A 72,089-nucleotide genomic window follows, 5' to 3' on the forward strand; every position below is an offset into this window, starting at 1 on the left:
CCTGTTTCCTGGTCCTAGATGACCCCAGAGCAACTTGCTAATCAACCAGCTTTGTGTGTTGTGGTTGTTAGCTCCAACGAGCCTGTGCCCCTCCCCCACCTGGTCCACTGCTACTTGAGCCTACCTCCTGGTTCTCAGCAGGGGTACAAAATCCAAGTTCTGCCTTACCACCAGCATAGATGCCTGTAGTCTCTCCCCTGCCCAGGGCTCAGCCCAATCACCAGACTGGGAGCTTAGTTCCAGACGACACTGGCACTTCAGCTGATTCAGAGGCTCTGGGGGTCAGCTTCTCTGGTGAGGCCTTCCTGGGACTGGATCTGTGTCAGAGTGACTGCGAGGTTGGATTCAACTCCTGTATCAGTACAGCAGCTCCCTCCTTATGACCTTCCAAGCCATTCTTGTTAGAAGATGATTTCAGCACATTCTTTTGTGAGTTTTGCTGCTCCGGGCATTTTAATATGGCATTATTTGGATGTTTTTTGAGCGATCATGTCATGAGTTTGGGAGCTCACTGCCTTTCCTCCACGATTTTGGCTCCACCTGGAATCCATTTTCAATAGAGTTGTTTTTTTTTTAATTGGCCTGTCATCTGATTTCTACATTTCCTTAAATGGTATGCTTAGCACCAATTTCCTAAATTTAGGATGTTTTGGCAATTTCCTGTAGTAAAGTTGAATTTGGGATTCTGTTTTTGTCTGTTCTTAGGAGTTTAGACACTTTTCAGATTGATAGTTTTATTGGATTGTTTGTCCCTGATATATGACATGAAGCTTCAATTGAATGATTTATTGACATTCTTTCATTTTATCTTCACATTATTAAGAACAGGGAGGGGTAGTTAGTACAAATAGTTATGTTCTTGTTTTACTGATGAGCAAACTGAGGTTCATTGAAATTAGGTGACTTGTTCCCCGGTGAGACAGTGATTGTTAGTCAAAATGTCACTGGATAAAAGGTTATAGTTTCATAAATATTTCTATTAAAAAAGATAAATGGAAGAATCATCTATGGTAACAAGGTCATATGTTATTTGGGTGATCAATGGGAGTAGTTTGCTGGGAAGAATTGCTTTTATTACATAATCTTCATATGATAATAAATTATAGTCCTATTTAGTCAATTCAGACCATTCTGACAACAAAACAAAACAAAACAAAAACAAACAAACAAACACACAAAACAAAGCCCATCTCTAACAGGAATTCTGATATCAAGAAGGAAATTGAACAAAACCAAGCAAATCCAAAAACAATATGCTAAAGTGCATCCAGTGAAAAGTGACTATTATGTGAGAAGTCCAAAAAAGTTCAATCCATATAAAAGGATGTTCTTAAGAGAATTATAATATAATAAATAATATTTCTTAAGAATATTTGAGGAGGCAGCTAGGTGGGACAGTGGATAGAGCACCAGCCCTGGATTCCGGAGGAACTGAGTTCAAATTCGGCCTCAGACAGTTGACACTTAAATAGCTGTGTGACCCTGGGCAAATCCCTTAACCCTCATTGCCTTGCAAAAAAAACAAAACAAACAAACAAACAAACAAAATGAATAATTGAAGAAACTAGTATTGATTTAACTTAGAGGAGAGAAAACATAGAGAGGAAAGTTACTATTATATAGAAATTCATGAATATTCATGTATGCTTAAGTGTAGGTATGCCTATACATATACATGGATGAATGAGTATACAAAAAATGTTCATTGATTTTAATACAATAATATGTATATATATCAGGCAGGTGGGGCTCTTTAGCCCTGGCAGGCAACCTGCCTAGGGGAAGGAACCCTGAGTTTAAACCTCCGCTGCCTTGTGGCTATACCCATATATGGGAAAGGCTTTGGGAGTTAACCCTGAGGAAAAATCAGGAGCCAGAGTCCCTTAGGCAGTTGGATGTTGGACATCACATTCCCCCTGGCAACTCCTGTGGCGGCACTGGTGCCAAACTGTACTGGCTCTGCCTCTCCTTTGGATTCACCAATATCACAGAGAGGGAAAACCTGCTGCATGGGCAACAGCTTGTTTTCCATATTGATCTGCCCAGGACAGCACCCTGGAGAGGACACTCCAGTACTCCTTATGGGGGTAGATACAACCATGGGATGAGGCAGTTACCAGTTATAAGCCACTCATGTGGCTCCCATATTGGGACTGCACAGCCACACTGTAGCCTGTGGCTCTTCAAGGTGATGATCCATGGTCATCCACAACTGGTGGAGGCCTACTACTACTAATATACTATGTATATGTATAACAATTGCTTATTAAGATGTTGAAAAAATATTTATTCCTTTAAAATATTTTTTCTAAGTGAATTATTAAATCAGGAACTAAATTTAGAAAGGGTCAGAAAAATTGACAAATGATTAGTAAATCATTTATGCCTATTTGCTTATATATGTGTGTACATATGTATGCTTTTGTACACATTGTATGTATGAATGTGTTCATATAAGCATAATAATTCTATATTTCAGAAGGAAAAACAGGAATTAATCACCATTCCTATCATCACCATATTTGTCATCATCATCTTCTGAAAAGCTCAATGTATCATTTAAGAAATGTGTGTAGGAGGTGGGTGAGTATAAAAGCAAAGAGGGAGAGTAATGCTTGGTTTTATATATTGTAGTGACTTTATGTACTTCAAAACTGCTACTATATCTCTGATTTTCTTTTGAGAAGTCTTAAATGCTGGTAAATTGTATTCTGTTATATAATATATTGGGTTTGCCCACTAGTCAGTATGATGCAATTGCTCCCAAGAGTACAAAAACCAAAAATTGACTGACCTAAGAAGGTTTTAGAGTAGTTCTCCTTAAAATTGTAAGGATAATCATCTTAGCATAAATGACAGAAGAGTAAGTAATGCTTCTTTGTGTTCTAGTGCCATAAGAATACAAGATATACTGGAACGAATCAGAAATACCAGTATCACTGGAGCCAAGATGGGGAAGGAAAGGCAGTGACTTGCCTGAGCTCTCCCCAAGACTCCTGAAAATACCATCAAATAATGCCATATTACAAATCCTGATGAAGCAAAACTAAAAAACAACAACTTGGGATGAGATAATTTTCCAGCCAAAGACAACATAGAAGATTGGTAGGAAAGTTTGTTGTACCTGCATGTGAGTGGAGTGCAGTCCAGCACAGGAGACTATAGTGCAGACCAAATTACAGTGCAGATCCCACCCCAGTACAGATCCAACCCCATAGCAGCCCCAGACCCAGAAATGCAGGAGCTAGCCTCAGGAGCCTCTGAATCAGGGTCAATCAACTGGCCAGAAGGAGATTACAGGAGTCTCTTTGCTAGCACCAAGAGAGGATTCTGTTGTGTTGCCCATATCAGGATCTAGGTCACCATCTTGCTTGGCTTTCTGAGATTGGGAGGCACACAAGCACATAAGACTCCATAGGGGAGGAGGCTTCAAAGCTCCAGGGCAGAAAAGCAGGTCTGTGGTTGTTTGCAGACCAGAACACAGCCCAGGAGAGTAGTAAATACACCTCTTCTAAAATCATAACACCTTGGAAGAACTAAGAACTTACAAATTCCTAAAAGTATCTCAGAGAACAGGTTCTCAAACAACCAGAAGCTTGAGACAATGTACCCTCCACCCTTCAAGCAGTGTCCCACTTTAACAAATAATTAAAATTCAAGAAATTGGTTGGGAAAATGCGCAAACAGAAAAAAAAATCCTGACCACAGAAAATGTCTATGCTAAAAAATAAGATCAAAATACATACTTAGAAGAAGATAACAAAGTAAATACTCCTACATCCAAAGCTTCCAAGAAAAATGTGAATTGGTCTCAGGCCATATAAGGGGTCATAAAATGACTGAAAATAAAGTGAGAGAGGTAGAGAGAAAAAAATGAAAAAAGAAATGAGAGTGATATAAGAAAATCATGAAAAAATTCAACAGCTTGGTAAAGAAAACACAGGAAATACTGAAGAAAAAACACCTTAAAAAACATAACAGACCAAATAGTAAAAGAGGTATAAAACCTCTCTGAAGAAAATAATTACTTAAAAATTAGGCTTGCACAAATAGAACTAATTCCTTTATGAGAAATCAAGAAACAATAAAGCAGACACAAAAGGATAAAAAAAAATAGAAGACAATGTGAAATATCTCACTGGAAGAAGAACTGACTTGGAAAATAGATCCAGGAGAGATGATTTTTAAATTATTGCACTCCTTGAAAGCCTTGCTCAAAAAAAGAGCCTAGATATCATCTTCTAAGAAATTGTCAGGGAAAATTGCCCTGACATTCTAGAACCAGAAGGTAAAATAGAAGTTGAAAGAATCCACTGATCATCTCCTGAAAGATATCCCAAAATGAAAACTTCAAGGAATATTATAGCCAAATTCCATAGGTCCTATATAAAGGAGAAATTATTGCTAGCAGCCAGAAAGAAACAATTCAAGTATTGTAGAGCCACAGTCAGGATTAACACAAGCTCTAGCAGCTTCTTCATTAAAGGATCAGAGGGCTGGGAATATGATATTCCTAAGGGCAAAACAACTGGGAATATAGCCAAGAATCATCTACCCAACAAAACTGAGTATAATCCTTCAGGGGCAAAATTGGGATTTCAATGAAAGAGAGAACTTTCAGGCTTTCTTGATGAAAAGGCCTGAGCTGAATAGTAAATTTGACTCTCAAATACAAGGCCCTAGAGAAGCATAAAAATGCAAACAGGAAAAAGAAATCATAAGTGATATTAAAAGGTTAAACTGTTTACATTCCTAAATGGGAAGATGCTACTTGTAATTCATAAGAACATTCTCATTATTAGGATAGCTTGATGGAGTATATTTAGAAAGATGACATAAGTGTGAGTTGAATATGAAGGGATAATATCTTTTTAAAAAAATAAAATTAAGGGTTTAGAAAGGAATACATTGGGAGAAATGTAGGGGGCAGCTATGTGGTACAGTGGATAAATCACCGGCCCTGGATTCAGGAGGACCTGAGTTCAAATCTGGATTCAGGCACTTGACACTTACTAGCTGTGTGACCCTGGGTAAGTCACTTAACCCTCGTTACCTAGGAAAACCAAAACAAAACAAAAGAAAAAAGAAAAAAAGAAAGGTAAAGGGAGATGTGGAATGGGTTAAATTATCTCATGTAAAAGAAAGAAGACAAAACTTATACAGTGGAGGGGAAGATCGGGGAGGTGCAGGGTAGCGATTGAACCTTTTTTTCATCAGAATTGGCTCAAAGAGTGAATAATATGCCTAGTCAATAGGGTATAGCAATCTATCTTTTTTTTGTTTTGTTTTGTTTTTTTAGTGAGGCAATTGGGGTTAAGTGACTTGCCCAGGGTCACACAGCTAGTAAGTGTCAAGTGTCTGAGGCCAGATTTGAACCCAGGTACTCCTGACTGCAGGGCTGGTGCTCTATCCACTGTGCCACCTAGCTGCCCCCTTTTTTTGTTTTTGTTTTTGTTTTGAGGTGACAAAGGCTTTATTTTCTTCTCATGAGAAGGAGGCACCCTAGTGTGCAGCTAGTGGGTGGCCCAAAAGGGGGCTCGCAGGCCCTGTTTTATACCCTAGTCCCTAATGCAAAATGGACCTTCCCCTTTTTCATCACTGGTCGGGGTTATAATCTACGCGCAAAAAACTAGCTAATCAGAACACAGTATTCCCACCCCTCTTCCTTGTATGGGCATAACTCAGGAGTGGACCTTATACTTCCTTATATGGACAGAACTCTGGAGAGGACCTAATTGAGACCAGGGCTCCTTGAACCATGTGACCTTGCTAACCTGAGGGGGAGGAGGGGATCTGAGACCTTTGTCCTACAAATAGGTCAGGGAAGTATGACTGACTGTTATATCCACATTGAGAGGAGAAAACTACCCACTTCTCACAATCCCTCCTCTTTATTTTTGACTATTTGGCTCCTCTCATTCCATTTATTGAATATTTCCTCTGCCTTTTGGTCTAAATCTGTGAATCCTATGCTATCTAGGCAGATTAGAGCATCAGATGACCATTTCTTTCTTGATTTCGACTCAGATTTGGAGAAATGCTCAGATGCCATGGTAAAGAGGGTGGCCGGCCACACCAACCCACAAGTCCCAGCCCAGTTAGGGGGTAAGGTTGATCTTCCACCACAATACCACCATAGGTCGGCTCAGGGTTGAAAAATCTACCGAATTGTTCTTGGTTATTTCCCATGTTTGGACACAACTCATATTACCCAAGACCAGAAAACCTCTCACCCATCTGGAGAGATGGGCAGGATGGTTTCCTGGGACTCCAACAAAAGTGAGTATGATCTTTTCTGCTGTCCTTTTTATCACAGGGAAGAGTAGCTCCAAATCCCTTCAACTCTCACCCTTTGCCAACCCGTTCTGGTATAATTGAAGGAGACACCAGAACCCCTCCAGGCTAATCTGGACTTAGAGTATGGGCAGCTGGCCTTCCTAAAGCAATGCCCCATTCCATCTGAGCATTTGAATCTCCAAACCCAGTTTCTGTCTCCACTGACTATCCCGAATCCTTAACTTCACTGGCCTGTTGGGTTTCCTAATTTCCCTTCTGGACTTGGAGAGGTTATTTCTGGAGTCTTAAAAAGATAGGGGGATGTAGGAGCCATGAAATTTTCAAAGGATATTCCTATTCTTCCTACAGGATCAGTTCTTCCTTCAGATGCCCTTATACCAAAATCCCTTTTGCTCCTCCACTACTTGTTTACCTGAGTAGCTCCCACTACCCCAAAATGTTATCTCCCTTCCCCCATTTTGTACCAGACTTGGTATATTGTACATTAAAGTCTTTTTAAACTTCACCCTCGGTCGATCAGATTCCTTATTAACAGTCCACTGCTCATGTTTTGGCTCTGGTTTTTCTCCTGGAAAAGGTGTCCCTTTTACTTGAGAGTAGTGAGTCCAGTTTTGCTCCTCAGTCCTCACTGCAATGTCAGTGAAAAGTAACACCAGGAACAGCCCTTCCCAATCAGGCTCCAACTTGTTATAGCAATATATCTTACACTGCAAGAAAGTAGGAGGTGGAGGTGATAAATTGGGTGGGTGATAGAATGCAGGACAGATTGGGGAAGGAGGCAGTGAGAAGCAAAGAGCTTTTGAGGTAGGGCACAGTGAAAGAAGAAAGAGAATAGATTAAATGTCATGGGGAGGGAATATGATGGAGGAAATTACAGTTAGCAATAGTAACTGTGAAAAAACAATTGAAGCAAGTTTGTCTGATGGGCCTCATTTCTCAAACAAATATAAAACTGAGTCAAATTTATTAAAATAAGAATCATTACTAAATTGATAGATGATTAAAGATATGAAATTTTCACATGAAGTAATCCAAGCTACCTATACATTTTGATTGTAGAGATGCAGGTCAAATCTATCCTGGGGTACCACCTCATACCTCATACCTATCTTCCTTTAAAGTACTATATAAATGTAGTTTAATATTGAAAAAAAAAAAGATGAGCAGGATGCTATCATAAAAAACATGGAAAGACTTACATGAGCTGATACAAAGTTAAATGTACTGTATACAAAGTAACAGCAATATTGTAATATGATCAGCTGTGAATGATTGAGGTATTTTTAGCAATACAATGAGCCAAGTTAACTCTAAGGACTTATGAAAAATGCAATCCATCTCCAGAGAAAGAACTGATGGTGTCTGAATATAGACTGAAGCATAATTTTTTTAGTTCATTTTTCTTAAATTTTTGTTGGTCTGTTTTCTTTCTAACATGGAAATGTTTTGCATGAATACACATGTAAAACATATTGAATTGCTTGTGTTATTAAGGGGGGGGTATTGGGAGGGATGGAAGAAGAAAGAGAACTTGGAACACAAAGTTTTAAAAATCAACATTAAAGCACTTAAACTGTCATTTGGGGAACATAAAATTCTAAATAAATGAGGAAAAAATAGAATGGCACTTGATTTTATAGCTTTATTTTGTATCCTTCTACTTCACTGAAGGAATTATTTGTTACTTCCTTTGCTGAATGTAAACCATCTCACTGCTAGCAAGTGAGGGTGTTTCCCTGTTTGTCAATTTTTATGATTTTTTCTTATTTTTCTCTCAAATTAATAGAACGGGAGGAGCCAAGATGGTGGAGGAAAGGCAGTAACCTCTAAGAGTTCCCCACACAATTTCTCCAAAACCCTCCAAATAATGCCATAAGACAATTTCTAGAGCAGCAAAATCCATAAAAGGATGGTGTAAGAATAATATTCTAAACAAAGATGGCTTAGAAGGCCAGCAGAAAAGGTCTACTGTATTTGAATGAGAGAGAAGCACAGCCCCTCTGCAGTGCTGGGAGAATTAGTCCCAAGTCACATCAGAGAAAGTGAACTTCAGAGCCTCTGAATTGGCTGAAGCTGTGGCTTCTTCTGGAAATCAGATCACTGTCTGTTAAGAGGATCAAGGTGTTGGCTATGGGGAGATTATAGAAGGCTCTGCTGCCACTGAGAAGGTACTCCATTGTTTGTCCCTGCTGGGAACCAGGAAGCAATTGAGTGGCAGACCCAGGTAGGGGAGAGGTACAAGCTTGCCTGGAGGTTGCAAGAAGGAGAAAAAAACAGAATTTTGTTTCTCTGTTAAAGAGCAAGTAGGCCTGGGGATATTTATAGACCAGAGAACAGGTCAGGTAAGTGCAGAACATGCCTCTCCTTAAACAGTACCACCTGGGACCCCCTGAAGTTTGGGAAACTGTGTCCTGGAAGTGGTGCCCCACTTTAAGACGGAGTTAAAAATCAAGAAATAGGGTAGCAAAATGAATAGACAGGAAAACATGAGGACCATAGAAAATTTCTTTTCTGACAAGGAAGATGAAAATACACTCTCAGAAGAAGATAACAAAGTTAGAGCTAATACATCCAAAGATTCGAAGAAAAATATAAATTGGTCTCAGACCATGGAAGCAGTCAAAAAAAACTTTAAAAATAAAGTTAGGGAGGTAGAGGGAAAAGTAAGAGAAGTAGAGGAGAAATTGGAAAAAAAAAAGAAATGAGAGGGTCAGCTAGGTGACGCAGTAGATAAAGCACTGGCCGTGGATTCAGTAGTACCTGAGTTCAAATCCTGCCTCAGACACTTGACACTTACTGGCAGTGTGACTTAACAACAACAAAAAAAGTGACTTGGCAAGTCACTTAACCCCCCATAGCAACGCCCCCCCCCCCAAAAAAAGAAATGAGAGTGATGCAGGAAAATCATGACAAAAAAAAATCAACAGCTTGAAAAGCCAAATGGAAAAGCTCTCTGAAGAAAATAATTGTTTTAGAATTAGGATTAAACAAATAGAAGCTAATGATTTTATGAGAAATCAAGACACAATAAAGTAAATCCAAATGAATTAAAGAATAGATTGTAATATGAAATATCTCCTTGGAAAAACAACCAACCTAGAAAATAGATCCAGGAGAGATAATTTGAAAATGATTGGACTATCTGAAAACTGTGATCAAAAATAGAGCTTAGACATCATATTGCAAGAGATTGTCAGGGAAAATTGCCCTGATTTTCTAAAAGCAGAAGAGAAAATAGAAATTGAAAGAATCTTCCAATCACCTCATGAAAGAGATCTCAAAATAAAAACTTTGAGGAATATTATAGCCAAATTCCAGAGATCCCAGGTCAAGGGGAAAATATTGCAAGCAGTCAGAAAGAAACAATTCAAAGACTTTGGAGCTACAGTCAGGATAACACAAGATCTGGCATTTTCTACATTAAAGGATGAGAGGGCATAGAATACATTATTCTGGAGGGCAAAGAGATTAGGATTAGAACCAAAAATCACTCACCCAGAAAAATTGATCATATTTTTTAGGGGAAAAAATGGTACTCCAATGAAAAAAGGTAGACTTTGAGACATTAGTGAAGAAAAGACCTGAGCCGAATAGAAAATTTGACTTTCAAACACAAGACCATAGAGAAGCATAAAAAGGAAAACAGGAAAAAAAATCTTGAGGGAGGTTAAAAGGTTAAACTGTTAACATTCTTGCATGGGAAGATGTAACTTTTAACTCATAAGAACTTTCTCAGTATTAGAGCAGCTGAAAGGAATAAGTTTAGACAGAGGGAACAGGTGGTAATTAATTAGAAGGGATGATAAATGTAAAGCATTTATTTTTGTTTATCATTATTTTTGTGTGGCAGTCAGGGTTTGGTGGCATTTCCAGTGTCAAGCTGCTGGTGTGTGTCTTGTGTCTGAGGCAAAATTTATAAAGTACTGCCTTTGGAATTGTAATAAAGTCAGTTTTCAAGTGCTCAAAAGGTGTATATGCTAGAAGATGTCTTCCATAAGCTTTGGCCTTGAAAGCATATTGTTTATAAGATTGACATGTGGGGCAGCCCAAGCAGAGTGCTATCCAGGTCCTCTTAATAGAGTCCACAATGCCTTGTGTACCAAAATGGCCTTTTCTGTGAACAGAGAGGCACACCTTGTGATAGAACTCCCGGGGAAGAAGTGGTTTTCACTGCAAAGACATCCAGACTCCATTGATCTGTTTTTCCCTAAATTTCTTTCTCCATTTTTCCACTTCTGACACATTATACGTTAGTTTGAGAGGAACATCCTCCGAAGGTGAGAGGTTAAATACATGTTCAGGAGCTTCTTAAGCAGCAAGCTTGGCTGCAGAATCAGCTCATGCATTCCCCTTTGAAACAGGATCATTATTCCTTGTGTGGGCAGGGCAATGTACAATGGCTAGAGCAGAGGGCAATTTCAGGGCATCTAGGAGGTACTTGATAAGGTCCCCATTAGCAATGGTCTTGCCCGAGGATGTTAAACAACCTCTTTGTAGCCAAAGCATGCCCAGTGAGTGGAATATTCCAAAACAATATTTCAAGTCAGTAAAAATGGTGGGGCTCTTTCCTTTGGCTATATCACAGGCTTGTGTAAGAGTCACAAGTTCAGCAACTTGCACACTAAAATGGGAAGGCTGAGAAGCTGCCCAGACAATATCATAATCAGAAACTACAGCAGCCCCAGTGAAATGGGTCCCATCTTTCATAAATGAAGAGCTGTCCATATAGAGGACAATATCATGCTTCTCTAAAGTTGTATCCAAAAGATCATCCTCGGGTTTCTCAGCCATATCAATTAAAGAAGCACAGTCATTCAATAATTCCCCCAAGAGTGGTAAATTAGGGAGCAGTGTAGCTGGGTTAAGGACTGTACAGCATTTTAGAATGATATTCTCATTACCCAACAGGACTAATTCATACTTACCCAGCCTTTGATCTAAAAAGGCTTGTGTCCTATGATGTAGCAAGAGAGCCTCTACTTCATGAGGGCATTTCATGATTAGAAGGTTACCTAGGACCAATTCTGAGGCTTTTTCTACCAAAAGGACTGTGGCCACCACTGCCCTAAGGCAAGGTGGCACCCCAGAGGCTACAGGGTCCAGTTGGGTTGAATAGTACCCAAGGGGCATTTGTTGGGCCCTAGTGATAGAGTCAGAACTCCAGTACCCACCCCTCTTTGTTCATGCACAAATAGAGTGAAGGGCTTATTGTGATCTGGGAGACCCAGGGCAGGTGTTGATAATAGGGCCTTTTCAAATCTTTTAGAGCTGAGAGATGTTGGCTTTCCAGCTGCAAAGGCTCTAGAACATTTTTTTTTACTAAGGATATCAGGGGTTTTTTGAGTTCCCTGAAAGAAGGGATCCACTGTCTGCAGAACCCCATAGCTCCCAAGATGGCTTTTAATTGCTTCTGATTAGTAGGGACAGAAAGTTGTTGAATGGCCTAGACTCACTTAGGAGAGACAGAGTGAGTTCCAACAGCCAGAATAAAGCCTAATTATTCTCCCTGGGGCAAACACCATAGTACTTTTGACTTGGACACCTTGTGGCCCCTCTTTTGTACCTCTAATAATAAGTGATGGTTATCTTCCTGACAGGTTCAGCATTAGGGGAGGCTAAAAGTAAGTCATCAACATATTGTACTAAAGTGGAGCCTTTAGAAGTAATGGAGGCCAGATCCTGCTGTAAAATTTGGGAAAATAATGTGGGATTGTCTACAAATCCCTGTGGGAGTCTAGTCCAGGTCCACTCTATATTTTTCCAGGTGAAAGCAAATAAATATTGGAAGTCCTCATGTACTGGTATGGAGAAAAAGGCAGAGCAGAGGTCTACCATTGTGAAGCATACAGCATCACATGGTATGGAAGACCATCAGGGAAGGGCTTGGAACTGTGGCATGTCTTGGTATAACATAAGAGTTTATCGCCCTACAGTCTTGTACAGAACGATAGACAGGTTTACCATCTGGCCCAGACTTGGGTTTTTTGACTGGCAAAATGGGAGTATTGCATGGAGAATGATGGCATGGAACAATAATACCCTGGCTTTTCAAAACTTCAATTACAGGGGTGATTCTTTCTATACCTTCTTTAGACAATGGATACTGTGGAATAGAGGGGATGGTCCCTCTTTAACTTTAAATGTAACAGGCATGGCAGATTTAAGGAGCCCCACTTCTGTAGGGGATGAAGCCCATAAGGACTCAGGAATGTCAGAGGGGATTTTGGATATATCCCCTACTGCTCCTTGAACTTCTGTAAGCAAAATTTGTAATAAATGAACAGTATCCTCTGGCAATTGCAGGGAGACAGCCCCATCTTGAGCACAAGATATGGTTGCTCTGAACTTTCATAGGAGATCATGACCTAATAAATTCACAAGGGAATCAGGCATAAGTAAGAATGAATGTTCCACTGTTAAGGGCCCCATAGATACCATGCAAGGGGTTAATTTTGCCCCTCTTTGGGCCTTTCCTGAGACTCCTACCTCATTTAGAGATCCTACAGCCTTACATCCAGGATCTGGTTTACTCACTAATACTGATTTAGAGGCTCCCATATCTAGCAGACAATCACAATATGTGTCCCCAACTTTGAGGGTCACATGAGGTTCATTACTCTGGGAAGGTGAATGAACTGGTACAAGGGCATTTAAAAAATCAGAGTCTGGGAATATGTAGCTTTCAATATCTATTTTCCACCATTCCCCTTTGTCTCATCAATCCTGTGCCCCCCTCTGAGGAAGTCCATGGTCACCTTGATTCTGGTTCTGTCTTTCTGTATCTCCCTGTTAGGGTCTATGGTTATTCTGATACTGTCTCTCTGTATCCCCCGAAAAGATTTATATCCATTTTGATTCTGCCTGTAATAAGGCCTATAATTACCTCAGTTGTTCCTTTTCTGATAAAAGTTTCCAAAATTATCCCGATTTCCCCCAAAATATTCCTCGAGGCTCTCAGCCACTACCCTCTTAAGTTCTTGATTTCTAGTTCTACATTTCTTCTCTCTCATTTCCTTCATAAATATGTGTTGCTATTTCTTTAAGTCTGTCAGGACACAAACTATTCAAGGCAGGACACTGCTTTTTAAAATATTTCTGGATTTCTTGTAAGGATGGGTATACAAAATGAAAGCAGATAAAATGGGCATCTTTAGGGTCTAATGGGTTGTGTAAGCATGCCTGGCATGCTTACACAACCTGTTTTAGAATCTATTAGATCTCTCATCAGGTCCCTGAATTGTATCTATAAAATTTTGTCAGTTATCAGTCTTTCTTGTACAGGATTCCATTGCCTTCAGCAATGATTCTCTTGCATCTTTCAACATATCAAAATGCCTAGGGTCATTGGGGTTCCAGTCAGGGTCTTGAATAGGCCACCCAATATCACCCTTTAACATGGCTTCCAGTCCGTTTGCTGTAGCTATTATATCTGCTCTTTTCCCTGGGGACAATATTGTTTCCATAAGGTCAGTAACAACATTCCAAGTGGGCCGTTATGCTCTAAAAGTTGTCCTAAACTGGCTGATAGCTGCTGTGGGATCCTCATCAAATTTAGGAGTACTTTGTCTCCATGAAACCAAATTCTTGGGTGCAAAAGGTGTGTATTGTCTGAGCTTAGGTAAAGTACCTTTTTGACCATGGTGAGGATCTCTTGAAGGTGAAAAATGTTTACCTTTTCTGTGTCTTCTAGAGGGGAATAATTTATTTCTTTATTTATTCATTTGTTTGGCATGGAGGAAATAGAGGGAGAGGGAATAGGAGTTGGGTCATTTGGAATTTCAGTCTGAACTGCCTTGTATTCAATCTCGGGTTTGGATTAAGTTGTATTATTAGGTGTTTCAGTTTGGGACACCATGTATTCAAGCTTAGGCTTGGAATGATTCAGATCATTTATTGTTTTGGTTTAAGAACCCTTGTTTTTAAGTCGGGGTCTGGATTGAGTCAGATCATTTATTATTTCAGTTTGGGAGGCAGACTCAGATTTAAGCCGGTGCCTGGATTTTCTTTGTCTAATGTTTTTAGTATGATTATTTCTGCTTGCTCTGGCCCAGATTTTCCAATAAAATGAATGTTTAGGTTGACATTTGTGTATGGTTCCTTGCAAATGCCTCAATGTTTGGGGATTAAGTGTGTTGGGAAAATTTCTAAGTCTGATGGAAGAACAAAACAACAAAATTTCCAGGCTGAAGCAAATAGGTTTATTGAGAGAGTTTTAGTCTCCCAATAAAGTTGGTCATCCAGGAGTTGGACCTGAAAGTTACAAAATCCATGGGTTTATATACCTTTCCAAAAGTTACGCTTATATAACATAATATTAATCTTTTTGTTTTGTTTGTTTTTTCTTTTTGTTTGTTTTTTCTTTTTTTTTCCTTTTTTTTAGTGAGGCAATTGGGGTTAAGTGACTTGCCCAGGGTCACACAGCTAGTAAGTGTTAAGTGTCTGAGGCCGGATTTGAACTCAGGTACTCCTGACTCCAGGGCCAGTGCTCTATCCACTGTACCACCTAGCTGCCCCCACATAGGATTAATCTTAACTGGCTGCACTTCTAAAATTAAAACATATTCTTAGGAAATATGAGGAGCTACCTAAGTGACCATAAATGTCAGCATTATGATGACAATAGGGTGGGTCATTGTCAGGCCACTGGTGAGCAGCGTGAACTCCTTGAGTAAAGGATGTCACTTATGGTTACTAAAATATAGTATTGCTGACTACTGAATCTTCTGATATTACTTAATGCTTGACATTGGAAAGTTAGTCAGAAGAGAGACTTAACTTTTCGACCTTAAAATAATTGTAATAAAATAATATCTAAATATAATAAATCAGAATTTTTCAGTTAATATATTGATTATTATCTTAATCACTTATAACTATGGTGAATCTCTTATAACTAAAGGATGGGGAAAATCTCACTCACAAGTGACCCATATTTGGGCCATTCTTCCTGTAATTCCTCATGCCACATAAAACACAGTTTGATAAGCTCTCCTCTGGTTATGGTTGAATTTAGTCTAAGTTTTCCCTTATTCCAATCTATGAGTAGCTTTCCTAAAGGGGAATCCCAGGGAATCATCTTCATCCTAACATCATCCATGACATATTAAATTTTTCGATACCACATAACAAAGCCCCACAAAATCAAGAATAGGAATAAAAAAAAAATTCATTAAATTCAAACTGGCCAAGTATCCACATGATCTTTTCCACTTCTCTGATTAGTGAAACTAAAGCTAGAAAAGGAGTACTAAGGAACTTTAAAAGATCCATTTGAAAATTTAAAGTGAAAACAGCCAATACTTGGCAGTACTTTCCAATTTAAGGGGACAGGGAAGGGGGACATCTTACCCAAGGACATTCAACTTTCTTCTTTGTGGTCAGCCAAACTGTATAATTTAAAATTCTAAATGTGGATTCTAAATTGTCTCCCAGTTTTGGGGGAAAACTGACTAAAATCACTGATAAATGAGTTTAGGTTTTTTAAGGGTCAATTGAAAGATAGTAAAAGAAAGAGAAAGATTGAGAACAGATTTCCTATAACCTAGCGATCCTAACTTTCCAAAGCTTTGACTTCTGAAATCCTCTGCCACCACACCGATCTCTCACACCAAAAAGAGGCCGAGCTCTTGAGCTCTTGCCAGGCCAGCGTCCACTTCCTCCTTCCTGTTCCCCTCCCAGAAATGGGAGGTTCTTCAAACTGATTGGCTAGTGTCATTTTTTTAGCTTCTGAGAACAATTACTTTCTTAAGTACCCTTAAGTACCAGCCAGGGAAGTAAGCCAGTAATCCAGTCAGCAGTCACCTTATCCAATTCAATCAGTTTAAACCAGTCTCCAGGTGGTCCACTGAATATCTGCTAAATCTCATCTCTCACATTCTATTATCTTGACACAGAAGAAGAAGGAGAAGGAGGCAGAGGAGGAGGAGGAGGAGAACAAGAACAAGAACACGAACTAGAAGAAGAAGAAGAAGAAGAAGAAGAAGAAGAAGAAGAAGAAGAAGAAGAAGAAGAAGAAGAAGAAGAAGAAGAAGAAGAGAAGAAGAAGAAGAAGAAGAGAAGAAGAAGAAGAAGAAGAAGAAGAAGAAGAAGAGAAGAAGAAGAAGAAGAAGAAGAAGGTGATGATGAAGGTGGTGGTGGTGGTGGTGATGGTGATGGTGATGGTGATGGTGATGATACTTTGCTGGACTATTGCGAAGACAATTTTGTCAGGTAATAAGGTACGATATTAATGTTAGCTATTATTGTAATAATCAATCTCATGGGTGTTTTGTAAGGAAATCTCCCTTTGAAGTACTATATAAATGTAATTTACTATAAAAAAAGATAAGCAGGATGCTATCAGAAAAACATGGAAAGACTTACTTGAACTGATCAGAAGTGACATGTACTGTATACAAAATAACAGTAATATTGTAAGATGATCTGCTGTAAATGACTTAGTTATTTCAGCAATGCAATGATCCAAGACAACTCTAAAGGACTTATGAAAGATACAGTCCATCTACAGAGAAAGCACCGATAGTATCTGAGTGCATATGGAAGTATATTTTGTTGTTGTTAGTTCCTTTTTCTAAAGTTTTTTTTTCTACAATGTTTTGCATTACTGCACATGTATAACATATTAAATTGCTTGAATTCTTAACAGGAGTAAGGAAAAGAATTTGAAACAAAAGTTATAAAAATCAATGTAACAATTTGTTTTTACATGTAAAGTGGGGTAAAATCCTAACTAAATAAATAAAGTTCAAAACATTAAATTAATAGAACTATATCAAATAACAATGGAGATAAAGAGAACACTGAGTTCATTTTTAGATTTTTGAGAAAATTTCCCTACTTAAAATAATGCAAACCTTTGATTTTGTATGCTTTTTATCATGTTTTCTTTTTAAATATCCTTCTATTCTGTAGGGTTTTTAAGCTTTTGCATGCCTTCTCACAGACCTTTTTAAAGTTTTAATGCTTTTTGTTAGCTCCATGATGAGAAAGGAACAAATACCTATTAATTGTCATCTACAAATGTGTCAAATTTAAATGATTCTAGGACATGATACCTAATTTAAGGCTGTTGAGGTTTTTTGTTTGTTTTTTGGGGTTGTTTTGGTTATTGTTTTTTTAAGTTGTTGTTAAGTCAGCCTTCGAGATAAAACTCAAAAAACAAAAACAAAAACCTGTTGGCTTTATTTCTGAGCCACAATAAGCACTTTTTGCTTTCTATTTCCCTATGTAAGGGTGGGAATGTACCCCAAATGTGTAGTTAGGTCCTTCCCTGGCATGACCCCTATTGTGTGGGACATGAAAAGAGGCAAAATAGATATCTCTAGACTTTTCTTCCCCAACCTTTATCCAAGATAACCTTTCATTCCTGCCAGGAAAGAAAATGGGAGGTTAGGGTAGTGGGAATTCTATGCTCTCTTCTCTCTGAGGGAGATTACCTGGCTAAAACATCTATCTGCCCCTTTAAATATTATCAGTGTTAAATGTTATCATGTGATCAGGTTTATTTTTTTTTATTGTTTTGTCATTCCTAGGATTAAGGAAGACCTATATCAAATGGACATTTTATATCCAAAGCTTAACTCCTTTCTCACCTAATACCTGTTCTACAATGAGCACACATAGCAAATAGTAAAAAAATATCTATTCATACAAATCATAGCAAAACAGAAATCAGACAAAGTATTCATAGGAGAATGTCAGACAATAAAGAGTGAAGAAGCTCTCACATTGGGAAACAGATTACTTAGCTCAACCAATAATGTTCCTTTCAAAGGAAAAGTCTCCATATTCTCTTAGAGCAGGGTTTCTTAAAGTTTTTCCACGCATGACCCCTTTTCACTTGAGAAATTTTTGCATGACTCCAGTGATATGGGTATATTAAATAGGTATGCCTAACTGTTTACTGTTGCTAATTTTTATTTTTGCAATCACCACATTCAGTTGTGTGACCCCACAGTTTAAGAAGCTTTTTTCTATATTAGCAAGCTGGGAATAGGTACAAGACAGAGACTGCCAACTGCTCTCACATCTTCCCAGATTCTTTTTCTTCAACAACCTGAAGTGGGGTTGGTATTCTCTTGAAATTGGAAACCATGAGTGCCTAAAGTTATTGATATTTTCCTGAGGTCACGTGAGGATAAAAAGACACTAATCATGTTTATCATTTCTCCTCATACAGGGAGATAAGAGAAAATAGACAGTACCAATTCAGGACAGGAAGGAAAAACACCAAAACATAGGCTATGTTTCTCAGTATTAGCTGAATACTCATGGCTATTAATGAATCTATCTGAGAACAAATTGGTGAGCCAAAAGTGAATTATCCAGAGTTGTTCATGTAAAGGGATTTGTTAACAAGTAATTAATTGTACTCCTGTGTGGCACATTTAATACTTGACTGAATTACGTTATAGTATCATGCCTGGCAACACACCAGTGGGCCATAGTAGAGAGAAACTACTTTATATACAAAGAGCCTTCCATTTGGAGATTTCAGGTGTGGGTAGCTCTACATATAACATAGAGAGCAATGTTCTATCCCATTTGTCTGCAACTCAGAAAATGGAGGTAATAATTTCCTGAACAACAAAGACACCAAAGAGATCAGCCAGAGAAGGCTGAGATTCTAGGCATAACATAAACTAAAAATCAAACAAACAAAAAACATTCCATTATATCTCTGTTAGGAGATAGATAGCATATATCATCCTCAGTCCCTTGCAATAATGTTAGTAATTGCATTTCTCACAGTTCTTATGTTTTTTTAAGTTGACTGTCTATATTTATTATATTGTTACAGTAATTGTTCTTGCCATTCACTTTACTTTGTATAAGCTCATAAGTCTTCCCAAATTTCTTTAAAATTAGCCTTTTTGTACTTATTATGTGGGAATAATAATGGACTTTGTACATATACTATGATTTGTTCAGTCATTCCCAAATTTATGTGCAACCTCATATTTTTTTAAGGTCTTTTCCATGACAAAATGATTAAGTATAAATATTGTTTGATGTAACTCCTTCATCTCTTTGAACTCTTTGGGGTATAACCCTAGTAATGATCTCATTGGATTATAAGATATAAAGGGTTTAGTGGTATTTTGGGGATAGTTGCAAATTGATTTTCATTATAACTGAACTCATTCATCATTATGCTACATAGGTTTTATTCAGAAACTTTGGTAAATATGTTAATTAAAGTTTTCCTTTCTAACTTTAGCTATCTTAGGTTTTTTGGTACTATTAAAAACAACAACAACAACATGTTATCAAAATTGTTTATTTCATCTTTGTTGTCCCCTTTTTTGTCCCCTCTGGTGAGGAATTCTTTCTCATTCTTGTATTTGAAAGTAAAATTATTCCTTTTTTTTCTAATTTGTTTATGATGTGACCACTTATAAATAGGTCAAATATCCTTTTGGAGATTAGCTTAGTATATGTGTGAGTCTATGCCCAGTTTCCTTCAGACTGTTTTTCAGTTTTCTACTGACCTAAATACTGATGCCTGGAAATTAAACATAGCATTTTATGTAGTACTATATTTTTATCCTAAATTCAATTTATTTTAAAATTGCATAAAAAAGAGTTGGGGATACTAGAGGCTAAAGGGTCAATAAAATACAATAAAATTTATATTTAATATTAATAATCCTTAATGAAAAAATGATTGAATGTTTTATTTTTTCACTAGTAATTATATTTTTTGAAATTCAATTTGAGGTATAATATATAATATTTTACTTTTGAGGATCATGTAAATGAAAATGGATCTATGAACCCTATTACTGAGAGGTTGGTAGATTAGTAATGGAAAATTCCATTTGGTTGGTGTATGGTCTCCCCATAAATAAGAATATTATCAGTATTGTGCAATTCCAAACTTTTAAAATTAATTTCCATTTTTTGCTTGTATAATTTGCTTTACTTTAGAACACTCTAACTCTGTGGTTGCATAATTAGTTTTAGATACATCTACATTCTAGGGAAAGGTATCTTCTCTTCTCAGAAAGCATATCTCTTATGGAATAAATATTTCCTTTCTGAGTTCATGTGGTGGGTAACTGATGCTAAATATATATTTACCACAATGCAGAAATTTTTGAATCATAAACCTAGATTTTATTATTATTCTCAAGGAAAGGTTGGGGCCTCAGAGAAAGACTGAACAACTCTTAAGATTTTGAAAAGGTTTCTTGTGGGAAAAATTGCTTCAATTTTCTTGACTCTATCCTGCCACTGAACTATGTAGACTCTGGAAGAGAAAGTTATGTGAACAACTTTGTGCAACTCTGCCTCACTTAAATCCAATTTATGCCCTATCCAAAAGGAATAATCCACATGGTGCTCAGAAGAAGCTATACAAGGACAACCTCAGTGTCTCTCTGAAGAACTTTAGAAGTAATTGTGTGATATGGGAGATGCTGGCAAAGGACTATGCAGCATGGTGCATTCACATTAAAGAAGGTATTGTGCTGTAAGAGCAATGCAGAATTGCAGTAACTCAAAAGAAACATGAGCTATGCAGATTTAGAGACATCTCAGCTGCAAATGTTCAGATGGATTATTTGTGGCTGAACTGTGGTAGAATCCACTGAGTTTGTATTGCTCTGATCAGTCACAGATGGATGCACTGTAACTAGACTCTAATGTAGTGCTGTCATTTATTTTTCTCTGATAACGAAAGACAACAACCAACAAACCAACTTAAGAGTGACAGACAAATAATTCTTGTATCTATTGTGATTTTATGTACTTCTCTTAGTCCAGAAAAGTTAAAGAGAATGTAGATTCATAATCTCCTGGTCTTTCAATGTCATAAAAGTATAACAGACTTTGTTAAACATAGTAATAATCACATAAGGAAGCAAACTATCAAACAAACTCTATAGGTAAACTAACTCATGTTACAGATTAAACTACATTTAGAGAAGATTCACAAATAACTTCATTCAGGAAGTGAATTTGCATATCACCAAACAGTCAGGGACAACTTGTTCCTCAGGCTCTTAGATGAAAGGTGATTTTTTTTTGTTACATTAATAGGCAATTATCAAATTAGGATTCGAGCTTTTTCTCTTTATTTCCTCATTCGTAGACTAGTTCCTGTAGGTAAGGCAGCTGGTCTCTGAATGCAAAGGCTGATAGAGGAAATTGTCTAAATCCTCTCCTTGATCTTCAGCAGCACCCCACCCAGTAGAAGACCTTAGTTCTTTTGAGAGTGTGAATAGAATCTAATGTAGGTGAATCCCAACCCCAGTGCATTAAGCCCATATCTTTGCATACCTCCATTGGAGTTTAGGATAACCCAGCTCATGAACAACAACAATAACCACAACAAAAAACAAAAACAAACAAACAAAAACAAAACAAGCAGAGGAGCAGAGTGTTGTGGGTAAAGATGTGTTCCTTTGTCCAGATGGCTAGAGGGGACTGGATCTCTTGATCAAGTCACATTCACAGCAGGAGAAATTGAAGATTTTCAGCCCATTTCCTCATTAATATGCTTACCCCCTCACCAATCAAAGTTGATTTTCACCTGTCAGGGGCATTCCCTTTTCTAAAATATAAGACGTTCAGTGTCTCCCTTAGGTTTTTGTTTTGTTTTGTTTTGTTTTGTTTGTTTTTTAGTGAGGCAATTGGGGTTAAGTGACTTGGCTGGGGTCACACAGCTAGTAAGTGTTAAGTGTCTGAGGCCAGATTATAACTCAGGTACTCCTGAATTCAGGGCCAGTGTTCTATCCATCCCTTAGGTTTTTTTGTTACTGAGAGATACCACTGACCATCAATTTGTTGATTATTAAGTGTCCTAAACAATAAATTGATTATTAATTATCCAGAAATTCAGTCTTTCAGGATTTTCACTTGTTTCATATGTAAGGAATACTTAAGGCTCTTAAGTACATTTTTGCACCCTGTGGTACAAATTTTGGTTAGGTAAGGTTAATATTAACCAAAAGATCAAAGAGGAATAAAAGGAAATGAAAAAAAATCTGATAACATACTTATGAAAAAGGAAGTGAAGCTTACACACAAAATTAGAACATACAAATCACTCAAGTAAATAGTTCAAAATGTTATTTGGAAAAATCATTCTCTACTGGGGAAGGGAAATGATAAACAGTACTTACAAGAAATAGAGGATAGCACAAGCAGAATAATAGGGATTCTGTAGAAAGAGAATTAAAAACCAGGGGAGAAGATTCATGTTTGAAGAGGAAGCCCATTGCTATAAATTAGAAAATATTGGTAGGGAGAGAATTTATGGTAAAATTAAAAAAAATTGATGGTAAAATACTAAGAAATAAAATAAAACCTTAATTCTTTGCTCTTTATGAAGTATCCTGTCCAAAATAATATTTTCTATGTCATTAGAATTGTGCAGGTTTTCTGGGGGAAGATGGTGGTATTCTTCTTCTTAAATATATGGGCTCAGAGGTCCTTTCTTTGTGCTGATGAAAGGGGGAATGGGAGGAAATAATACAATTTAGTTCAATAAATCCTGTGGTGGGCTGGGTCCCTGGGAAGGGAATGCCTTTTGAATTTCTCTGGATTCACATGGCAGGCCTACCCACTGCCTGTTACCTCTATTCCAGGATTTCCCCTCCCTGAGGACTCTCTACATATAGGGGCTCTACCATTTTTTTGCCACTGTCCTCCTTTCCTTTCTAACATTGTTATAGTTGCACCATTATTTTTCACACAGCCTGTATACTTACAAAGGAAAGACATTGTTTCATATATTTCCATGCAATTTGATTGTAATTATAAGCATATTTACAATTACAATTTTTTTCTTAATAGATATGAGGCTATATAAAGGGGTTTGCTTGAGGGTAGCGGACATAGAAAACAAGAGAATAAATTTTGATCTTAGCTATTCCATTAGCAGCTGAACTTCACTCTTAAGTGGGTTTCAACTCTCTAAGCTTAGCCCTCTCACCTGAAAAATAGGAATAATAATATTCTTCTTTATTCATATCAGAGTGTTAGTATTGATAACTACAAAATTTACTGAGAACTGAATTCCCACCTAGTCCTACCTACCCAGGCAGATGAATTGCCTGAGGCTGACCTGTCTTTGTCTGTTCCAGACACTTGATCCACTTATGGACCTTCCCTCAAGCAAAATGATCCCCACCTTACTCCTGGGACTTAATATTATTATGTGAAAAGGGTCCACCTATATTAAGTAGTTTCTATTTGGAGTTAAGTAGCATCTATATTTAACTCAGGAGCAATTTGTCTAATTTCTTTTGTTAAAGGTTCATTTACACTAAGTTGTTAGCAGTTTTTCTATGTGACTCCCCTGGAACAGTGTTCAGGTTCCCTTTTGTTCTGTTACCTCACAAAAGCCCTGTCCTTGGTTCCCATATTTGGGTATTCCTAACTTCTTGCTTTGCAGTACCATGAGCTATAGTTCCTCTGCCCCATTAAAGACCTTATTTCTCCTATATTGATTGTTTCCTTAATTTCCAGGTTAACAGTATGAAAATAAATGGGATGGCGCAGCAAGGGGGTGCCGTGGATAGAGCACCAGCCCTGGATTCAGGAGTACCTGAGTTCAAATCCAACCTCAACAAAGAAAAAGAACTCAGACACTTGACACTGGCTGTGTGACCCTGGGCAAGTCACTTAACCCCAATTGCCTCACCAAAAAAAAAAAAAAAGAAAAAAGAAAAGAAAAAGAAAAAGAAAGAAAATAAATGGGATGAGAATTTAATTTTTTTAAAAATATGAAAATTTGCACTAACTGAAATGTGAATAACAACTACGAATAACAAGCAATATGATTAACAACTCAGCCTTGTCAATGTTTTGCTTCAAGAGTTGAATGTTTTTCTGAGCTTTCATATTCTTTGGTCCTTGGGCACCTTAAATGAATTCTAATATGAAAACTGTGTGCTCAACGATTTATTACCTTGAACATTGTAGGACCATAGTCAGCCTATTTTAAAATAAAGGTAATAATAGTAATAGCAACCTACATCATTAGACTATTGTGAAGTTTAAAAACCTAATGGCTACAAAATATTTCAGAAATGCTTAAGTACTAACCAAATACTAATACTTGAGGCTTAAGAAATGTGTGTTTTGTAAAATATTACAATAGCAAATATTTTGTGATAAAGAGGCTAAAAGATTCACCATAATTAATATTTATAGCTTTTGTTTTAGGAAGTTCAAAGACTGTAAACTTCCATTTACTCTCTAAATCAAATTTCTGACCCTTTAGCTATTTACCTATTAGATATGCAAATTTAATAACAAGATTTAAACAATCAACAATTCTGTCTTAAAAGCAGTTTTATCTAGGTTTCCTCCTCTTGTGCATATTTCTTTTCATAGTTATCTTTTTATCTCACATCTTCAAAGCTGCTACTTTGATTGTCCCTAGGCTTTTTATGTTTCTTTGCTAAAAAGCAATTGAGAAAATGCATTTGGCAACTCTTCTGTAACAGAAACAGTGACCATTCAGCTTGTAATTTGTTACCATCAACTGGCTAGGGAAAGATTTGAGCAAAGCAATTAATGTATCACTGTCCACAAACTGCTCATGAATGTAAACAATAGCACTGTACTATATCTCTGTTCTATTAAATTACAAAACTAATTCATTTCTTACTTGATCTGTCCATGAATAAATGCTTACTGACCTGTAGAAACTAGGGCTCTACCTTCATTATCTTATACCAATCCAGATTAAAGTCAATGACCTAAAATACCTAAAGTAGTTTTAAAAGTCTTGATAGATCAATGATACTTAAAACTTAGTTTTGAAGTTATATTTTTATTGGGAAAGGATATGGTATATGCGATTGGTGACCAAAATTTTATCAACCATCTTTCCCCATCTTTTTCTTTTAATTTCCTAGCCAATATTTCTTCAGATGTCTTTTCTTATTACTATAATACATGTCTTTAATTTACATATCTCATTCACATACATATAGATAAGGCAAGGCTTTTCTATATGAACTTGGTTTTTGTAATAAAGAAGTAGACACTACTAGTACTTCTTTGAAAAAATGGTAAAGTTATTTTATTTAAAGTGTTGTAAGAAGGGATATATGTACTCTTTTATGACCCTAAGGGCAAGATAGTTTTATTCACATTCAGAATAGTCCTTTTACTTCTATCACTGTAGTAAAATTTACTAAATTCTATTTTAATGTATATTTACATTTTGTTTGTGTAAACTGAGTCATGAACCCTACAGGACCTGGATCCCTCTTTCCCCAAGGACAAAAAAAAGCAAACAAATTTGAGGGTGACAGTGCTTGTAAAATTCAAGAGTCAAACTTATTAGGCAGGTACAGATATGGTCATTTAGAGGAGACAGTCTAATACTGTAACTGCTCAATTTGAGGAAAGCAGGAAGTCGTTTATGTAATTTTCTAACAAAGGTGGGAAATTGGCTGATCCAGGGAGAGAAGGGTGTATGTTATGGAACGTTCTAGGTATTATGGGTGTGTGGGAGGGATTCCTGGAATAGGGGCACTGACTTTTTTAGTACATTGAGATAAGCATGATAAGACAGAAAGTCCAAGGCAAGTACAGACTACAAGATAATCTAGAAAGTTTAGAGCAAGGTCTTGATTCTTTGGCTGCTGCTCAAAATCACCCTTTAGTTGATCAAAGATAGGTCTGTGGTTTCTGTCAGCTGCAGGCATCTCTGAATTCAGCTAGAGTTCACTTTAAAAGGATCACTGCTGGGGGGCAGCTAGGTGGTGCAGTGAATAGAGCACCAGTCCTGGCGTCAGGAGGACCTGAGTTCAAATCCAGCCTCAGACACTTAACACTTATTGGCTGTATGACCCTGGGCAAGTCACTTAAGCCCAATTGCCTCACCAAAAAAAAAAAAAAAAAGGATCACTGCTATGCCAAACTGATTTGAGCCTCAGAAATCCTTCTAATTTGTTGGTTGTTGTATAATTCCATTGTCTTTCTCCCCTGTAAAGAAGGGAAGCTCCAACATATCTAACAAGATATTATACTCATTATGGAGTCCATGTACACATTAGCTTGGATAGGTGAAACTACTAATGTATGTTTAGATGTTGAAGGAAACATACTTTTCATACAACATGAGCACTTTGGGAAAAGCACATGTATTAGAGTGTCATTTGAAATATTGGGAGGCTACACCTGTTTCTGTCCTAAATTATTTGGGATCTAGGCTGGGGTTTTGAAGATATTAGTATGTATAAATCAATGGATATTGCACCCATTTAGGTAAGCATTTATTAAATCATATTAAATGTTAAGAGAGCATTGACTGCATTTAACACAAGCCAAAAACCACCAGCACTGTTTTGTCTAAAAGAGAGAGAACACATGGCTCCAAGCAAGTTCAGAGGTCCTACATTACTAAAAGAGAGATCTCAGCCTTTCTCCCCAAGCAAGTGTCCCAGAATGGCATTCACCTCATGATCTCAGTCTCTTTTTCTCTTCCAAAAGCTAATTGGCTAGAATCACTAAATTCCATTGATTTATGTGACCTGTGGGTGGCCCATATTAAAATGAGTTTTACCTATGACCTAATAATGTAATGACTTAATTGAGAAGTGTACAAAAAGACCATCTCTGAAGGGCAAGAAAGATGAAGTCTAGGTATGGCTAATCTCATCTAGTCAATCTCCATTTCTATTGATCTACCTTTTGAGTCAGTGGGCTGATCCTAAAAGGGATGAACTAAAATTTCTAAAAACTACACTTTCTGAAGTGGGGTCCCTGGGTTTCCCCAAAATCCCACTATTTATAATTATTTCCTCACATTAATTTAAATATATTTATGGCTTCAGAATTAAAGCCATAAATAATAAACCATATTGATACATGATTGTATTTGATTATCATACTAATACTGTGAGATGGGGTGTACAAATAGTGTTAGTGGTACTTTAAGGATACCAAAAATCAAATGATTTTAATGATTAGACCAAGTAATATTTGGATAGTATTTGGCAAAGCTTAAACTCATAACAATTTTGACTTCAGGTTCAATAGGCTCAATGTGCCTATTATGCCACTATAAAATAAAGAATAATGGTAATATCCTCTCCATTTATTTTTCTATTACCTTTATATTTTCTATGATGTGAACTAAAAAGTACTTTCCTTATAGTACAACCATAACAATTCTCATTTGTCATTGTTGTTGCTTATAGTCATAAAAGTATAACCAAATATAGCAATGATGGTCAATCATTCTTTAGGATCTCATTTAGCAGTCTGAGTATTGTACAAAACTCATTAAAGAAAACAAAATCAAGGACATATATATCTGAAAAAAGAAATAATTTAGTCATGAATTAAGAATAAGGAACAACAGATGGACATACCATGTAGTCCATTGATATGCCTAAGATATTAAATGAAATAATTTATGGAGTAATAATGGGAAATCATGGACAAGAAAGAATTGTTTGGGTGAGAAATCTTGAAAGCTTTTCATTGACAATAGCAGTGTTATTTTACATACCTATGAGATTACAGTTGAAATAACGTATCTAATGTATATTTCTGTGGTGTGTGCCTCTCAGTCAATCAATCCATGAATATTTCTTAATCATCCTTTATATATGCAAAGCACTGTGATAGACCATGAGGGATCAAAAGAACAACAGTGAAGCAATGCCTGTCCTACTAGTACAGTTTACTACAGGAAAAATATATCTACACATACAAAGTAAATACTTGTTTATTAATTTGGAAATTAGGGAAGCACTAGAGGAGAGGGAAATGAACTTTAAGGGGGAAAAAAACTAGTAAAAAGAGGAAGAATTAAAACCAGAGTGGGACTGGTGTTTACAGGGTAATGATATATTGGTATTACAATGAAACAACATTTACACAAAACACCATATGTCTACATGTATACATATGTTCACCATTTTCTATTAGTGGTATCTTTTTTTTTTTTCTTAGTGAGGCAATTGGGGTTAAGCAACTTGCCCAGGGTCACACAGCTAGTAAATGTTAAGTGTCTGAGACCGGATTTGACCTCAGGTGCTCCTGACTCCAGGGCTAGTGCTCTATCCACTGTGCCACCTACCTGCCCCTATTAATGGTATCTTTAATCACAGTTTTAGTCATATAACAAATTTACATTCTGATATTTACCTAATTCTAGCACCAAGCAGACCAGAAGAATATTTAATAATAATGTTGTTGTTGTTCAGGTGTGTCTAACTTTGTGACCTCATTTGGGGTTTTCTTGGAGAAAATATAGGAATGGTTTGCCATTTCTTCCCTCCAGCTCATTTTAAAGATGAGGAAATGAAGGCAAACAGGGTTAAGTGACTTGCTCAGGGTTACACAGATATTCTTTGTCCTTCATTCTCAAGCTAGATTAAAGCTCGTAAGTGTCTGAGGCCAGATTTGAACATAGGAAGATGAATCTTCCAGATTCCAGCCCCAGCATTCTATCCACTGCTTCACCTAACTGCTCAAACAATAATTTACATACTCTTAATATATTTCACTCAGTGAAGAAACAAGGAGATGGGTTACATAAATTACCTTTTAATTGTCTTTTCATGTTGCATCTTTCTCCTCTCCCTTTGATGGGAATTGATCCTCCTCCCTTTAAAGAGTTCTACTCTTTCCTATTTATTAAGGATTTTCCTCTGCATTCTCTGATTATTCCTGCAAGGTAACTGTTTAGAAAGTTATCCCTTGATTTAAGGACTCTATTGTGGAGAGCTGAAAGAGTAAACATGTACTCCACCACCTCCTTAAGTACCTGTTTCAGATAAGCAGAGGATTTGAGAGAAAAGGTTAGAAGAGAATATCAAGTATAAGTGTCAAAAGATTAATAAAAAAAACTAAACTAAAAAATATTACAAGGTTTTAAATCATGATCTATTATCCTTCTTTTATTAGCATGTAATGTATCATTTAATATAAAGGTCTGACAGATGAATAATTTTTGATAGTAGAAAGCATGTGATATATGTAAGGTTTTTTTCATTGAATGCATATGATTAAGGATTATTGCACACAATGAATCTCTCAGTCTCCCAATAGTCTTTGGAAATTCCTTCTCGACCACATATAATGAATCTTTGGCAGGAGACATGAAAATTTCTGATTACTCCAAAAGAAATGCATTTTTAAGTTTATTGGGAAATTGTACTTTTTATACAGTCATCATCTCTTTGATTGCTGGAGAAAAATGTTTAATCCAATAGCCACAAATGTGAAATTTCTTCTTCATATGTGTGTGTGTGTCTATCTTTATTTTAATTGTTTGATAGTTTATTTATGTGTTCATTCATTCAACCATCCATTTATCTAGAGATAATTAAAATATAATTTCTAGTGTTTTTAATTGGTAATGGGTGTTGCATTTTGTAAAAAGCTTTATCTTCATCCATTGATAAAATTATATGATTTTTGGTGTTTTGATAATGATATGGTCAATTATGCTAACAGTTTTTCTAATATTATAGCAGCTCATGTATTCCTGGTAGAAATCCTACCTGGTTACAATATATGCTCTTTGTGATACAATGCTATAGTTCCTTTGATAGATTTTAAAAATTGTATCCATATTCATTAAGGAAATCTATCTATAGTTTTCTTTTTCTGTTTTTGCCCTTCCTGGTTAGGGTAACAAAACCATACTTGTGTCATAAAAGGAATTTAGTAGGATGACTTCTTTTTTTTTTCCAATTATATTTATTTATTTGTTTGTTTATTTATTTTTCTCTTCTGAATAGAATTTTATTTTCCAAAATATAGGTAAAAAACAAAATTTTAACATCAATTTTTTAAAAAACTTTGCGTTCCAACTTCTCTTCCCCTCTCCATTACGACCCGCCCCCCCCATGCACAAGAACTCAAGCAATTCAAAATAAGTTATACATGAGTAGTCATGGAAAAAATTCCCATATTAGCTAGTTGTGAGAGAAAATAGTAAAAAAAAAAACCCAAAACTTCAGATTAAGGAATTGTCAAAGAAGAAAAGAAAAAAAAATTGCTTCAGTTCATGTAGCTCTTTCCAGGTTTTTCTGATAGTATCCTGTTCATTATAACCTGTACATAGTACCTTAATCTTGACAGAGAATCTTCTTCATAAAAGCCCAGCAAAGTAGGTACCATACATTTTGCCATTATAATCAATCATCATAACTATTTCCCTCCATCCCACTCCCTTCTCATGACATTTACTCTATTGTCTTTTTACCTATTCCTCCTCAAAAGTGTTTTACTTCTGACTATCCTCTCCCTCGCTCTGCACTCCCTTTTTTCACCCTGCCTTCCTTATCCTCTTTCCCTCCTACTTTCCTGCAGGGTTAAATAGATTACTCCTCCCAATTGGGTATGAAAGCCTGACCATGTGCTCAGTTCCAGAAGATGCAGGTGCTACAGCCAATTCAGAGGCACTGAGGCAAATTCCTCTGGCTGGTGTCTGGTGTGTCTTCCCGATTGTGGAGTTAGGCTTTATTCGTTGCCCAGCATGGCCCCCTGAAATTTATCTATAGCTGGAGAAAACTCTCAGCCCATATTTTTGTGTGTTTTTCTGCACCAAGGGTTCTTTTATTGCTATTTTGGGGGTGATTGTATGAGGAGCCCTGTGTGTTTAATGTCTTTCTTCCACCATCTTGGCTCCATACCACCTAGGATGCCTTCTTAATGTTTTTTTTTTTTTTTTCCAAATAGTTTCTATAGTGATGGGATTAATTGTTCCTTAAACATTTGGAAGAATTCACTTTTAAATCCATCTGTTCCCAGTGATTTTTTCTTAAACAACTCATTCATGGCTTGCTCAATTTAATTGTTTGTTTGTTTATTTTTTTTTAGTAGTTTCAAACTTTAATAGAAATAGGGTCACTAAACCACCCTAAAGGCTGCATTTTTTTGGTTTTGTATTTGTTTTTTTTTAAGAAGTTTATTTTCCAAATTACATGTAAAAGCAAATTTTGACATCAATTTTTTTTAAACTTTGTGTTCCAAAACAGTTTGAAAACAACAGTTTTCAAACTGTTGACCTTTTTCTCATGACTCTCCTGCATTGCTCTCATTTCTCTTTCCATTCTTTCCTCCCTCTCTCTACATCTTCCTTCTATCTCTCCTACTTGTCCCTTTTCAGAGCTTCCATGGCCTAAGACCAGTTCATATTTTTCCTGGAAGCTTTGGATGTAGGGTCTCTGTGGTTGATTTCCTCTTCTGAGGGTGCACCTTGATCTTCCTTGGCCCTGAAGAAACTTCCTATAATTCTGAACTATCTTTGCTCATCTTTTACTTGACTTTAAACTCCCTACTGGGGGGCCCTGCTTCTCTGCTAGACTACTGTCCCCAGCTTCAGAGGGTCCCAGGTGTTTTGGTTTGAGGGGGGGCAGGTACTTCTCTCACTTGGTCTGTTCTCTGGTCCAAAGATGACCTAAAGCCTACTTGCTAGTTAACCAGCCCACAGAGTGCTGTGGTGGTTTTTAGATTAGATGAGCCTGTACACCTTCCCTACCTGGGCCTCCCACCACTCAGGATTTCTTCCTGTTTCCCTGCTGGGGTGAGACAGCTGAATTCCTCCCTGATACTCCTGCACTTTCCCCCTGGTCACCCGTTCAGCCCTCACACCTGACTGCATGCTCAGTTCCAGAAGACATTGGTGATGTAGCTGATTCAGAGGCTCTGGGGTAAATTCCTCCTAGTGTGGCATGCCTGGGGTCTATATTAGCATGATTGCAGAGTTGGACTTTACTTGTAGCCCAGCAGAGCCCCCTTTAATCTATCTATAGCTGGAAAATATTCTCAGCTTGTATTTTTGTGGGTTTTTCTGCTCCAGGGTTTTTTTATTGCTGTTTTGAGGGTAATTGTATCAGGAGCTCTGTGAATTTAATGTCTTTCCTCCACCATCTTCTCAATTTATTTTTATATGATAGCTTCATCTAAGTATTGAATTACCTATTTTATTAATCTGAACAATTTGTAATTTGGCCAGTATTTGTACATATCATTCAGACTATCCCATTTACTAGTATATGATATAAAATTTCTTGAAAGTTCTACTTTGGCTGTCAAATTTGATAAGCTTTTTATTGTCATTCTCTTTAATAAAATTATTGATTATTTCTATGATTTATTCTTTGATCCACTCATTCTTAAGTATTAGATCAGTTTTCATTTAATTTTTAATCTTTGCTTCCATGAGCCTTTGTTGGATATAATTTTATTTGGATTATGGCTTAAAAAGGGTGCATTTAATATATTTTTTCTTTTCTGCATTTGATTATGAAGTTGTTTTTGTTTTGTTTTGTTTTGTTTTTGTATTTGTTTTTGTTTTCTTTTGCTAATACATTGTCAAATTTTGTGAAAGTCCCAGGGATAACTGAGAAAAAAGGTATTCTCCTTTCTATTGCCATTCATTTTCCTCCAAATTCTATTTAACTTTTCTAAGATTCTATTTACCTCCTTAACTTCTTTCTTTCTTTCTTTTTTTCAATTGGCATAAACTTGTTCTTAGCTGGGAAAGTCAAGATGTCCTGATGGTATAATTTACTGTCTATTTCTACCTATAATTCATTTAACTTTTTCTTTCAATGCTACACCACTTGGTGCATATATGTTCAGTATTGATTATACTTCATTGTATATGGTGACTTTTAGCAAGATATAGTTTACCCACATATCTCTTTTTTTTCTTTTTCTTTGCCTGAAATAATAAATGCTATATTTGCTTTTTTACTTGAGTTTAAGCATAATAATTTCTTAACTAGCCCCTTATTTTAACTCTGTGTTTATCTCTTTTAACTGTTTTTCCTATAAACAATGGATTTTTGGATTCTTGTTTCCATTGCTGCCATTTTATAGGTTAATGAATTGTATTCACATTCACAGTTATGATTACTAACCATTCATTTCCTTCCATTCTATTTTCTTCTAATTATCTTTCTCATTAAAAATCCTGTCCATTCTCTAAAATCTGTTAAGCTTCCAAATAATGCCTTTCTTTATCTGCCCTCCCCTTTTTATCACCATTTCAGTTATCCTCTTCCCCTCCTACTTTCTTGTTGGGTATGATAAATTTCTATATTCAATTAAGTGTGTATATATAGTTTTCCATCTTTGAGCCAATTAAAATGAGAATGATATTCAAGAGTTGCATGCCATCCTCTCCACTATTTTCTCCTCCTGTATAAAAGCTCTTTCTTGTGTGCCTCTTTCATGTGAGATTATTTTCACCAATTTTCTTCCCCCTTACCATTTTTTCCAGTGCATCTTCTTTCTCATCCATTAAAAACAATCTCAATGTCATCAATTAATTTCTGTGCCCTCTGCTCATGTATAATCTTCCTCAATGCCCAAAAATGATATTATTCTTAGTACTTGTAGGAATCATCATCCATTGTAAGAATGTTTATCTTATTTTTGCTTTTCTTGTGTCTTATATTTGAATGCCATTTTTAAAATTTAGTGCTTATCTTTTCAATAAGTATTTCTGAAAGTTATATATTTCCTTAGCTATTCATCCCCCCAACCCCATCAATGATTAAACTCAGGTTAATTCATTCTTGTATTTAATCCTAACTTTTTGTCCTACTGGAATATCATATTGCAAGCTTTCTGCTGCTTTAACATGGTAGATCCTAAATTTTGTATAAACCTGACTTTGGGCACATGATATTTAATTATTTCTTTCTGGCTACTTTCAATATTTTTTTTCCTTGACCTGGGAGCTCTAGAATTTGACTATAATATTACTGGTAATTTACATTTTGGGATCTCTTTCAGGACATGGCTTTGTCTCTTATTTTAGGACATTGAGGTAGTTTTCCTTAATAACTTTCGAAATATGATGTTTAGGGTTTTTCTTGTGGATTAGGTAGTATGATAATTCTTAAATGATATCTCTGCAATTAATTTTCCAAGTTAATTACTTCCCTAATGATTTATTTCACTTTTTCTTCTATTTTTTTCATATTTTTGGAGATGTGAAATTTAGAATAGACAAATGTTGAGTCACACTAACTTTCTGGCTTGTAACCAGGGATATGCCAAACTGGGAATCTATGTTCCATGAGGAAAATTGACATTGTAATGATCATGGCTTACTTAGATACAAAGGTTTGCATGTTTCCTAATTAAAATTTATGAAAGTACAAAGTTCAAGGTAAATAACAAATAAAAGACAGACAAATTGGGCCCAAATCTGTAGTGCTAATAAATAAAAAAGCATTAGAAAAATATTAAATAAATCACATTATGAGCATTCATAGAGTTAGGGAGTTAACAAACAGAAGACAATAAAAGTCAATCCAAGGACTGTGCCAACATGATAAGAATACATTTGTAAATAGGCTATTTATGTCAATATCACACACAGGATGCCGAGAAAAATTTTGTTTTCATCTATGGGCATGTTCATGCAATGAACTTCCACTGAGAACTATTTCCTCTTCAAAATCCCCAGCTAATTTTCAGATTGTTCCTATGAGATCAAATCACTTTAGCTCTAGTGTGTAAAATAAGAGAGTTAGAAGAGATTATATCAAAGGTCTCTTTCAGACTTAAATCTTATAGATTTATGACATTGGATTAACATGGTGGTGTTAGACCATGCAGATTGCAGCCACCATGTGCCTTCATATTCTGTGTAATTCCTGTCTAAGTTTTTCTGTGAATCTTGCATTAATTCATCTCCTCTAAAAAAACAAGAACAACAAAATACTCCCCAGCTCATGGGAACAACAATTGTTATCTATACTGGGAACATTGTGTGTAGATTTATTTTTTCACTGAAAATAATTGTCATATGTATAATTGTGATTTGGGGAGATGGTTTGGACTCCTAGTTTCCAAGTAGCAAACCTATAACTTTTCTTTCCTCCATTACTTTTTTACCCATTTAAAAGTAAATCTCAAGTAAACAACAACAAGAAAAGTAATGAAAAAAGAGAGAGAGCATGGAGGGTGCAGGTGGGTGGCTCAGTGGCACCAGTCCTGGATTCAGGAGGATCTGAGTTCAGATTTGGTCTCAGACACTTGACACTTACTAGGTGTGTGACCCTGGGTAAGTCATTTAACCCTAATTGCTCCACAAAAAAAGAAAGAGAGAGAGAGAGAGAGAGAGAGAGAGAGAGAGAGAGAGAGAGTGAGCATGGAATAGTTTCAGTCAAATTTATGGACAAGGGAAGGATTTCGGACCAAAGAAGATATAGAGAACATTACAAAATGTAAAATAGATATAATTATGTAAAATTAAAAAGCTTTTGTTCTTCCAGATGGATTTTGTTATTCTTTCTAGCTCTATAAAATATTTTAATATTTTGATTGGCATGATGCTAAATAAATAAATTAATTTTGAAATTTAGAAAAAATAAATCTTCCTGAGAAGGGTCAAACATTTAGTTGTCAACTAACACCTTATCTGGATTGTGGCCACAACTGTCAACAAAGCTTTTCAGAAATGGATACAAAATAACAGCAACATTGTGTGATGATCAATTATGATAGACTTAGCTCTTCCCAGCAATATAACCCGAGACAATTCCATAGGAATCAAGATAGAAATTGCTCTTCACATCCAGAAAAAAAAGAACTGTGGAATCTGAATGCAGATTGAACCATACTATTTTTACTTTTCTGGTTTTTTTTTTTTTAGTTTTTTTGTTTTGTTTTGTTCTGATTTTTCTATCACAAATAACTACTGTGATTGTACATATATAACCTATATCAGATTTCTTTCTGTCTTGGGGAGGGAGAAGGAGATGGAGAAAAGGGGAAAACTCTGGAACTCAAAATCCTATAAAAAACAAATGTTAAAAACTAAAAAACTAAACTAAAATAAAATAAAATAAGCCTATTCAGAAAAAAGGGGGGGAAGAATAGGATTGTTACTTAGGGATGGGAATTGAATTCAGAATTACAAAAGGATACATTGATATAGGAGATAGCAAGGCACTAAAGGTAACTTTTGCTTTTGCTTTTTGGTCATTAAAAAAGAGAAAAAAGAAAGAACTGAAGTATTTGAAAATTGTGCAGAGAAGAGCTCAGTATTTGCCAGAAGAACTAGATTCAGATCTGTTTAGCTTCCTACTATATGACTTTTCAAGTTACTAACACCTCTGAGACTCAATCAACTATCATTTCGTATTTAATTTCTATGTTCTAGTCACTTTCGTAGCTTTCTAAAATGTAAACTAAGGAATCATACTAAACAGTCTTAGACTCATAGATGGAGACTTAGGACCTGTTTTCTCTTATAGTTATAATCACATAAACTACTTTAAAATCATTTGTATCTAGATTTTTTCTGTAAAAATAAATTTCAGGAGGAAAATAACCCACTAAAATTTCACAAATCCTAGCATACTCTCAAGATTTCCAAGATAAAGAGATAATATTAGGATTTTGGAGCAATGTTTTATTTTTTTTCTCTCACATGGACCCCAAAGGCAGTGAAGATTTGTCTTTTCAATGTCTTTTGTTTTGATAAAAACTGAGTTTAAGGAATGAAAGGCTTACAGGAGGAAATCACCTTCCCCCAGTTCAAATTTGATTAATATTGAATGTCTAGTAGTGTGAGCAAATTGAAGAGAATTCCTTGAGAATTCAACTTTAGAGAATTCAGTGGGGACAATAGAATAGCAGATAATATATTGTCTACCATCCAATGTAGAGATAAGATCATCAACTTAATAGTTTAGAGATCTGTTATCAGATTACATTTTTTCATCATATAAAGAGAAATAGAACATCTTGTCTCTCAATGAAATGCTGATATACATGTATTAATTGTTCAGAAGGCCACTGTAAAATGTTTTACTTATGGATTAATAGTGTAAGGTTAGATGGGCTTAGGCAATTTGGGAAAAAATCAATACTTTTCATCTACAGAACGTTAGAAGAGGATTGTTGTCTCATTAGGGTTGATTCACATATATAATTAGTACATAAAAAGGAAATACATGATATTTTATGCAGTGACAACATAATGGCATAATACATCTTTATAGGATGGAATCATCATTGTATCACATAATGATTTATCAATATTTAATTAATCTTCACTCTACTACTGTGAGATTTTCTATTAATTTTGCTGTACTTATCCATATGTGTAATAGTTATTCATAGTACATGAATATACTTTTACAGCCAGCCTAGATGCCTCCAGTCTTAAAAGTATCAGATTTATTTCCATGATGTTCCTTAGTACAGTGGTATTATTGAAACTGAGAATTAGAGAGACGTTAGACACTGTCAATTACTAATGTTAAAAAATAATAAATCTTATCTACAATAACCTTAGGAAGAGGGTTTCTCTTATGGTAGGAAATTCTTCCTTTGTCAAATAGTCTATTTGACTTTTTTGGACAGCTTTATGTATTAAGGCTTTGTGCTTGGGGTAAAATGAAGTTCACCTCTCTATAACTTCTACCAGATGCAGATAGTTCTTTGCTCCCTGGATAGTGTGGGAATTTATTTTTATTTGGGGAGCCTGCCTTTGGACTGAGATTAAAAAGCCTTAGGTCCTCAGGTTTTTTTCCTGTGTAAGGGGCTGGTGCCCCTCCCCCTCGACTTCAGCTGAGCCAAAAAAGCCCCATGGGCTTTTCAGGTGGCCAGGTCAGACAGCTGGGGGAAAATAAAAAGCCCCAGCTCCCTACGCCCTGAGGGGAGCTGCCCAGGACATCCCAGGCTTGTCCTGCCAGGCCCAAACATAGCCCGTGCAGAGGTCCCAGGTGTGCAGCAGGGGGCATGGCCCCTCAAGCTCCACTAGGAACAGCCCTATTGTGGCCGGTGGATTAGCTTGGCGTGTGTGGGGCCACAGAGAGCCAGAGGTTGGAGGGGAGAGAAGGAAGATATATACAGGAGAGCTAGCAAGACAGTGAAGAGGCAGACGTATGGAAGGGGGGACGCCAAAAGATTAAGAAGGCAGTAAGGGAGGAACAGACAGGAAGGGGGTACATGGGAGGACTAGGAGGATGCAGGAAAGCTAGAAGATTAAGAGGACTGACAGAAGGGGGGCTGCTACTAGGATGCTAAGGAGACTGAGGCTGTGTAAAGAGAGGGGCTGATGGAGACAGCGAAAAGGCTAAGAGTAAGGAAGAAGAACAGCAGAAGTCTAGAGACACAGAGCGGTCAGTGAGAAAGGGACCCTAGAGATTCCAGGGGGTTGGCAACAGAGGTGAAGATGGTAAGGGGCTTTTCAGGGAGGTTGACAAAGTGAAAGGGGCTTGGAGTTAGAAGTGAAAGTGAAGCAGGGGAGCCAGAGTGAAGGAGAAAAAGAGTTAAAGTTGGAGAAAGCTGGAGAATACCCTGAAGCAAGAGACAGCAATGGGGACAATTATTATATTAAAAGCAGACAGGTTGTATAATTTGAATTTCTTAACCCTTATCTTTTACATTGATTTTTATAAAACAAATTTGCTTTGGTCATTTAATTAAGAGGCTTCTTAATTAAGAAGCTTATGAATTTGGGAGGAGCAAGTGTGGTGGAACATTTTAAATGGCCCATATTAAATGAATAACAGTCAGATAGCCATCCAGTCAAAAGCCCACAGTTAAGTCCTCCAGTCAGTTTAGTCCCCCCAAATTAGGCAAGTAGTTAATAAAATATTTCTACATTTAAATGGCAACTGCTTTAGGACTTATGGTCTAATTATAATTTTTCATATAGCCAACAATTATATAATTTTTAGATTACTTATAGTTAATTTTTAATAATAGCCAGAACAAATCTAATAAAATGCACAAAATAAATGAATTCCTAAAACTAATAGCAAAATGTATGAATTAACAAAACAAAATAAGCATATAAACTTCCCATCATTTAACAAGCAAATCCTGTATAACTAATATGCAAGTAGGTAAAATAGGTGACTACCTAAATGGAACAATTACAAAGATACTGAGCTACGGAGCTATCCTTTCCTCATTAAATATCCTACTTATCACTTGTCAAAATGTCTAAAATTAGATAATTATTCTTTGTGCTATTCAAGACCTTAAGGTCTTCAAGAGTAAATTAAAATGCAAATAACCTCAGGAATGAAAAAAAAACAAAACTCTGAACCAGGGAGACTGAAAAGATGGTATCCTCAACAGGAGTATAGGAAAATTCAGAAGAGTGTTGAGCTTTCAGGGAAATATGATGAAATCTCCTTTGGAAAGGTTGAGTTGAGATGTCTATAAAACACCCTCTTTTAAATAGTCAATTGGGAGTCAGTAATGTAATACTGAAGGTCAGGAGAGAGAATGGTGCTAGAGATAGGAATTTGGGAGTTATCTGCATACAGGAGATAATAGATGTCCTAGGAGCTAATGAAATCATACTGAGAGAAAAGGAGATCTACAAAAAAAAAAAATTGGGATATATCCATGTCATTAAAAAACCTCAGCTTCTGTGACATACACATATGTATGTGTGTTGTGCATGTGCGTGTGTGTGTGTGTGTGTGTGTGTGTGTCCAACAAAATAAATTGGGGAAAAACAGAAACATTGAGCCTGCAGAAATAGAAGAAAGAGAGTTTAGGGTTCTGACAATGCAGAGAAGAGAGATTATCTGGAAGAATAATATAGTAATTGCTCTCAGATAGTAAAGAGCAGTCAACAAGAGCAAGTACCATCAGATTTGACAATTTAGAGATTCTTTGTAGTTGCCTATGAAAGGAGTTTAAGTTGAGTGATGATGTCAGAAAGCAGATGGCAAAGGTTTGAGGAGTGAAGAAAAAGTAGAGACAATTTAACACAATTTCAAGTAGTTGAGGGGAGGGGTGAACTGTGCTGAGGCTTATATACATTTAAAAGTAGGAAACAAGTTCTCAAGAGGAGCAAGAATTTCAAGGGGGGGGGGATTTCTTTCCTGTGTCCACCAGTTTTTCACAGGGGAAGTTTCTAGCATATAGAGCACATAGAATTACAAAGCAATGTGAGTTAGGGCATTCTGCTAGATAATACTGACCCTCCCTTCTCTCACATAAATAAATACATATACATATACATATACATATACATATACATATACATATACATATACATATACATATACATATACATATACATATACATATACATATACATATACATATACATATACATATACATATACATATACATATACATATACATATACATATACATATACATATACATATACATATACATATACATATACATATACATATACATATACATATACATATACATATACATATACATATACATATACATATACATATACATATATTTTTTTTTTCAAGTACTTTTATTGCCTAACCTGAGGTTAGATAGTATGGCATCTGGTAGATTCATGCCATATAAAACCATCAAGCACAGGAGAGGGGGCTTGTGCCTCCTTAGACCTGATGGTTTTCCCATGCTTTTAGGGCCATTCTAGCCACTAGCTACCTTTGGAAACATTGTTACTTTAGAGCAGAGACAAGAAGTCTTAACATTCATGTCAACCAAAATCACAATAAAAATCAAAACTACCATTGTGTGTTTTTCTCTGGATATGATACTTGTAAGCTAAACAAACCTATTCTTTTACAATCCTCTTACTTTTTTTTAATATATCATCTATAATATCTAGGTACCTAGATTTAGGATAAATTCCTGCCCTAAAAGGGATGAAAAGAATAAGTAGAATTTTTTGTCTGTGTTTGTTTGCTTGTTTTCCCCAGGAATGGGAAAATTTGGTCACATTTATAGGGAACAGAGATGGGAAAGTATTAAATAGAGTTCGCTTTATCATGATGAAGGAAATGTCCCAAAAGATAGGATGAATCCAGGAATCTCTTTCTACTTCTTTGGGTTTTTTTGTTTTGTTTTGTTTTGTGGGGCAATGGGGATTAAGTAACTTTCCCAGGGTCACACAGCCAGTAAGTATCAAGTGTCTGAGGCTGGATTTGAACTCAGGAACTCCTGAATCCAGGGCCGGTGCTTTATCCACTGAGCCACCTAGCCGCCCCTCTTTCTACTTCTTAAAAAAAGATAATTCTAGTTAGCTCTATGGTCTATCTTTTCTGTGCCTCTGTTGCTTCAATTTAGATAACATTTGCCTACTATTCGGGTGACAGGAAATGCTACACAACTTAGATATTTTATTTAATACTTATAAATAAATGTTAATAGAAAAAAAGTTTTCCTTGTTCTAGAGAAATGAAAACCTGACTCAGTAGGAGCTGTTCTTTGGATTCAAATTTGTTAAGGCAAAGGGGGAGAATGATTTTAGACTGGATAAGGCCAACATACAAATTAGGAGTGAAGATTTGGAGACCATAAAGTCCAACCCCCTCATATCACAGATGTAAATACAGGCAAAGAAAGGTTAAGTGACTTGACTAGTGTTGTACAGCTATGAAGTATCTGAGGCAGGATTTAAACTCTTTCAATTCAGTTACTCTTGACTCCAGATGTGATAGACAGAATACTGGAATTGTAGTCAGCAAGAGCTAATTCAGACACAATAATTAGTGTAGCAAGCTTTGAGAGAGTAAAGCAAAAATGAGCTTCCTTTGATTTTCCAACCTTTGGTTACCATAGTGGTGGGCTGCATTCAGAAGAACAATCAGTCCCTTGGGAAAAAGCTGAAAGAAAGCCCTATCTCACAAAAGAGGGAAGGAGTATTTCCATTGGAAATTCAGACTGCCTTGCTCATTTGTTTCCTCTTGCCTGCAGTTAAATTTTGATGGTCATAATTCTTAATTCCGACTTCTTTAACTAAGGTCAAATCTAGCTTCAGATAACTAATTGCAAGACCGTGGACAAGTCACCTAATCTCTGTTTTGCTCAATTTCTTTATCTGTAAAATAAGGAAAATCGCACCTACCTAATGAAGTTGCCATTATAAAATGAAATATTTGTAAAATTCATTGCAATCCTAAAAGTGCTAATACAAATGAGATCCATTGTCTTTTATACAATATTTACGAGCTGTTTAAAAGTTATTATTTCAATCTTATATACTTAAAATGCATTTTTTTCTTTAAAGAGTTGCTTTTAAAATGCATTTTGTCTAGTTTTTCTATGAGCACTTGTCATAAAAAAAAGGCTCCCTACTACTTACTGATACAAATCATGGTTGAATTGACTTAATTTTAGTCAGGCCAATTTTTTTCACCTGGCTTTCTTTCTGTCAGAATTCATTTCTTTCTCTTAAAATTAAAAACTAGAGGAACTAGACTTTATTGAAAAAGTTGCATTTTTCCTAATAGTTTTGTTTTCACATGAAAGGTTTTATAACTATCTGAAAATAAATGGGAAACTTCTCTATGCATTTTTTTCCCCAAAGCTAGACATTTTCTTGTCAAAGCGATGTGTGATAATATGTCACAAACTGGCAAAAAGCCACTAGTGGCTAAAAGAGCCTTTGCTACCTTAAGGTATAGTTGACAGCACTGAAGGACTTTATGTAAATTACATTAAAATCTCATTATGATCCCTTTTGCTTTGTGGAACTGTATAGCTAAGATTTGTAACTCCATGGCTTCTAAACTAAGCTGCTCTCTATTGAATACTGTAACAATTAATTTGTTATTGTTACTTATCAGTAAAATCAGGAGCATTTTGTTTCCCTAAACTCAGGCTTTACCATAAGTCTTCAAGCTCATTTAAAAAAAAATTCCTCTCATATATTTTTTAAAAAATGTTTTTCTTGGCATGGATGCTAGCTTCAGAGAAGTCCCATATGATGTATTTTATTTCATAAGGTTGAATAATGCATTGCACTCAGGAAGATGGCATTGTGATGGGAACATGTTATTTTGTGATTCCTTTGTAATAGGGTCTACTCAATTTTTTAAAGAAATATAGCATACAAAGGAAGGGCAAGACCTCAAGAAACTCAACTCTAAAGTTCCCATAATATAGCATTCCCCCCATATACTTCCAAAAGCCTTCAGAAAGGTTGTATCCAAATAAGCATGCACACTTAACAATCATAAGCATTTCTAACATAGGGGGGGGGAAAAGAACAAACCCTATCTACTCAACAGAGATGTTGGGGACATCAATAGGAAACTACTCAACAGTCTATATGAAAAACCCATAAACTTTATTGAAAAAAATCTATGCTGATATAATTTTCATTAGTAGAAATAGGTACTAAACTTTTTCAATAGGATAGACTGACCAGTTAAATTCCCAAATTTCACTAAAACTCCTTTATGATTGTTAGTCCCTAAAGTTTTTTTTTCCAATTAATTTGCCAGTCCACAACATTGGATTTGTTCTGCAAAGTTGCTCATTGCTTTATGTATCTTGAGGGAAAAAAGCATAAACTTTTAGGAAATTATTCTAATGTAAAAACTCTGAACCAATTATGTAGCTACAATTTCATTTTAAGGGAAAGTCACCAAGTAAACAGGGAAAGCAAGCAGAACTATAAGAAGTAGAAAAAAAAAACCCTCTATTTTGTGGACACAGATGAAAGGATGATTCTTATACATAACTACGAACAGGTTTCTGGCCATGCTCTATCATTTCTGTCACATCTCCCCCATGATCTTCAGTTAGTAATTGCATGCATAAATACATGGTTTTCCATTCTTGGTATTTCACCATAAATCTTCTTCAAAAATAAGCCTAGACAAAAATAAAAATAAGCCTGGGTAGTAGAGATGTTCACGAACAGGACTGAGTTAATTGTGACTCTCTAAAAAGAGAATGAGAAAGAAAGAGGAAAATATGAATCTTCATAAGAATATGCAGAATGTTCATCCTTGAGGGATCCAAGTAAAGAATATACAGCTTGTCAATCAAATAAAATTATTTCACATACTAAAAATATAAATACTTGAGTTGAAAACAAAACACTTGTCTCAATTTGAGTTTCTTCTATAAATCATCTTAAAGTCCCTGAATTATCCAAAAGTCAGGAATTTTTCTCCATCTCCAATTTTAGTTTTGTGCTGGTGACCTGAGAAATGTTTTTCATCAATAAGAATACAGCACATTTGCTCTTATAATTAATAATTTTGGAGCAAAATTGTGGCACTAAATAGTATATACAGTATATTGTGATGAAGTACCAAGAAACAGTGACAAAATGCCCAGTAACTATTGAAAGGTTCACTTCATAATATAGTATTTGTAAGATTTAAGATTAAAAGCATCGTTCATTAAAAAAAAGAAAGAAAGGAATACACATGCTCTCAGAGATTCAGTGTACCAACAATGCAGCCTAAGAGAAAGATAAGCAGTTGCAGAGCCTGACAAATGTCTACTGACAAGCATATCCATGAATACAAGAGAGTCTGAAGAGGTCAAAAGAACAAGGCCCAGAAGAGACATGGAAAGCAATGGAGAAAGGGGAGCCCAGTTGGTTCAGTTTGCAGATTAGCTGATAAAATTTGGAAACAACTGGGAGATTTTTTTTGTATACTTATAAAAATCTTAAATCCTACACCAAAATCATATTAAAATTGCTGTTATACTCCCCTTCCTTTCCCACCTTAGTTTCATTATTATAATGTAATAAAAAATTGCAACAAATTACTTCAGAGATTAATTCTTAGGAGGAATTTTTAATCCCTTTCAGGATGGATCTAAGGAATGGAGATAGGCTTTTTTGTCAGTTCAGTGAATTGACTGGATTATACCACATCTAGATAATGGACTTTGCCTTTAGCAATTTATGGGATACTCTTTTTGGATACTTTCCCTTGATGTCATCTGTAGAGATCATTTTAATAGGGGCAACCTTCAGGTCATGTCAACCAATGGAATTGAATTATGCTAGCCAATTAGATATCATCAGTGTATGGTGACCCACCTCTATCAAAAGAGGATAAAATCTGAAACCAGGTGAGGCTCCTGGTTGTCCCCATCTTGGATTGCACTCTTGCCTCAGGAAGGCTGTTGGTTGGTGAGCATTCTCCTCTAAGGACAGAGTATGCAACGTAGGACTTTTGAACTGTTCTTGAGACCATATGCTCTCTGAGAGAGAGCATGATGGCATTGGGAATTTTCTGCTTGTGTTAAATGCCATGTTGTCGATTTTGGGGGGGTAGGGCAATGAGGGTCCAGTGCCTTGCTCAGGGTCACACAGCTAGTAAGTTTCAAGTTCCTGAGGTATATATATATATATATTCTTTTGGTGAGGCAATTTGGGTTAAGTGATTTGCCCAAGGTCACACAAGTAGTAAGTATTAACTATCTGAGGTCAGATTTGAACTCAGGTCCTCCTGCCTCCAGGACTGGTACTCTATCTACTGTGCTACCTAGCTGCCCCCATTAATATATAATTAGCAAATAATTTTAGAAAACCACACTTGCCCCCAAATAATTTAGGAAATACAGGCCTTTCCTCCGTTTGTGAGATTCAACTTGGTGTAGGTAAAAGGACAATGGACTTGAATTGGGTGATTTGGGTCTGCAACTAACTGGATATGTAACCTATGGCAAGTCCTTTAATACTCTTCATCTCAGGAAAAAGATTGACTTGAGATAGAAAATTTATAAATCTTTTATATGTAAATATAATTGAAAGCATTAAGAGTTGAGAAGGGAATAGAACTTAATAGGTCCCCAAGAGTCCAAGATTAAAATCAATATTTGGGCCTTAAACCATACTTCTCCTATATGCTAGCATAAAAAATATTCACAGAGGAGGCAATATTATGTTCTTGAAAGAGTTAAATTTCAAAGCAGAGGATCTAATTTGAATTCTTGTTCTTTCACAGACACTTCACTTTTCTGGACATCAGTTTTCTCTTCTTTAAAAAGACAAAAATGAACTCCTTGATCTCTAAGGTCCATTCTGGAATTAACTTAGAACTCTTGACCTCTTAGACTCTGCAATATATTACATTTACATGTAACACCTGTACATTTTCAAGAAGCATTGCATTGCTGAAGATGCTCCTATTATATGTAGTCAGTTTTATTGTGGTTGATTTTTCATAGCCTTCACTTCACAATTCCAGCAACAATGAATTAATGTCCCAATTTTTCCACATTACTTCCAACATTTGTTGCTTTGTCCTTCAATCATTTTAGCCAATTTGGTAAAGGTGATTATGGAAAAGGAAAAGAACATATATTTTCTAAAATGTTTGTAGCAGTTCACTTCATAGTGACAAATAATTTGGAAAATGCATCCACTCATTTGTTGGAGAATAGCTGAACAAGTCATGTTATATATAATCATAATGGAATACTGCTATGCTATGAGATATGAAGAACTCAATGATCTTAGGAAAGCATGTATAGACATACAAAATAATGAATAGTAAAATGACCATAACTAATAAAACATTGTATACAGTAATAGCGATATTGTTTTAAGGACAACTTTGAGCAAGTAAGTAATTTTAACTAATATAAATACCCAAATTAACTACAATAGACCTATAGAGGAAGATGCTATCTGTAAACAGAGGAAGAAGTGAAAGTAGAAGTAGCCCATTCCCAAAATCATTCAGAGATATTAGTTTTCACTGAAGATATAAAACCAACAAATAAATAGATATATAGGACTCTAAATCCCCCAAAATTAGAAAAAAAATATATGGCTAATCAAAAGCCATTGAACAATATTCATGGCTTTAGAGCATGAATCATTAAGAATAATTTTCTAACTTTTCCCTGTATTTATTGTTGGTTACAAATTTAGTTAGTGTGGTATAGAGGATAAACAGATGTCCCCAAAATCAGACACCACTGTTCAGTTGCTGCCTGTGATATGTCCTGGCTTTATGAATATCAGTACCCATCAGGGTATTTAGAAGAATATGAGTTGCAGAGGAAATGCTGATGTACATTTGTACAGGAAATTTCCTTGCTGGGAGTTCCCTTTGTCCATGAAATCATAGTTCACCCCCCCCTCCAAAACAAACAAAAAAAAACAAACCATGATCAGCAGTGTCAAAAACCCTACCAATACCCACATTTCCTCTCATTTCTCATTCTGCCCTGAGTACTACAATGCAAAAAGTAGCATATTAAGACAGGAAAAGGTTGAGGATATTCTTCCTTTTCAGAGGAAAGCTATAATATATTTTTAATTTGTATTTATTTTTAAAATTATGTAATCTTTCATTTATGGGATAAAACAAGGATTTGCCTATATTAAAAAGATGATTGCACATGAAATTGCAAATGTACAAGTTGTTATTCCTTTTAAATATATAGTAAAGTTATCACATACATTTCTTTACCCCTTTTTTCTTTCCATTCTAGAGATGGCTACTATTAGACACAAACATGTATATATGGGTAAAATTATTCTATACATACTTCTACTTATCACTTCTTCCTCTGTTTACAGATAGCATCTTCCTTTATAGGTCTATTGTAGTTAATTTGGGTATTTCTAGTATTTAAAATTACTTACTTGCTCAAAGTTGTCCTTAAAACTGCTGTGTCTCCTGTGACTAGCCTATTCCATTGATCTTCCACTGTATTTCTTAGCCACTGCCAGATAGTTTTGATGACTGCCACTTTAGAGTAGTGCTTCAGATTTGATACAGTTAACCCAACCTTCCTGTGCATTTTTTTCATTCACTTTTTGTTTTTCCTGGAAGAATTTTGTTATTATTTTTTCTAGCTCAATAAAATAATTTTTAGGTAGTCTGATTGGTATGGCATTGAATAAGTAAATTAATTTAGGAAGCATTGTCATTTTTATTATAATAGCTCAGCCTATCCAAGAGCAATTGATATCTTTCCAATTATTTAGAACTGATTGGATTTGTGTGAAAAGTATTTTGTAATTGTGTTCATAGAGTTTCTGGGTTTGTCTTGGCAAGTAGTCTCCCAAGTATTTTATAATATCTACCATTACTTTAAGTGGAATTTTTCTTACTATCTCAAGCTGGTGGACTTTATTGGTCATGTATAGAAATGTTGATGATTTATGTGGACTTATTTTATATCCTGCTACTTTGCTAAAGTTGTTCATTGTTTCATGTAATTTTTGAGTTGATCCTCTAGGATTCTCTAAGTATACCATCATATCATCTGCAAGGTGTGATAGTTTTGTTTCCTCCTTGCCTGTTATAATTCCTTTAATTCCCTTTCCTTCTCTGACTGCAAATCTAACATTTCTACTACAAATTTACATAATAGAGGTGATAAAGGACATCCCTGTTTCACCCCTGATCTTATTGGGAAGGCCTCCAGCTTATCTCAATTACATATAATGCTTGCTGATGGTTTTATGTAGATACTGCTTATAATTTTAAGGAAAGCTCCACCTATTCCTAAGATCTCTAGTGTTTTTATTAGGAATGGGTGCTGTATTTTGTCCAAAGCTTTCTCTGCATCTATTGAGATAATCATATGATTTTGGTTAGTTTACTTATTGATGTGATTGATTATGTTAATATTTTTCCTAATGTTGCACCAGCCCTGAATTCCTGGTATAAATCCCACCTGGTCATAGTGTATTATCCTGGTGATCACTTGTTATAATTTCCTTGGTAATATCTTGTTTAAGATTTTAGCATCAATATTCATTAGGGAAATTGGTCTATAATTTTCTTTCTCTGTTTTTGCTCTGCCTGGTTTTGGTATCAACACCATATTTGTGTCGTAAAAAGGAATTTTGTAGAACTCCTACTTCACCTATTTTTCCAAATAATTTGTATAATATTGGAGTGAATTGTTCTTTAAATGTTTGGTAGAATTCACCTGTAAACTCATCCGGCCCTGGGGATTTTTTCTTAGAGAGTTAATTAATGGCTTGTTCAATTTCTTCTTCAAATATGGGCTTATTTAAGAATTTAATTTCCTCTTTAGTTAACCTGGATAGTTTGTATTTTTTTACATATTTATCAATTTCATTTAGATTGTTAAATTTATTGGCATACATTTGGGCAAAATAGTTTAATTATTGCTTTAATTTCCACTTTATTCTTAGTAAAATCACCCCTTTCATTTTTGTTTTTGTTTTTGTTTTTGGTGAGGCAATTGGGGTTAAGCCCAGGGTCACACAGCTAGTAAGTGTTAAGTGTCTGTGACCGGATTTGAACTCAGGTCCTTCTGAATCTAGGGCCCATGTTTTATCCACTGGGCCACCTAGCTACCCCACCCCTTTCATTTTTGATACTGGTAATTTGATTTTCTTCCTTCTTTTTTTTAATCAAATTAACTAATGGTTTATCAATTTTATTGATTTTTCATAAAAACAGCTCTTAGTTTTGTTATAGTTTTCTTGCTTTCAATTTCATTAATTTCTCCTTTAATTTTCAGGATTTCTAATTTAAAATTTAATTGGGGATTTCTAATTTGTTCTTTTTCTAGATTTTTAAGTTGCATGCCCAATTCATTGATCTCCTCTTTTTCTTTTTTATTCATGTAAGCAGTTAGAGGTATAAAATTTCCCCTAAGAACTGCTTTGGCTGCATCCCATAGATTTTGTTATGTTGTCTCATTATTGTCATTCTCTTTGATAAAGTTATTGATTGTTTCTATGATTTCTTGTTTCACCCATTCATTCTTTAGCATGAAATTATTTAGGTTCCAATTGATTTTCAGTCTACTTTTCCATGGTTATTTGTTACATGTAATTTTTATTGCATCATGATCTGAGAAGGATGCATTTACTATTTCTGCCTTTCTACATTTGACCATGATATTTTGGTGCCCTAATACATGGTCAATTTTTGAAAATGTTCCATGTACTGCTGAGATGAAGGTATATTCCTTTCTATCCCCATTCGATTTTTTCCAGACATCTATCATGTCTAACTTTTCTAGTAATCTATTCACCTCTTTCACTTCTTTCTTATTTATTTTGTGGCTAGATTTATCTAATTCTGAGAGGGGAAGATTCAGATCCCCCACTAGAATAGAATTACTGTCTATTTCCTCTTGTAACTCATTGAACTTCTCCTCAAAGTATTTGGAGGCTATACCACTTGGCATGTACATGCTTAATATTGATATTACATCATTATCTATAGTACCTTTTAGCAAGATGTAGTTTCCTTCCTTATTTTTTTTAATTAGATCTATTTTTGCCAGTGCTTTGTCTGAGATAAGGATTGCTACCCCTGCTTTTTTGACTTTATCTGAATCAAAATATATTTTGCTCCAGTCTTTTACCTTTACTCTGTGTGTATCTCTCTGCTTCAAATGTGTTTCTTGTAAACAGCATATTGTAGGATTCTGGTTTTTAATCAACTGTGCAATTGGCTTCTGTTTTATTGCAGAGTTCATCCCATTCACATTCACAGTTATTATTACTAGCTGTATATTCCCCTCAATTCTATTTATCACCCTTTTTACTTTCCCCGTCTCACCCTATTCCTCCTCACCAATGTCTTGCTTCTTACACCTGCCTCCCCCAATCTTCCCTCCCTTTTTATCACCCCCCTCTGTTTTTTTACCCTTTTCTCCCTTGCTTTTGCCCTCCCTTCTATCAGTCCCCCCTTTTTCCTTACCCTTTTACTTCTCTAAAGAATAAGCTAAGTTTCTTTATCCAAATGAATGTATATGTTATTCCCTCTTTGAATCAAATCTAGTGAGAGTAGGGTTGAAACAATGTTCACCCCTCCCTTCTTTCCCTCTACTGTAATAGGGTTTTTCACCTCTTCATATGATGTAATTCCCCTCTTCCACCTCCTCTTTCCTCTTCTCCCCATAAGTTTATGCCCTTAATTTTATTGATATTACCACATCAAAGACATTTTGTATTTATGTCCTCTGTGGATAATCCTTCTGTCTGGCAAAAAACACATACAGTTCTCAAGAGTTATAAGTATTATCTTCCCTTGTAGGGATGTAAACAGTTCAATCTTATTGAGTAACTTTTTTCCCCCCAGCTTACCTTTTTAAATATCTCTTGAGTCTTGTATGTTGAGATTGAATTTTCTGTTTAGATCTGGTCTTTTTATCAGGAAACTTTGAAAGTCCCCAATTTCATTGAATTCCATCTTTTCCCCTGAAAGAGAATGCGCATTTTTGCTGGGTTCTTGATTCTTCTTTGCAATCCATGCTCCTTTGCATTCCAGAATATCATATTCCATGCCTTATGATCCGTTAATGTTGAAGCTGCTAGATCCTGAGCAATCATTACTGTGGCTCTATGATATTTAAATTGCTTCTTTCTGGCTGCTTACAGTATTTTCTCCTTCACCTGATAATTCTGGAATTGGGCTACAATATTCCTTGGAGTTTTCCTTCTGGGGTCTCTTTCAGGAGGAGTTCGGTGGATTCTTTCAATGATGATTTTATACTCTGCTTCTATAATATCAGGGCAGTTCTCCTTAATAATTTCCTGGAATATGGTGTCTAGATTATTTTTCTGATCATGGCCTTCAGACCATCCAATGATTCTCAAATTGTCTCTCCTGGATCTGTTTTCCAGGTCACTTGTTTTTCCAATGAAGTATTTCACATTTTCTTCTATTTTTTCATTCTTTTGGTTCTGCATGACTAATTCCTAGTGTCTCATTGAGTCATTAATTTCCACCTGTCCCATTTTAATTTTTAAGGCATTGTTTTCTTCAGCGAGATTTTGCACTTTTTTTTCCATTTGGTCAAATGAATTTTTTTAGGAATTGTCTTCTTCAGTCAATCTTTGTGCTTCCTTTTCCAAGATGCTGATTCTTTTTTCATAATTTTCTTGTGTTGCTTTCATTTCTCTCCCCATTTCTCTCAATTGATTTTTTTTTTGTTTTTTTGTTTTCTTTTAATGAGGCAATTGGGGTTAAGTGACTTTCCCAGGGTCACACAGCTAGTAAGTGTTAAGTGTCTGGGGCCGGATTTGAACTCAGGTACTCTTGACTCCAGGGCCGGTGCTCTATCCACTGTGCCACCTAGCTGTCCCATCAATTGATTTTTAAAATACTTTTTGAGCTCTTCCAAGAAGGCTTTCTGTTCTTGAGAGCAATTTATCTTCCCTCTCAAGGCTTCATATTTAGGCAATTTGAGATTATTTTCCTCATCTGAGTTTGTGTTTTCCTCTTTCCTGTTGATACAGAACTCTTAATGGTGAGACCTCTTTTTTTGTTTCTTACTTTTATACTGCAGCTTTTTTTTTTTTTAAGGTGAGGTCTACTCTGGGGGCACCTGGGTCCCTGTTTCAAACTTTTTGTGCTAGGATATAGGGGATGTGTCACTGGCTTTCTACATTGAGGCCTCTATGGCTTGTGGATTTCTTACTTCCCTGGGCTTGCTTGCTGCATGCTGGGATTGGTAGATCTGGTTGCACCTGTATTGAGGTTGGCCCTCCATCTGGCAACTTGCCCTCTCACCTGGTGCAGGTGTTTTGCCACTGTCCTGCTGCACCACAAGCTTGTTGAGCCAGGATCTAGGAGCCTCAGTTGCTCAGCTGTGCCCCACAGCTTCCTACTGATATGCCCAATTCCTCTTAGCATTGGCTTCCCTTTTGCCCCAGTGAGACCAACCTTTCCTGAAGTCTTCTAAATTATCTCTGGTTGGAAGACTGTGTCTCTCTGTATCTTTTCAGGTTCTGTGGTTTCAGAAACCATCCAGAGGCTTGTTTTAATGTTCTTTTTGAGGGAACAGAAAGAGAGCTCAAACAACTCGCTGGCTTATCTCTGCCATCTTGGTTCCACCCCGTGTTTGTATTCTTAAAGCTACATCTCATGACCCCCTAAGCCATCACTAATGCTTTGACTTCCATTGTCATCAAGGGGAAAAATGAATTCAAAGCTAGTACATTCAATGAAATGGCATGTTAATAAAAGCAACAACAACATTTTTAGATTTAATCTTGTTTTTGTACTCCTTTTCCAGAGAGGGTCTTTTGTACTTGAGTTAGAGAAATCATCCTATGTAATAGTCATTATCCTTTATAAACTCTAGTATTAATTTAATCATGGGTAGAGAAGATTAACTCAGTGCTTAGGTTCCCAATTGGAGAAATGGGTAGAATCACATTAACACTTTAATTATCTGTTTCACAGAATTTAATGTATTTTTAAAAATATTTTAAAACATTGCTTATGGCAACAAAATTATTTTGTGGTTTCTTTATAATTTGTTTTAGATACAAATACAATAACATTTGACTAATAAATGTTCCATCTAATATAGTGTAAGTTGAATTTATAAAATAAGTCACTAAGTATTCATTAAGTGTTTATTATTTGCGAGGCACTATTCAAAATGCCTTTAAAAACTTAAGAGTTTTTGGCATTTTAGCGGGGTAACAAAGGTAAAGCATTTTACAATCTTAAGACTTTAAATAAATGATATATATTATTGTATATTATTATAATTTATTATTTTAAGTTTATATTACACAGAAATGTAAACTGTTTATCAAAGGACAACTAGTGAAATTCTCTCATTACAAATTCTAAACCTGTGTTGTTTAAGATATAAGACCTTATAATAGCATTATCTCTAGGATCAGGCTGCCAAATGTTTAACAATTGGGTCTTTGAGGGGGAGAAATGTACATAAAACACATTTTAAATTGTTTTATATATTATTAGCAATTTCTTCACCAATTTAATGGCTCTAGACAATCCAATAAAAAAACGAACCAAACAAAACAAACAAAAAAAGTATCAAGCCCTGATTTTTAGCATTTACATGTACATGCTCATGGTGAAAATTTAACAATCTGTCTTCTCAGTTGTATAGGAGCTGGTACCAGGAAACTTCTATTATTTCCCTAAAATTTTCCTTTTTTTATGTTGTAGAACAGTAAAGTCTGACTTACTTACTAAATGCATTCAAATTACTAAATACTTTAATAAAACCATAAAGCCAAGTTATTATACTTGGAAAAAACAAATCATTAAAGAGGAAGACATGACATTTCAAAACAGTTTTTAGAAACATGTCAGAATCTAAGAGTTTAAATAGTTTCACAGCAGAAAATGATACAGCAATGCCACTTCTCAGCAGTAGCTATAGACTAATCATAGGAAAAGAAACTATATAGATCCAATTTTAATGTATTAAACTACTATAACTAAAACAGAAAAAGCCAAAGAATAGAACCCCTTACTCAGGCATTCTACTAATTTCAGGTTTTTTTTATCAAAAAATTCAGATGTACCTCATTGTATGTATTATATGTATTTCTAAAAAGTTATGTCAAAAATTTACAAATATATATATATATATATATATATATAATTACATTTTCTCATTGACTTCTTTATTTCATGATGCATTCCTTGAAAAAAATAGTATGCCCAATGTGGGACTAATTCTGCCTTGGTATAGATTGTGAATTCCTATCTGCCATACAAATTAGTTAATGGACACTAAACATAATAATTAAATCATAGATTCTCCATGTTAGCAAGGAACTTAGAGGTCTTTGCATATTTATTCTAAAAATCACCATCCATGGCAACAAAAAATCCCATTCCATTGGTCAATAATGTTAACTTTATGAGATTCATATTTCTTTTGACTATACTTCCATTCCAGATATTCAGCTAAAATTGTAAGTAAAAGAGTTAGATGTTTGTGTAGTTATGTAGTTATTAGGCAATAAAAGTACTTGAACTTGTTAATGATCAAATGTATCATAGGTTTGAAGCTAATTTTTAAAAATTAATTATTATTGGTATTGATATCAGTTTGGGGTAAACATTATTAATTAATATTATCCAAGTAAAAGATTGAACATCTGTCTCCCTAACTTCTCATGGTCTCAGGCCACTTGGTAGAGAAAGCAGGGAAAGAGCTTCAGTATTCCAGTTAGCATGAACAGGAGAAAAGCACTCGAACACCCAGAAGACCTAGAAGCAAGACAGCCTCTTGACCTCTTGCAAACATTTTTGTCCTCTTTTGACAGAGGTGGGCCATTTATACGTTGATCAAAGCTAATTGGTTAGCATGCTAAAATTCCACTGGTTTACATAACTTGAAGGTGGTCTGTTTTAAAATGTACTCTACACATGACATCAGGGAAAAATATGTAAAAGACCCTCATTCAAATTGCTTAAGGAAAAGTGTCCTTTGATCCCATCAGTCCTTCATTGAGTTAGACAAAAAAAAAATCTATCTCTATTTCTTTTATTCCATTGGGTTTGCCCAAAGACAGCTGGACTTTCTGAAGTAGAGGTGGGGGGAGCTGAAAAACTGATCTCTGGGCCCCCCAAAATGCATTAGTAATAATTAAATTCTCATTCCTCTGGTCAGTTATGTTAACTTTATCAGATTCACATATCTGCTGGCTATACTTTCATTCCAGATATTCAACTATAATTGTAGGTAAAAAAGTTAGATATTTGTATATTTGTACAATATCCTTAGGTGGTCACTAGGTAATCAAAGTAGTTGAACTTGTTAATGGAAGAAAGAATCATAGGTTTGAAGTTAAAATGTACCTCAGGGGTATCAAGTAAAACCTCTTCATTTTATAGATGAGCAGATGAGTAAACTGTGTCTCAAAGAGATTAAGTTGCTTAGGGTCACAGGGATTTAAATCCTTGTCTTCAGTTTGTAATCTTTCTCTCTCTCTCTCTCTCTCTCTCTCTCTCTCTCCCTCTCTCCATGTGTCTGTGATGATTTTCTTTTTTTTTTTTTGTGGTAATATTTTATCTTCCAGTTACATGTAAAGCCTGTTTTAAACATTCAGTTTTGTAAGATTTTGAGTTCCAAATTTTTCTCGCTCTCTCCCTATCCTTCTCCCTCTTCAAGATGAAAAGCAATTAAATATAGGTTATATATCTACAATTGTGTTTTACTTACTTCTTTTTATTATTTTTACTTATTTCAATATTAGCCATGTCATAAAAGAAGAATCAAAACAAAAGAGTAAAACCATAAGAAAGAAAAAAATAACAACAAATGAAGTGAATATGGTATACTTCAATCTGCATTCAGACTCCATACTTCTTTTTCTGGATATGGAAAGCATTTTTCATCATAAGTCTTTTGGAATTGCCCTAGACCATTGCATTGCTGAGAAGAGCCTAGTCCTTCACAGCTGATTAGCACATAATGTTGCTGTTACTGTGAACAATGTTCTCCCGGTTCTGTTCATTTCAATCAACATTAATGTAAGTTTTTCCAGTTTTTTTTTCTTTCTGAAATCCACCTGCTTATTATTTCTGATAGCACAATGATGTTTCATTATATTCATATACTACAATTTGTTTAACCATTCCCCATTTGATGGGCATTCCCTCAATTTCCAATTTGTTACCACCACAAAAAGAGCTACTATAAATATGTTTGTATAAGTGGGTACTTTTTTCTTTTTTATGATCTGTTTGTGATAGAAACCTAGCAGCAATACCAATTGCTGGATCAAAGGGTATGCACAATTTTATAGCCTTTTGGGCATAGTTCAAAATGCTCTCCAGAATGGTTATATGTGTTCACAGCTCCACCAATAATGCATTAGTGTTCCCATTTTTTCACATCTTCTCCAACATCTAGTATTTTCCATTTTTGTCATAATAGCCAATCTGATAGGTGTGAGCTCTTACCTAAGAGTTATTTTAGTTTGCATTTCTCTGATCAGTAGTGATTTAGAACATTTCTTTTTTCAAATGGAAATAGATAGCTTTGATTTCTTCATCTGAATACTGACTGTTCATATCCTTTGACCATTTCTCAATTGGGGAATGACTTGTATTCTTATTAATTTGATTCAGTTCTCATATATTTTAAAAATTATTTCCTTATCAGAAATGCTGGCTATAAAAGTTTTTTCCCAGATTTTTGCTTTACTTCTAATCTTGGTTTTGTTTGTGTAAAAACTGTTTTATTTAATGTTTAATTTGATATTTGTAAAAAGTGTTTTGTAATTGTTTTCATATCATTCTTGGGCTTGTTTTATCACGTAGAATTCCAAATATTTTTATATTGTCTACAGTTACTTTAAATGTAATTTGTCTTTCTATCTCTTGCTGCTGAGTTTTGTTGGCCATATATAGGAATGTTTATAATTTATATGGGTTTATTTTATATCCAGCAATTTTCCTAAAGTTCTTCTTTGTTTCGAGCATCTTTGTAGTTGATTCTCTAGTATTGTCTAAGTATACCATCCTATTATCTGAGACAATTGCTCGTTTTGTTTCCTCCTTTCCTATTCTAGTACTTTCACTTTCTTTTTCTTCTCTTATTGCTAAAGCTAACATTTCTAGTACAATGTCGAATAATAATGGGGCATCCTTTTTTCCACTCCTGATCTCACTGGGAATGATACTAATTTATTCTTATTCATATAATGCTTGCTGATAGCTTCAGATATTAATACTGCTTATTATTTTAGAGGAAGCTCCATTTATTCTTATGCTCTCTATTGTTTTTAATATGAATTTGAGATAATCATATGATTTTGTATAGTTTTTCTATTGATATGGTTGATTATGTTTGAAGTTTGCCTAATGTTGAACCAGTCATGCATTCCTCATATAAATCCCATCTGGTCATAGTGTATTATCCTGGTGATAAATTGCTGTAATATCTTTGCTAATATTCTATTTAGAATTTTTGCATCAATATTCATTACGGAGATTGGTCTATACTTTTCCTTCTCTGTTTTTGTTCTTCGTGGTTTAGGTTTCAACACCATATTTGTATCATAAAAGGAATTTGGTAGAACTACTTCTTTACCTATTTTTCCAAATAATTTATATAGTATTAGAATTAATTTTTTTTATTATTTACTTTTTACTTCAGGTGAAGAATACTATATTCTGCTCCAACCTTTTACCTTTAATCTGTGTGTATCTCTCTGCTTCAAATATGTGTCCTGTAAACAACATATTGTAGGATTCTGCTTTTGAATCCACTCCTTTATTCACTTCCATTCTATGGGAGGGTACATCCCTTTCACATTCACAGTTATAATTACTAACTCTCTATTTTCCTCCATCCTAATTTTGCTTTGTTTATACATTTTTCTCATTTAACCTTGTCCCTCCTCACCAGTGTTTTACTTCTGACCACCACTTCCCTCAATCTGACCTCCCTTCTATCAACCACTCCTCCCTTTTCATTCTCCTTCTCCTTAGTCTTATGCCCTCCCTTCTATTAGTGTTTTGGTCTTTCCTGTCATCATAGTAGTTTCATATGGTAATGTAACATTAAAAGCCAATGTGGTCATCTGATCAAGGTGAATTTGATATCAAAAAGACTTGGGATTGAATTGCACATTCAAAACCACTTAACTTCTCAAGGCCTTAATTTCTTTAAAATTCTTCCATCATGGGGTTCTTGTGAGGTTTTGATCAAATTATGTAAGTAAAGTACTTTGTAAACTTTAAAAAAACTATTTTATTATTATATGTTTATGTTTGCATCAAAGTTGTCAAAATATTTTATATGGATATTTTATACACCAAGAATGTGGAAGGGTACATATGTATACATGTCTTCACATTGGTATAAAACTACTTTTGACAATCTGTTTTCATTGGCAGTTATAAGCAATGATTATATTATTTGGGGAACATGGATAATTTTTAACATAAAGGTATTTCATCAGCTTGTTCTTACTAATCATATTGACTTCCTCATTAATTAGAAATTATAAAGTTCTTGAGGGCAGAAAAATGCTTTTTGCCTCTTTTTGTTTCCCTACAACTTACCCCAGTGACTGGCATATAATAGGTGGTTTATAATATTTATTAATGAATAATTTGAATGATTATTTGGTAATAGAAACTTATTAAGAAAAGACCAACTTGACTATGGAATAAAGGATTGTTCAAAATAGCACCATGCAACTAAAATCCATATTAAAAGTATTTAACAACAACAACAACAAAAACAACAACAAAACTTCATTAATATGTGCATCAAACTCCAGAAAACAAGGCCAGATGGGCCCTTTATATGCTATGTGCAGTAACTTTTAATCTCCCTGCTCCCCAACTGTGTTCTGTATCCTTCAACAGTCAGCCAGTCACCTTGAAATCAGACTTGTAGTTGCCCATTTTATCTAAAATAAATAACAGGATTATCATATAGATCACCTTCAACCCAACTTAGCATAAAGGATAGAGGTTATATACTCTTGAAAATGAAAATGTCAAATATCAGAGCCAAGTTCAATTATATTGTGAAAGGAGAAGTCTATTGAATGGAAAATTTGTAATGGTGAAATTCACATAATAGGATATAAACAGTACTGATTTTTAAATCTCCTTTGAAAAGAAATATAATACTTGCATAAATCTCAGATGAATCACAAAGAACGAACAGACAAAACTTCAGCAATTTTATCTGATTGTCATTATGTAACAATAAATGGATCCTTCTTTCCTTTTCCTCCTAAAAATAGCCTTTTGATGAGCATTCTGTGATTAAAATCATAAGTTTAGAAAATAACTACCACAGATTTAATTTCTACTTTAACAGACACTATAGAGACTCATTATCTTTTAGGTCTATGCAAATCAACCCTGTATGCCTTTCACTTTAATGCTGAATTAACAATTTAGTCCATCAGTAGTTAAGTAGTTCTCTGTCAATTCATAGCTTGCATAGCACCCTCTCATCAGTGATTGTTTCCTAAGAATGTCTCTATGTCTGACTGATATTCCACACACAGTTATTAACAAGTAGGTATAATGCCTGGATGCCATTGAAAAGTGGCAGAACTCTGCTGGGCGATTTGATAAAAAATAGAGAGATACAGTAGATAAATTACCAGCCCTGGATTCAGGAGGACCTGAGTTCAAATCCAGACACAGATACTTGACACTTACTAGCTGTGTGACCCTGGGCAAGTCACTGAACCCTCATTGCCCTACACAAAAAATAGAGAGATTCAAGTTAACTACTCAATACCAATGAATATAGCTGTTCTTTTTTTACCTCTCTGCAGCACTTAAACCTGATAACAACTTCCTTTTAAAAATAAGTTATGGGGGTCAGCTAGGTGGCTCAGTAGATAAAGCTCCAGTCCTGGATTCAGGAGGACCTGAGTTCAAATCTAGTCTCAGACACTTGACACTTACTAGCTGTGTGACCCTGGAAAAGTCATTTAACCCTCAATGCCCCACAAGAAAGGGGAAAAAATATGTACAGCTTGCTATTACTTTTAAATACTTTAAAATATATAATAACATTGTCACATATATATCCCATCCCTACACTAGAAATAGCTACCATTAGACACAAATACATGTATATTTGTGTAAAATCATTCTATACATACTTCTATTTATCAGTTCTTTAACTGAATGCAGAAAGTTTCTTTCTTTGTATGTTCTTTGTGGTTAATTTGGATATTTATAATAGTAAAAAGGACTTGGGGGCAGCTAGGAGGCACAGTAGATAAAGCACTGGCCCTGGATTAAGGAAGACCTCAGTTCAAATCTGGCCTCAGGCACTTGACACTTCCTGGCTGTGTGACCTTGGGCAAATCACTTAACCCTAGTTGCAATGCCCCCCCCAAAAAAGGAATGACTTAGTCACTCAAAGTTTTCAAAACAATATTCCTGGGGGCAGCTAGGTGACCCAACAGATAAAGCAGTGGCCCTGTGTTACCCTGGGCAAGAGACTTAACACTCATTTTACCCCCCAACACAGACCAAAAAAAAAAGGGAAAGAAAGAAAAAAAAAGGAAAGAAAGAAAGAAAGAAAGAAAGAAAGAAAGAAAGAAAGAAAGAAAGAAAGAAAGAAAGAAAGAAAGAAGAAAAGAACAATATTGCTGTTACTGTATACAATTTTCTCTTGGTTCTACTTATTTCACTCTTCATTTTTTTTTGTGCAAGTCTATCTGTGTTTTTTCTAAGATCATTGTGCTCATCATTTCTTACAGAATTGTATTATCCTATCATAATCAAACACCACAACTAACTGCTTCCTTCTGCTAAATATGCTTTTCTCTTTTGATTTTAATAGCACTGTTCTTGATTTTCTTCCTACCAGTCTGATTGCTCTTATTTCATTTTGTGGGTAATCATCCATGTCACATTCCTTAACTGTGGGTATATTACAAGTCTCTTCTCTAGGCCCTTTACTTTTTTATCTTTTATTCCCCAGTAACTTCATCAAATTCTAAGCATTTAATTATCTTCTCTACAGACTTCCAGATCTTTATATTCATTTCTAGTCTGTCTCAAGCTATAATTCTATATCATCAATAAACAAGTTAATAACTATTTATTAAGTACTTCCTCTGTGCCAAGTACTGTGCTAAACCTTGGGGATATAAAAAGAAATAAAAAACAGGCTCTGGTTGCTATGAGCTCACAATCAAATGAAGGAGATAATAGACAATCAAATATGCACAAATAAGGTATATATAGGATAAATAGAAAATAATGGAGAGAGGGAAGGCACCAGAATTAAGAGAGTTTGCAAAATACTTCCTGAGGAATGTATTTTTTAAATAGTTTGTTGCTAAGCTGTACTTTCTAAAATTATTTGCTACTGATTATATATGTATATATATTATATATATATAGTGTGTACATATATGTATATATATATATACATATGTATATTGTGTGTACATATATATATGTGTGTGTATATATATATATATATATATATAGCTATTACACTCATTTTGGCAGTAAATATTTATTATTATTTAATATTTAAATGAGTAAAGAATTGACCACATGGTAGTTGTCACCCAGCTTTTCACAAGTAGAACCCAAGAAGATCTATGCTGTCACTCAGACAGCATATGGTCTCAAGCAGAGTTTGGAAGCCCTATAGTACCTACAGTAAAGTAATAGGAGACCTTCACCAAGCAACAGCATTCTGAGCCAAGGGAGTGAATCCAAACATGCCAAGATTATGACTCTCATGTAGTTCAGACTTTTTAATCCTCTTTTGATAGAGGTAGGTCATTATACATTGATCAAAGCTAATTGGTTAGCATCATTCGGTTCCATTGGTTGACATGACTTGAGGGTAGTCCAAATTAAAATGAGCTGTACAGATGACATAAAGGGGAAGTGTACAAGATTCTACCCAAGGACAAAGGGCAAAATCTAGGTGTATTATAATCTTATCAGTTCACTTAGCTAAACAAAAGAATCAATCTCCATCTCTATTGTAACCCTGGGCTGGCCCTGAACAAGATTAAAACTTCCTCAAGAATTGACCTTTCTGGGGTGATGGGAGAAAGCAACTAAAACTGGGTCTCTGGGTCCCCAAGAAATTAATTATTAATAATTTTCTCACAGGAAGATGGTACTTTTGTTGGGACTTAATGGAAGCTATTAGATAGAGATGCAGAGGGAGAATATTTCAGGAATGGAGGAGAGCCAGAGAAAATGCCCAGAACTAGTTTCCTTCCATTTTCAGGCCAATGCCATATCTTTCATAAAGCCTTTCCTCAACATCCTGCTGTTAGTGTCCCCTCCCCCCAATTCCTACCGCCAATTCTCTTTCATTCATTTGAAATATTTTGTATATATTTCTATGCATATAAATTGCTTCACATTACAATGTAAATTCTCTGGGATTTTATTTTTATCTATGCAACCCTAACTCCTGGTAATTAATACTTGCCTAATAAATATTAATTGATTCATTGATTGGGCTACTAAAGCAATAAAGGCCCAATTAATGTAGACAGTAAAGGGAATTAGTGTGTTTTGGGAAGTTCACTTGGTTATATATCTTGAGTCATGAGTTCTTTAAATTTATTTGCAGAATAGGATTGATGCATAATATGACCCTAAAATATCTCCAAGAGTTCTGCTTTATTGATTGATATTCCCTGCTAAAATGCAAACAATATCTTGAAGGAGTAGCACATATAGCCATAAAATCTTAAAAAATGGAAGGGACCTTGACCATTGTCTAGTCTTACCCCATTATATAGATGTGGAAACTGAGAATTAAGGTGGGGAAATAAATTGTCCAATGTATTATCTGGAAAATTTCTATTAGTTCATTATTATGCTAGACATTTGTGATAATCTTTCCATCAGCTACTTTTATTGGGTTGTTAAGAAGCATTATAGTGTGGCCACTGTGCCTAACCTTTTTAAAGGCTATATAGCCCTATCAAATCCTGCCTAGAAGTATAGCATCTATTAACAATCCTATCTACTATTGAAAAACATGGAAGCTTTGACCTGTTCCACTTCCAACTCCTGGGGATTCCCCACATTAATGCTGAACTTTTGAAGTACACCTGATCAATCTAACCCACTGCAACTCAGAAATCTGGAGCTCAAGAATGTTGACAGATGCAACCTCCTTCTTTGGTAGCTGGAATTACAGGTATATACCAGTGCACAGGCACATCCTTGTATTTAAAGGTAAAATTTTATTTCTCTATCCCTCTAAGAAAGCCTTTTCAAATTCTTTTCAGATGACATTATTTCTCCAGTATCATGATATTACAAATAATGAATCAGAATTATGGTAAGACACATCCACCTGGTTTAACTTAACTTGGCTTTTTCACTCAATCAGGTGGCATGGTCAGAATCCATGCACCTGAGGCTTAGCACAATTATTAGATGTCTATGTACCACAAGATGTGATATGGTATCCTTTCCATAACATTTTCATGTGTCATCATGGACACATAACTAAAGTTGGCCTTGATCCAGACATATAGTAGTAAAAAGTGTTAGTAATGTAGTAACTGTCTCAGTTTTGTATTGCGTATAGGTATGAGTATCCTCCAAAGGGGAGACTCCAATAAGTTGTATATATCAAGTTTAAATTTGTTTTGTATGTTTTGAAGAACTTTCATTATTTAATTTGAACATTTTAGGACAATGTTATGCTAAAGATTGATGTAAATCCAGCAGTTCCAGAGACAACCAGAATCCAGAGACAGCCAGACTCCAGACCAGAGTCCAGTTCCCCTGATGACATCTCAACCCTCCTTTGAAGACAAGATTTTAAGGACTTTAAATGGACATTTTTGATTTTTGTTTTTCCTTCTGTTATTATATACATCATCTGTAATATGTATTTTCCCTTTCCTATATTGTTATTAGTATATTGTTTGTCAGCATTGGTTATGATATTCTGTTATTTTTTCAAATAATTTATTGTTTATTGTTTACTATTTATTGTTCCATTAAGGAAACACCCCATGTTTCTTAATGAAACAAAGGGGGGAATGTAAAGAATTAATTGTTATTTGAGGTTTTTATGACCCCCCTCTTTTGACTAGAATTTTTAAAAAACATCAGCATACTCACTGGCCTGGAGCTCTGCAAACTGCATGGTGCTCCACCCACTGGTTGTAGCCGTCGCCATGGCACTGGCACATCATGTCATCACCACTTGCTGATGTCTACATGGGTCTGGCAAAATTATAATGATTGAAGCCCAGTGAGGGCAGTCATGTGACTGTCAGAGTAGCCAGCCAATTGGCTGGGGGCTGTGTGTGTTCAGCCTGGGGTCTGCTGGAAAGAAGGGAGGTTTTTCACCATTCTAGCTTGTAGCTGGAAGGCAACAGGATGCTGCTCTGTGTTCTCATCTGATTCCAGGGTGGTGGTGTTGGTCAGGTTGTATAATTTCCCTTTCACGATTTTATTTCCTTTCCCTTAATCCTACTGATCCTGTTAGTGTTTTTTTTAAGTTTGTTCTTGTTAAATACATCCTGCTCTTTTTTGAGGGAGGCTGTCAGTCTCTTTCCTTGACAGAATATTGTGGCAAGCCACCTAGCTAACACTCCCCAATTAAAAATTGGTCCCTACAGACTCAGGTTTCAACCTCTGTTTCCTTAATGCTCAATATCTTTTTTTGGATTTTCCGGTATTTTCACTGATGAATTGAGAAAGTACTATCTTTTGCTTCTACAATTACATATGTACTTAAGCATCTTTGGTCAAATTTGGTATGTGGTATAAAAGAAAGTTTATTTGGCTTGTGGTTAGTCTTTTAAATATTGCAACATAAGGGGCAGGTAGGTGGCACAGTGGATGAAGCACCGGCCCTGAATTCAGGAGGACCTGAATTCAAATATGGCCTCAGACAATTGACGCTTACTAGCTGTGTGACTCTGGGCAAGTCACTTAACCCTCATTGCCCTGCAAAAAAAATTTTTGCAACATCCATGGCAAGATGGCTTTACATAGGTTTTGACAATAGTCATCATCTCATAGATATAACTTTGAGGGAGGCCTTATATAGTGAGACCTTTTGTTATAAGAAGGACAAATATTATCATATCTATATATCTCTGGGTGTATGTGTTAGCTAATATAACTATTCTTATCTTTACTAGGAATGTCCTATAAAAAGGTGTAGTTCATAAAAGACATATATGTTCAGAACCCATTTAAGCTATAGTTCTGTCCCCAAAATAACCTACTTGTATAAAAGTGTGAGGAAAATATTCTTTTCTGTTTGATAGAATGGTACCTTTGAAGTTAACTTTGAGAAAAATTAGAAAAAGCCCTTATAATGTTCTCTATTTATCAGAAAATAGGTAAGAATGATGAAACTCTTAGAAGGAAGCTTAGATAGTATCATCTAACTTTACATGCAATGTAGGTGTCAATATAAGTGGTTATCAAACCTTTATTTAAATATTACCATTTACAGCCCACTCACTACTTGATACTAGAGTCCATTTGATTTTTGACCACTTTTAGTTATATTTTTTCCTTATTTTAAGTTTAAATTTGTGGCCCTAAATGTTTCAACTTGACTTTGTTTTGACCTTTGTAGGCATGCAAAATAATTTTAATTCCTTTCTCCTATGAAAATACTTTGGGTATTTAAAGAAAACTACAAAGTTACAGCTATGTTATCTCTTCAAACAAGACTAAATAGCTCCAATTTATTCAAGTTTGCACTGATTTATTGGTAGGACTTGTTATATTTTTAAACAGCTTTCAGCAGGCCTTTCCATCAAAATTGATATTTATCAATTATTAGCATGCTTGCCACTTTTTCTATGTGGCAAGTCAACAGTCTATTTCCCAAAACAGCATTGCTTTGAGATGATATGACCTAAATATTAAAATAAACTCATTTTCCGTATCTCAAGGTATACTCTAGGCCTAACTTCTTACAAAAGATAAGGAGAATATTAATTACTTTAAAAAGACTTAAGTTGAATGATGCTGAGTGAAGTGAGCAGAACCAGGAGAACATTGTACACAATAATGGCAATATTGAGTGATGATCAAGATAGTATTAGCTCTTCTCAGTAATACAATGATCCAAGATGATTCCAAAGGACTCATGAAAAAAAAAAACAACTATGGAATCTGAAAGTAGATTGAACCATACTATTTCTACTTTTTTGTTATTATTCTTTTCTTTCTTTGAGGTTTTTACCTGTGTTCTGATTCTTATTTTAAAACATGACTAATGCAGAAATATGTTTAATGTGATTATACATATATAATCTATACCAGATTTATTTATGTTTGGGGGAAGGGGGGAATGGAGGGAGGGAGAAAATTTTGGAACTCAAAATGTGACAAAAATAAATGTTGAAAACATATTTTCATTTTTTCTCTTTATTATTTTTATTTGTCATCCATTTTTTATATACCCAATGAAACAAAATATATTTTCAAGGAGGAGAAATGAACTACTATTTAGAACAGTTAGGATTCTAGTTTCAGTTTTTTCTATGGAACATCTGGAACAGTCTGTGTCTATGTGAAACTACTAACAAATGTTTTAATGAACATTTCCTCCCAAAGTTATTATTTATCTGGTAATGAAAAAAAAAATTGGTGGCAAACATTTAGATGTGTTTGTCTGGAGTGGTCTACACATTGAAAATGTTTGATTCAGTAGGCCAGCTCCCTGGGGTATGAATAAGTTGTGGAACCCAAGAGAATGTAAACACAACAGATGGTTCCATAAACATAGTACTCATATGGTTGAGTACGGCATTTACATACCCATCTGCTGTCTTTATATAACTTATCTTGGACATAGAAATCTTTATATTTTAAGAAGTTGTGGTACTCATTAGCAATGTCCATCAACCATCTACCACAGAAGCATAATATTGAAATACCTGGGAATCTTCCTCATAACCATTCTTTACCTAAAATATCTAGGAAAACATTTCATGAACATCTTTTAAATTAATTACATGCCTACTAAGCCAAGGCTTAGTACAAGTACTGCATTTACATATCCATCTGCTTGTATTTACACAGTCAAGGCCCCCTGGGGTACCGGAGATTTCCTCTCCAAAGATCATAGTGTTTGTAGACCCTTTGCTACACTTGCCAATCAGTTATAGGCATTAAAATTCTCAGGTAAATGCTTAAGCCAAAGTGGTAAAAATCAAATGGGATTGGTTCACTTTATGTGAGGCTTGTAAATTTAAGTCTAGATTCAAAGATTCTGTGAGCCTTAGAAACTAAGAGAATTCCAACACCACGATTTTCTAAAATTTTTTAAGTGAAGACAAAGCTGGTTTTTTTTATTTGTTTTTTCCATTTTGTAAAAATTAAATAATAATATTTCACTTTAAGTATTAAGATAAATGATGCACATGTCTGAACTAATGATTCACAAAGCACCCCCATTCTTTCTGCTCCTCATACCTCTAAATATCATTTTCCTTTTGTTCATTAATATAGTAAATATAAAACAATTTAGTTTTGTATGTGGTTGCAATATGTACCCCTCATTTTCTGTGTCAACATTTCTCTTAGACTCTAATATTTTAGAGGACAAAAATTCAATTCACTTCTTTGTAGGTTCAAATATTTGAAGCTATTAAAATACTTTGCACTCCTTAGAAGGCATATTTATATAATTAAATATTACATCATGTCATATCATACTACATGTTATATTTATATTGTATCATATTTTATTATGAAATGCATCCCTAGTCACAAAGCCCATGGGTATACCAGTAATAGCTGCTCATTGGCAGAGATCAATAATCCATGCCTACATAAAAGATGTCAGAATTGGAGAAACCTGAAGAGAAGTAATTTTTTAAGGGTCTTCTGAATTCTAGCTTCAAGAGAAAGAATACACAATGCTATCTTCTTTTCATGGCCCTGAAGAGGAAAAGACTTTGGAAATAAGTAGACATATAGAACTCCTGTTATGTGTTTATTCACTGCTTTCTACACTAGAGACTTTGTGGAATTTCCCTTTGGATGAGATATGACACGTTATCTCTCCTGGCTGTAACTCATTTCCAATGGGTAAGGTTTCACAATCTATTTTGTCTAGTATATATTCTCATGTATATACGTTCTCTGATTTCTGTTTTTCTATTAACTTGGATTTTTATTTTTGACTACATGCTATGTGAATTTATCATATAATTGATATTTTGTAGAAAGGATGTCAGCCCTGGAAATAAAGCTTAGAACTCTCCTCTTTTAGAAATAGTGATCAGGAGTTTAGCTGGAACTTTTAAAATGCATGCCTTAGAATAATAACATTTAAGGGAACAGAAATATTAATTTCTAGCCCAATACCTACTTTCTCTGAGGAGAGAAGAGTTCCAGCCAGTCTGCAGGTTCAACCTCTTCCTTTCTATCCTGGAAGCATTTAAGGTCTTTCTTGGGGAAGAGTAGGGAGAGGAGATGCTGGGGATATCTATTCTTGTCTTTCTGCAATTCACATCAGGATATCTTTGCTACAATCTTCTTATAGTTGTTGTTGTTGTTGTTGTTCCAGTCATGTCCAACTCTTTTTCAACCATTTGAGATTTTCTTGGCCAAGATACTAGAGTGGTGTGTCATTTCCTTCTCTTGCTCATTTTACAGATTAGGATACTGAGGCAAATGAGGTTAAGGAACTTCCCAAGGTTCACATAGTTGATAAATATCTAAGGCTAGACTTGAACTCAAGAATATGAATCTTCATGACTCCAGACCCAGTGCTCTATGAACTTTGCCACCTAGCTGCCACTGTGACTCCTAGCTGCCATATAACAGTTCTCACTTAAATATTACAAATAACTAGTTGATTATGTTAATAACTAATTTTTATATTATTATTTAAGCATTGTTTTATTCTTTCCTAATGATAGGGTGCTTTTTAAATTTATATGTTCTGTAATAAATATAACATTTGAAGAAATCTGGACTTTCAGATTAAGCTACAAGAAAACTTAACTAAGATTTAAAATATTTTGTGGTTCTTCATCCACTAAAAACCACAGTTTGTGAATCTATTTATAGCTATAGATATCTATGTTTACATGTAAATATATTTACATATAGATATTTTTCTGTTTACACAGATACATATCTATAGCTATAGATATATACTCAAGCATTTGTTTAAAACCTACTATATTCCAGTCACTGGAATAAGTGCTGGAGACAAAGGCAAAACTTATCATAGAGCTTTTAGTCATGGGAAATTGGGAGTTATCTGAGGACACAGGTAGTGACTCTTGGTCATAGTTACCACAAATGATAGAAAGCTTGTCTCCACCTTTTCAGTGTCTTGCAATAGTCTGTAAAAGTTTTTGGAGTATCAATCCAGTAGGTCTGGGCAAGGAGCAGAAGTCAATATTAAAATCAAGATCCTAAATACACAAAAATAATTATAGCATCACTTCTTATGGTAGTAAATTATCAGAAACAAAAGTGCATGACCATCAAACTCAGACTCATTAATTTTATGGACATATATCTGTGAAGAAACTTTGGACATGAAGAAACATGAAAACATACAAATTTATGAAGCAAAGTTAAGTGGAAAAATGAAAGCAAAGTACAAATTTTCTACAAAATCATAAGTAAATGGAAAAATTTACTATCGACATTATTGAAAACACTCAACACTAAATGATGTGGTCAAAATGACAAATATCTCTATAGAAGAAATTAAAGAATGTACCTCTGTCCGTTCTTTGAGGAAGTCAGACTATGGGTATGGAATACTTCACATAATATCGTATTTACTTAATATATTTGTTAAATTTGCTAAATTGTTTTTCCCTCTCTTTTTAATATTTTGTTATAAAGGATGACTCTCTAGGAAGGTGGGTATTTTCAGAAATTATGATATAAAACTAAATATATCAAGTGAATTGTCCTGCACTACAATCCTAACCTGCAATCCGCAATCTCTCCATTTCTCTGTTTCTGTCTCTGTCTCTGAATCTCTCTCTTTTTTTCTCTGACTCTCGGTCTCTCACTCTGACTCTCACTATTTAATACTCAGTTATCTGTAAGCAATTTAAAAAATGTTATTCTGATACCTTGTTGGTATATTTAACACCATCTGTATGTTGCTAACTTTTGTTTTGACATGCCATACTATGATGGAAAGAGATTTGCATTAGGACACCTGGTATCTAATCAAGACTTCATGACTTACTAGCTATGTGATCTTTGGCAAGTCAGGTAAAGTCTGGGCCACAGATGCCTTGTCTGTAAAATGAGGATAATGATACCTTCCTGCAGGTGTTTAGATGAAGTAATTTCTTGAGGATCTTTCCCAAATCAATATCTGTGATTTATCTAGCAATGTTTTATTCAGCACCATCTATTATCTTAGAAAATCTATTTTGAAGGAATTTAAATACTCATTAAGAAAAATGAAAGGGTATTAATGATTTTATGCAATAAAAACTATTTAAAAGATCATTATTTAAGTTTTAAATCAGTGACTTATTGACAGCTATCACTATCTCTCCTTCCTTAGAAATATACTTTACAATAGATAAAACCTTTTAGAATTCTTAGCATTCATATTTTAGAGATCCAAAAGAATATTTGTGTCAAATAGAATTCAGACTACTATGTTTTCTGGGCCTCCTTTCCCTTCAGTCATGTGATATAAGTATATATTAACTGCCAAGATGTATTGTTTCATCAATCTAGTATAACACATGATGCACCTGTGAGCACTATAACAAGATCTAAAATAGGGATATAAAGCAGAAAAGTTCCGTATTAAACCATTTTCATTATTATTAATATTTATGTCCCCTGTTATTATCTTATGGAATATTAAAAATAAATGAAATCAAATAGCACTATTTCAATTGACAACATCCATTTAAAAGACACAGAAAAGTGAATGTTCCCTTAGATATGTTAATTTAATAGTATTTCAGATGAAGCCCAAAACAAGAGTTGTAGCACTAGCAAAAATCAATTATATACAACAAGGAATAGCCTTTGTGTTAATTTTGTGTTGTTCATCTTTTTTTTTTTTTAATATCAAGGTGATATCATTTTGAACTGGGTATTTCATTATCTTGAATTTTTTAAAATTCTTGTTTGGAAAAGTTGAGGGATAAAAGAATCATTGTGGTATAATAGGAAGAGCAGAGGCTTTGAAGTCAGAATACCTAGTTGGGAATATCAGTTTGGTTATTTTCTAGTTTTGGTCACTTGGTACATTTATTTAACATCTTCATAGTCTTGATTTCCACATATCTGTATACTGTAGTGGTTAGACTGTATGCTCGATGCTCATTAAGCTTCCTTGTATTTCTAAATTAGTAAAATAGACATATTAGAATGCAGATTTTGAATTGCTGTAAGTTTTCAGGCATATTTTATAATTTTATAGCATGAAGCATTGAACACTGAAGGTTATTGTGGGGTATAAACCAACTTCTCTTGTCTTATTTTTCATGCTCTCATCTTCTAGTTTTATCTTAGAATGGCTGATATCCTATTTCCTTTACATCTCTTGTCAGTATATAGAGGTGTGGGTTTTCATCAATTTTTAACCCTTGGTTCAGTTATTTTACCCCTATTACCCCCATTTCATCAGATTAACTTTTTTTTTAAAAAATGAATAAAATAAAAAACATCCACATTGACCAGTCCTTCCATGATCTCTGGATCCAACTTCTCCCAAGGTAAAAATTCTTTCTAAGCTAATGTCTGTCTCTCTTGCTTCTCAGTTGGAAGACAAGAAATAATCAGGTCAATTCTCAGTTACCCCCCAGGAAACAAACATAGCTGGTACATTCAGGATTCCCAGTGTCTCTACTAAAGACTATATATGAAGAGGAGATTTATATCAATAATCAGATATCAAAATACACATATCAAATATCAAATATACATATAGATTAGCATTTTTCCTCAAA

Source organism: Dromiciops gliroides, chromosome 3 (genome assembly GCF_019393635.1).
Source record: "Dromiciops gliroides isolate mDroGli1 chromosome 3, mDroGli1.pri, whole genome shotgun sequence".
Taxonomy (NCBI): domain Eukaryota; kingdom Metazoa; phylum Chordata; class Mammalia; order Microbiotheria; family Microbiotheriidae; genus Dromiciops; species Dromiciops gliroides.